General features: G+C 36.7%; 2 protein-coding genes across 2 annotated transcripts; both read left to right on the top strand.

The window, feature by feature from the left end:
• Positions 1-5,219: 5,219 nt before the first annotated feature.
• Positions 5,220-6,088, top strand: LOC104093419 (protein S40-4-like). Its single transcript, XM_009599157.4, has one exon. The coding sequence runs from the start codon at positions 5,362-5,364 to the stop codon at positions 5,848-5,850; it is 489 nt and encodes a 162-aa protein (XP_009597452.1). The 5' UTR covers positions 5,220-5,361; the 3' UTR covers positions 5,851-6,088.
• Positions 6,089-34,091: 28,003 nt separating this feature from the next.
• LOC104115341 (double-stranded RNA-binding protein 2-like) lies at positions 34,092-40,197 on the top strand. Its single transcript, XM_009625938.3, has 3 exons — positions 34,092-34,594; positions 37,379-37,598; positions 39,278-40,197. Exons 1-3 carry the CDS (start codon positions 34,349-34,351, stop codon positions 40,012-40,014), a joined length of 1,203 nt encoding a protein of 400 aa, XP_009624233.1. The 5' UTR covers positions 34,092-34,348; the 3' UTR covers positions 40,015-40,197.
• The last annotated feature ends 20,751 nt before the right edge of the window (positions 40,198-60,948 follow it).

Here is a 60,948-nt window from a genome sequence, read left to right on the forward strand (position 1 = left end):
TGAAAGTTAGACAAGTACTTCAAATGCTAGTGCCGTAATGAACATGAGACGTCCTCTTCAAGAGCACCGTAAATATAAGAGTGCCCTCTCTTATGAAAACTCTCATGTTAAAGGGTTGATTTCGGTAGAACTTATGCCCGGAATCAAAATGCTTTCGGGGAAAAATACATCAAAGGCTTCACTTAATAAGACACAAACAGTAAAACTTGTACAAAACTCTTAAAAAAAAAAAAAAAGAATGCAAAGGCTAAAACTTGCGTAAATATTCAAATGAAAAAAAACTCAAACAATACTCTAGCAAAAGTATATTTTTATTTACAATAACGAGCCAAAATGGCACAAATATAAAAGTTGGAAAAAGAAAAGATAAGCTAAACTGCTGCATCTCCGAAACCCGGAGGAAGAGAAGTATCCGCGCCCCCAGGGGAAGTGGGTAGATCCGCCGAGGTCTTAACATTTTGGCCCTCGTCAGTTTGGCCCTCAACATCTTCGCCTTCCATTTCCTCTTCAGTTCCCGAAGTTTCAGAATCGGAACCGGAAGCATCAGGCTCTGCCGGAAGACCACTTTTAGTAGCTAACTCAAGCTTACGGGCCTCGGCAATTTCGACATCAAAGTCAATGATACCAGCTTTAGCCTCTTCCAAGTTTTTTCTCCTCGTGTTATACATAAAGTAAGTTTTCTCAACAACGAGGTAAGTCGCTCAGTGCTTAAGTTCTTTTTTGAGTTGGGTTACCTCACTAGAAAGGTTTTCCTAGGCGGATCTAATAGATCTAAGGCTAACATCAAGGTCACAGACAGTTGAGCTAAAGATCCTATTATGCTCAATAGTTTTTCTATAGTTCTCCTCCAATTGGGCATGTTTCACCCCCACAACAGCAAGCTCTTCAGTTTTGGAGTTCAAGGCTGCCTCTAAGTTGGTCAATCTTTCAATGGAGGTAGCCTCGCAGTCAGTTACAGCAAGAATGGCATTATGTGCTTCAGCCCATTTGGCCCTAGCTTCGTCAAATTTAACCCTCAGCGGGCCAATCTCTAGGCTAAGGGTTACCACTTCTTGCTTGCTTTGTTGCAAACGAGTCTCCAATACAATAGCCTCAACAACTTTGGCTTCCAATTCTGAGAGACGAGCGGTAGTTTTCTCCCGCTCGGCCAAAAGTTGGTCCCGTGAGGAGGTAAGTTCTTCCTTTTCCCGAATAAACCTTTGGAGGCCCTTGGAAGCAAGAAAGTTGGGCTACAGAGCAAGAAAGGAAAATTTAGGATATTTTCATGAAAAAGCAAAAGAAATAACAAAGGAAGTAAAGAATGTACCGCTGCGGCGTTGTGCATGGCATTGTTCAACAAGCACTCTCGAGAGAGAACCTGTATCCCAATCTTTTTATAAAGCCAAAGGCTTCAGATAGTTAGCAAATTCCACTGGCCGGGATAGCAAATTGCATTCGGTGGAGACCGAGAGAGTAAAGATCCTCCTTCTTTGCAGATCTTCTGGGGGGGAGCATAATTTTGCCCTAAATTCTCATAAACTGGGGACTGGGGGAAATGACACCCTCTTCTCGGGAAGATGCGACCGGTGGAGATGATGTAGCAGTTGATGGTGTGGGTGAAGATGGAGTTGAAGGGTGAGAAGTTGCTGCGACAAACGGAGACGACTTCGGGAGACGACTCGAGCGCATCATTATTTGCACTCTTATTTTTCCTCCAGCTGCAGAGGAACGCTTTCTTTTTAGTTGTTTGTTCTCCGGCCGATGACTCCGAGAAGAAGCACTTGAACCAGAGGTAGGCCCAGAGATGCTTGTCTGTGAAAAAGCTTTTTGAAGCAGACTCGCCGCATCAGCAGGATCGGCCAAAATGTCCTCCTCGGAGATAATAACTGAGCCTTGGGGTAGACCTAAATTCAATAGAAGGAATGATTCACATAATTTTCTCATAAGAAAAGGTAAGTACATAACGAGTTAAACTTACCATGATATTTGGCCTTCCACCCGTATTTCAGGGACATCTCTTTCCACGAGTGGGTTTCAGGCGTGATAACGTCCAAAATCTTTTGAACCCATTGGTTCAGGCCCTCAACTCTAGGGGGAACCCATCGAGCCGTTGAGGTAGGAAATAGAAGGAGAGTTAATAATGACGTGGAAAAGATCTTTAACAAGGAAAGAAACAGACTACATACTCACGAGTGTGGCTCCATAGTTCTGGGAAGAAAGAAGTCGAGACCGAGATGATGTCACTAGTGGCAACTGAAACAAACTGTTCCATCCACCCACGGTTGTTATCATCATCTATGATAGACAACAGCGCATGGTGGCCCTGCTTGCTGGAGTTGATCATCCCCACACGGAAGATCTTGAGGGAATAAAGGTTCATCACATGAGCTAAAGTTAGCTCCTCTCCCGTTTCCTGGCACATGCGCCGAAGGCAAGCAATCGTCCTCTATACGGAGGGACTCACCTGTGCCAAACACACTTGATATCGGAGGCAAAACTCCTCAATGACGGCATCAAGCTCTCCACTTAGAGAAAATGTCCCAAAAGTGAATGGATGCGTATAGAAGTACGTAAAACCCTTCTTGGGTAAGGTTACCCACTCCGCCAGGTCAGGAGCGAAAATGGCTAGGTCCTGGCAATGACAGTCTTCCTTCACAACAGGAATGCTGGAAGGACGGATGAAAGAATGATATCTGCTAACGGCCCATGTACGAGGGCTAACAGAAAAAAATTTCTCTTCGAAGTCTTTTGTTGTAACAAGACTTCTAGGGATGATGGTGGCCACTATTGGAGAAGCAGAGTCCTCGGCTTTGTTCTTATTCTTTGAAGAACTAGTATACTTTGAAGAAGAAGCCATTATATGGAAGAATAAAAAGTTTTTTCGTTTGAAGAGAGTTGAAGAAAGGCCGGAGAACATAATGCAAGTTGAATAAAGAGAGTTTTAGAGAGTTTAGACAGTTATGGAGTATGAATGAAAGAGGTTGATGCGTATAAGTAAAGGTTTAAGCATCTAAATTCGTGGCCATGATTACCTCGATAACCGGCAAAAGTTATGTTGAATCGTGGTATGACGCGTGTTCGGAACATTAAATGCGGAGAGACGTGCATCTAATCAACCGTCAGAAGCTTTTCAGAAGGAATCATAGTAATTTCCGCCAAAAAAGTGCTTCTACCAACTTCCTAGTGACACAAAGTTATGTCACCGAAAAGCATGGGGACTATCTATATAGAGTAAAATATGTTATGTCATCTGACCGTCCAAAAGGACACATGGAACCTAAGGCGGGGGATAGCTAAAATCGAAGGCAATTGTCCCGCCTTCCATCGGAAAGAATAACGCTCATAAAGACGCAATAAATACCCTCCGCCCGATAGCATTTAATGAAGAATATTACACAGTATTTAGTGCGCTTCCCGTTACAGAGAGTTTGTCATTTATGCTCACCATTACACCTTCTTCAATGGCCCTCATAATTGACATTAAAGAAGGGCATGATCCTATGACCTCGTTCCCTAGGTGCAACTATAAATAGTGAGCTCTGTTTATTATTGTAGAGGACACGAATTTTCTGGCAAACTTACGCTATAATCGATTAAAAGCTTTATACAATTTTACTTTCTTCTTCTTTCGTTTTATCTCCGTTGTGCCCGTAAGCTCTGCCCCCGAATTACTATTTTCGTGATTTTATTTTCATTTCAAGACTAAGTATTACACATTTCTTTAGTTATTTTATTATTTCATGATCAAATTAATTTACTTCTCTAGAAATCACGTATAAATTCAACTATATTGTTTTACGAATAAACAATTTTGCATCTAGTTTATTTTTGCAAGTACAACTTGGCATATTCTTAAAGTATTGTACATCTTTAGGATTACTTCACCTTTATATTCTTCTTCTTTCTTCCTCTAAATAAAATTGATTAGCTTTTTCAAATATATATCATTATCACAACAAAAGCATGATGCCATTCAGTTCAACGTTCAACCAAACTCATTACAAGCCAAACGCCAATGTAAAAATACCCGAATTTCAGTTTATTCTTCGCATAAAATTCTGCGATAAATTCACTTCTAAAAAAAAAGAGACGATAAACCGAGATGAGATGAAATAAAAATACAAAAATGAAATATCGCGAGAATTTTCGATTGTCGCGATGTAGAGGACAGAAGCAAGCCAAGAATGAGCTGGCATAAACTCTCAACACTCGATCCAAACAAAGTTTTAGTAGGTCCCACTTCACGTGCCCACACGCCCCTATAGTTTGTTGACGTTTCGTGAAGCCACGTGGTAATAGGCCATAAGATCATAGACACGTGTTCGATCATCTTGAATGGCTAAACTAGGGACCAGCACCAGGTGAATCGACCCCCCGGCTACAAGTCGCGACAAAAGTTTTGAAAACCCTCTTTAGTTGGGTGTTCTTTACTTACTAAGAGACAAAACGGTATTCCCGAAATGCCCCTTTGCCTTATTTTTGTCGTTGTCAAGGAAACTTACCATGCCCTCCTGTTTCCCGCTGGACACGTGGCTTCTAGAAAAGAAGAGAACAGCGTACGATCATCATCATCACGGTTAAAGAGCGATTTACTCAGGTGTGGGCAGATATTAAGTATTAACCCTCTGTTTGAATTTAAGTGAATTTATTTATTTTTAATTAATGATCTATTTTATAACTTGAAATGATTAATTTTTATAAAATATTTATAATTTTTAAATTTAAAGTAATTAAAATAATTATAAACAGCTTGCCCTTTTTTATTTCAAATCATTTTATTTTTTTTAGAAATAAGTTAAAATAACAATGTGTTCCTACAATAATTCGCAAGTATTTTTACACAAAAATATATTAAAAAATATAAAATTGCGCAGAAAAAAAAAAGAACTCGTCACACTTCATTTTGCAATTAGTAATGGTGGATTAAGAGAAAGTTCTCGAAACTTGAATTTAAGATGTCGTAATTCAAGCAACACTATAGTTATAAAGTCACAATTCAAAACTTTAAATATATTGACATTACGACCATTATTTATAAATATTTTTCTCTTATAGTTACGTCAAAATAATAATTATAAGGTGGATCATGACTTCCAAATATCTGCAGGGGCATAAATATAATTTACAAAAAGAAGTTGCAGAGAAAATTTGAGAAAGGAGAGAGAAGAGGGAAGAAGGAAGGACAATTTGGACTTTAGGGATAGAACCTTATCCAATAAACCCTTTATATAAAGCACAACGAACTCCTTTCACCAGTAAGCCCAAATCTATTTCTATTTTTTCAGAGAGAAATAGACGAAAAGAAAAGGAAAAAACAGTTTTCACGCAATACATATGCATTCATAAGAACTGAAGCAAAAACACAAAGAGAGCACACAATCAATGGCGGCATCAAAAAGCTATTTCGCAAGGGCGAACTACAGGTTCCTATCAAACGACAGGGACATTTCGGTAACTTCTGATACGATGTTTGAGCTTGACGAATCGGACGTGTGGAACTCGTCGGGTCGTTCATCGTCGCCGGAGTTCCGTAAGCCGAGTTCTAGAATTTCTCGGAAGCAGTCTGTATCAAAAAGTGACCGAACCAGTTCTGGAGTAACGGCGGCGGCTTCCTTGCCGGTAAACGTGCCGGACTGGTCGAAAATACTGAAGGATGAGTACAGAGAGAATCGGAGAAGTGACAGCGACGATGATTTTGACGGCGACGACGGTGAGAATCGAATTCCGCCGCACGAGTTTTTGGCGAGGCAGTTAGCGAGAACGAGAATTGCCTCCTTCTCGGTGCACGAAGGTGTTGGTAGGACTCTCAAAGGCAGAGATCTGAGTAGAGTCAGAAATGCTATTTTTGAAAAAACCGGATTTCAGGATTAATTTTGATCGATGATCGATCTAACAGATGAGAAATTACAATTACTACTACTATTACCTTTTTTTTTCAATTTCAAAACTTCCCCGAGACGTTTTGTTTTTTCTTTTTTCATTTTATTTTCCACTTATTTCTCCCTATTTTTGAGATGGTGAAGCGGTTACCGAGCTATTGTAATTCTAACGTCTTTCGAAATTTTGAGAGGAAATGAAGCCGAAAAAAAAAACAGAAAATTTATTCTTATTTTTAGTTATTTTGATGCCTATAGTACTACTTTAATTTGTCCGATATTTTGGACGTTGAATAAATGCCACATATGCCAGTTGTAATAGTATTGTCTCTGTATTTCCATCAGTTTGAAAGTGAAAAGTTGAACTGAATAGCCGCTGAAAAGTAAATGCAACAAAAAGTAAAGTTTTTTCCTATTTAAATGGCGCCTTGGTGGGAATATGGTTGTTTTTTGTTTAGATTTTAGAAATGGGAGAAAAAGGGTAATGGCCTAATTAGGTCAATGATCGGTGGGGTCATTAGCAAAAGGATAAAAGTGGTCCAGTTCTTTTATACAAGAAAATTACAAATCCACCCCTTAAACTCCAATTTAGGTGTAATTAACTTTGTTTAGAATGATAATAATGGAACCTAATGATGATAACATGCAGGAAAGTTTATACAACAATAGTTCATTTTAGTGACCAAAAGGTTAAATTAATAGTTTGATTAATTTTTGATCGAGTTTGTTGAACAAAAACGCGTAATACTAATGAGATTAAGGCAATAAGAATATCTTATTGTGGTTTTTGGAATTAGTTATATATTCATATTAATTTCACATATAATTAAAAAAAATCACTTATTTTAGGTATATTTGTCACGACACTCATCTGTAGTGTGGGTCGTATATCTTGACCTAGGAGTAAATTGAGCACTTGAAAGTAGATTTTAGTGTGGCACATAAATAATTATAAATAAATTCAAGATTTGAAATTTCGTTTGAAATTCTACTACGATTTAGTTAATCTATAGGATTTTTTTAACATATATAAGGTGCGACAACTTGAAGTTACGGGATTCAGACGAACTTACAATTAATTTTTGTTGGAATTGATCTTCCTTTCTACTCTTCTTATAGCCATATTGGCGGATCAGGTTCTAATTAAATGTATCAAATCTTAATTTAAGCCTTAAGGGGAAATTTGAGGTTGCGTATTATCAATAATCTTATCCAAACTACTTCCCAAGTAATTAAGTTATCCAAATTCTTAATGGGAGTGAAATTATTTATTGCATTATTGTACTTCCTTCGGTCCCCTTTACTTCTTTTTTTGACCTTTTTTTATTGTCCACGATATTTGATTTTTTCAGATATCAAAAATAATTTTTTTTTTTTAAATTACCCTTGGCATAAGAACCTATGAGTTTTTGATTGTATTTTTAATGAATAAATTAAAGTTATTATGATTAAATTTATAAATAAATAATGTTAAAAAGTAGATTACAAAACAAAAAAAACAATTAAAATAGACCGGGGAGTAAGTAACAGATATGCCTTCACTAGTAATGAAAATACCCAACTGGATTTGGTGCAAGAGCATAATAATCTTATAGGGATTAGGGAATAATCCTAATCTTAAAGTACAGTTTGTTAGCAGATGAAAATTATTTATATCAATTAATGACTCTTAACTACTAGACATAGGTGGCTACATCAGTGTCAAATCAAACTTCAAGTGCTTACTGCATTATGGTTGCTTTGCATTATGGTTGCTTTGCATTATTTATTTGTTTGCCCAATGGGACCATATTGTAAGTGCAATGCCCAACAGGTGTGACCTAAATTAAACAATTTCATATCAAGGCCATTACTTTGTTTATACCTTGATAAAACCTCCTTTCTTTTCCATAAATTAAGATAACAGCGTAGTTGTTTAGGAGAATTAAAGAGGCCTAGACGTGCTAGTAGGGTTACCTATTCTTTTGTTTTTGTTTAATAGAAGTAACAAAACAAATCAATGGTTCAAGAATTTTAAATCATTAATTAAAAAATTATTATAACTATTCATTAGTATTTGCTGTCTGATATCAAGATTTGAAATTTATGAATTCTAAATTTTATGATAGAAAAATTAGGTGTTAGTTACTAAATTCTGAATTTAATTTTTGTTACTTTCAATCATCACATATATGGGGTAACTCTTCTCAACAAAGCTTAGACAGATAAAAAGAATACAGCTAATATTTTTTGTTTATGCTGAAATTTAAATAATAAATTTTAAAATTTTTACTCATTTCATTAAGTAGGCCATGTGCTTGGGTACTTAATCAGAATATATTCTTTTAAGTTGCTTTTTTTGTTTCTCCCTCTTTCGTCGCACGGTGTGCTTTCTCACCACCTAATAATGATCAAATCACGATCATGGAATTGCCCAATTCTAATTTCATATACAAAACATAATCGAAATTAAGACTCCGAAACTTCTTTAGTTTCAGATGATGCGAATGCAATCTCATCTCGTGAGCTATACTATGTTACACAATAGATTTTACCAGTGAAGGTTGAAATGGCATTAGACAAAATTGCAATATGAATGAAACACGATGGGATGGTTATTTGGCTCATTCTACCTACATAATATGATCATGAAAATTAGCCTCGCTTTCAGGTCCCCCACACTTTCTTGTTTGAAAATGGAAAAAGAATAACTTGTGAGACATCCCAATAAGTTGCTTTCTTGAACAATCCACTTAACCTATACTCCTTCTTGAAATACAAATCAACTTTTTCTTGAGCTTAATTTGCACAAAAACTAAACATAAATATTCTTTACAAATGTCCTAAATAAATAATCCAAATACATATAGCCCTGCTAAGACTAAATTTCAAAAATGAACCAACATTAAATCCATAACACCAAGCAACTGGAGAGCAAGGAGAGCAACAAAGGCAATCGTGTCACTTTACCAACGAATATAACGGTATAGATGAGATATCTCTACCATTAACTTAAAATTTTTAGTTTAAAATTTAAAAATATTTTTTTTTAATAGAAAGCGCTTTACTCCAAGGAGCGTACCAAACCTAAATAGTTTTTGGATACAAGCTAGTTAACTAAAAAAGCAAATGGTAATCTTGTCACTTTGGATATGCCAATGGCACAAGTTATTGGATATGCCAATGGTACAAGTTTGAAGCAAGAAGCTAGGCCAATGGGAAGTGGCAAAGTGTCAGTTTATTTTTCTTTTCCTTGGAAAATGTCGATCAATTTTGATTGGAAGAGAAATCATATTCATTTATTAACACAGAAAGGGGCACTTATTCTTTGCAGCGACGTATCCCCTCAACCATTATGGGTTAATAGTAAAAGTATGGGTATATTTGAAAAGACTTTTGTGAGAAAATGACTGCTCTTTTCTCATTTTCAAATTTGACCACTAAAATCAGAGAAGGAACGTTTAGTGCCATTATGTGCTCATTTGCGCAAAGCAAAATCCTACAACTAAAAAGGGAATATCCTAACCAGTGAGTAATACAAATACAATCTGTGTACTCAACACTCACTTCTTCCTATAACGTTTTACTCGTACTTGAAGAAACATACCAAAAGATAGGCTACATTAATTAGTTTCTGTTAATTTATAAAAATAGATTATTTCTGATCTTTAAGAAATGTTCCTCTTAAATGTTAAAATTTGGATCTTCGAACCTTTTAACCTCAAAAAAATTCTATCATTCAGTAATCCGTTGAGTTTTTAAAAAGCAAAAGAAATCCACAGAGTAATGTTTAAATAATAAGTCTCTAGTTTTATTCGAATTAATGCGATCCATCTATATTTAATCAAAAATTTCGGAATGGTGGAGGAAGTACCATGTGAGTGAGCTATACTAAATTTGAACGGGTTAAAATGAGCTTAATCAAGGATCGGACCAAGACTAAATGGACTGATTCAAGATGAGTAAAATAATACTTAGGTCATAATATAACCAAACTTACTGTAACCAAGTTTTAGCTAAACTATTTGACTACGAAATAAAACTTTTTTCTATTATGGGTATATCTAAAATATCAAACAAAAGTTTCAAAAATATTTTGATAAACTTTCTTATGCGACCACCCATTAAAATATGACCCCCCCCCCCAAATAAACTTAGTATGCAATAACTATTCCAAAAATTAAATAATTAAATTTATGTGATTATGTGTTAAACTTAGTTAACAATAATATTTCTAGATGTAATTTCTGAGGGTGTGAAAAACGTCAGATATATCTGGTCAAATAGTTATAACAGTATGCAATAACTATTCCAAAAAGCATGAGTAATATTGTACAAGCATTTAATAACAATGAATAACAATAAATGACACTTAAGTAAATAGGAGGAATGGTTCACCCAATAAAGGATGAACTAGATGGTTGTTCCTCCTCACAATGATGAGTGACAGACAAATCCTTGAATGTTCGAATTATTCTCAGATCTGATGGAAAAAAATGAAATAATATAGACAAGAATCTTAGTGAAAATATGGTATTTGTATCTTACTAAGAGAGAGAATCTTTTTGTCAAAGTGTGTTATTACCGATGAATATCACATTCCTCATATTATGGTCTCTTTTTCTAATTATATGAGACATATTCCTAGTAAACTCAAATAGTACAAGTGTAGAGAATATCCACTAGAATATTCTCTTTAATATTCTATTTTGAAAACTAGTTGTTACAGCTTCATCAACGGTGCTCGACCTCGACCATTATTGACATCTCGATCACGGCTCTCGTCGACTCTTCGACTATGAGTCTTGTTGCTTCTTGTAACACCTCAACTAACTACGGCTCGAGAATTCTTTTCTCAGTGTTATCTAATCTTAAATACTCCAAGGCAGATTTTGATCCATACAGTTAGTCCCTCCGCTTATTGAGGTTGGTCTCATGCGGTCTTGATGAGCGGACTCTGTTCATCGCGGTTGATATGATTGGACGAGCTGATCGGGTCGTGATGATTGAGGCAGGCTGGCAACGTGGCCCTTCATAAGCACAAATTTTGGAGTTGTGCTTTTCACGAATCAAGGTGACGTTTGATCTCGTGCGTCATCATGACGCGTATTCCCGATGCGTCGCTTCGTTTTGCGTAGGACTCATGATTCGTCCTTCCACTTCAATTTCGATGCCAGATAATGATGAACCAATTTCTTGGTTCTATCGCCTCAATTCCTATAAATAAGGATGTGAGGGTGTAATTCCAAACTTTACAAACTTCCTGCATCGAAACCCTATATCTTCTTCTTCATTTTCCATTTTTGTGCATCTTTTCCTTTTGTTCCAGCGATCCATATCATTTTTAATCCTTCGTTGTTTGATACCTCCCTCTCTTTCGTTATAAATATGTCTAATGTACCTTCTGAGTCCAGCGAGGGAAGTGTCCCGGTCCCTCTAGCGATAGTTTTTCCTCATCATGCAGAGAGTGTTCCCACTTCTATTGAGGACGGAAGCTTCCCGATGTTGGAGGAGATAGTTTCTCGTAACCCTGATGTCAGGTGTGATTTCTCAAAATTGCCTACAGGTGAACCCGAAAACTTTAAGTCGGCGATGAAGGAGGCTAACTTATTAGAGCTTAAGGCTAAATACGGCCTTCCCAATCACATCGAGTTGATCCTTGTCGGGTAGGATGCAGTGTATGATCACCATCCTAGGTATTGCGTCGGCTACACTCTTCCTCTCCTTCCGCTGACGGAGCAATTTTGTCGCTTCTACAACGTTTGCCCGGCTCAACTCGTGCCGTATGTCTACAAGCTCATAAGGATGCTTACCAAGTCTGCGGAGTTAGCCGGGATCGCGATCACACTTCGACATTTGATGCACATGTTCGCCCCCAGCTTTTATAGTGGGATGATTTCGAACCTTCGCCACCTAGGAGGAAAGTGCCCGGTGGTGAAGATGGACAAAAAATCTAACCGCCAGTTCTGGCTCAACCTTTTCTTCGTTAGAACTAATGACGTGGTGGCCAGTGCCGGCAGCTTCCCTAAAGCTTAAAATTGCATTCGTAAGCGCCTAACTCCCTTGCATGTAGGTACTTGGTTTATTTTGCTCAGTCGTGGATTCTAACCTCTTGTGCTTTTCTTATGCAGCCAAGACATCGCCTCCTCATTTTTTCGAGGATATTTCTGGTTGGGTCGGTCGACTCCTCCCTCACATCGTAGAGATTCGTGAGTGGTTGGCTTCTTTAAGAGGTTTGGGTCGTCTCCCCCCTCGACTAGTAAGTTACTCATTTTATTGGAGTCTTGGCTCCCTTCCTTTTCGTTTACTTTGCTAACTTTCTCCTTTTCCTGTATTTTTCCTAGGATCGGCCAAGGGGCCTTCGAGGAGGTCGAGAGCTCCCGCCCCTTCGTTTCGGACAAGAAAAGTGGTTGTGCCTTTGACTTCTGCCTCACCGACGACGGTGACTAGTTTTACTTACACCTCGATCCCTCTTGTTGAGGCATCTCCACTCGTTCCTTCAGCGACCGTGGAGACCGTAGAGACCTCGGCCTCTACCATACAACATCTTATAGATGAAGACGACGATTTTATTCCAAGTGAGCGGGACTTAATTCCCCACAATATGAGGTCTATAGATGTTGGCGGCAGGGTCATTCGGGCCGTTGATTCAATGGCGAGTGATTTTTTCTTGTGCGAGATGGCAACCATAGTTATCGGGGATGAAAATCGAGCCGAAGTATGGGTCTCCGAGGTTGGAGGCAACCAAAATGGGTATGTCTTCGGTGGTTGCCGAGGTAGAGAGATCGTCCGATGATGCCTTTGATACTTCGAGGCGAGAGGAGGCATCGACATATCAGCCGACTGCTAATACTTCTTTGCCGATCGACGAGAGGGGTAAAGATGTTGCCGATGAAGGCGACGAGTCGGGGTCTGATGTTGATGTGGCCAACCTGAAAGTGATGGAGGAGGGTTTTACCTAGCCTGAGATGAGGTTATAGGGGTCTACAAGGACCATTGCGATCCCTATGGATCGTGACTTGTTGAAAAACACGGAGAACGTGGTCCCTGCCCTCATCCTTCTTTGCTCCGAAATTGAGGGTAAGACCCTCAAAGAGCTTAACTATATCACCTTGTCGAGGAGCATAGCCGGTCTCGCTCTCCGAGTGAGTGCTTAGTGTTTTGTCCTTTTCTTTTTTGCCTTTGTTTGCAGGGGAATTTTCATGTTTGCCTTACTTTTTTTTGTGTTTGACTGTGATTTTGGAGATTGAAAGTGCCCGAAGAGAGAAGAAGCATAGGGAAATATTTGCAAGGCTAAAAATAAATATTTCGAGTATCGCGACAAGTACCGGGAGTTTCGCAGGCGGCTTGGTAGGGGCGGCAATATGCTGGCCCTCGTCATGAGCTGAAGAAGGACGACGGGTTGATGAGAGACATAGATAAGTTCAACGTCCTCGAAGGGATGTTGAGGAGTATGAAGGAGGAGCTTGAGGTCAGCAGGGCCGTAGAGGCCCAGTGCGGTGACCTTCAGACACAAGTGGTTGAGTTGCGCAGGTAATTAGAAGAATGCCGGCTACAGATAGAGGTCTTTCATGGCAAAGTCGCTGAGAAGCAGAGCGAGTTTGAGAAGGCGAAGTCTTCCCATTTGGAGGCTCGGAGCAAATCAGAGATGTTAAAGTTGGCGAATAGAACTCTCCGGGCCGAGCGGCAGATTGATCAATCTACAACGAAGGTAAAAGATGATAGACTGGAGGAGAGGAGAGGAGAGCTGGAGAAATACAACTCCCTCCTCCATGATCGAGTAGCTGCTTTAGAGGTTGAAAAGCCCAATTGCCTGCGCAGCTGTCTTGCTCTCGTACTTCGGTTTTTCCAAACATTTCTCGGGACCTGTACGAGGAATGGATTAAAGTCGAGGCTCAGTTTGACGTGTTCCGAGATTTGTATAGGTTGGGGTCTGTTTCTACGGTCACCGTTGATGATGTTCGAGTTAAGGACCGTGAGGCTTAGGTCACTTATAGATATGATCCTGCCACGCTTGAGGCCGGTGATGATGAGGGGGATGGGGGCGTGGACCATCTAGAAGAGAATGCCTTGTATGATGTTGCATACCCTAAGGGCGAAGGTGATGATGAATAAAGGGATCGAGATGGCCTAGGCATGGGTGGTCAGAGTGGTAGAGGTGCAGAAGATCCTGATGGCGTAAACCAGTAGTTTTCTCTTCTTTTTTTTGTAAGCTTATGCATTTTTACCGGCGTCTTCACGAGCCTTTGTAAAAAATGTTTAAGTTTGAAATGGAATGCCAAATTTGTTCTTTGGAACAAGGCCGAGGTCATCCACTTGTTTGGTTGTGACCTTTTGTTAGATTACGGCCTAGGGCCGATAGGTATTTATTTGAACGAGGTCGATCATAGCTTTTCGTTTAAGTTGCAGCCGAGGACCGGTTGTTAGTACGAGCGAGGCCGAACACGACCTGAACTTAGTTATGGATGAGGGCTGATAGGTGTTAGTTCAAACAAGGTCGATCATAACTTTTATTTACTCATGGCCGAGGGCCGGCAGGTGTTAGTTCGAAAAAGGTTGAACATAACCAATATTTAAATTATGGCCGAGGGCCAACATATGTTAAAGATGCGCTGGTAAGTGTAAAGTTTATTGCCTTGACATTGTTGCATTTGTTACATACTTAGAGAAATATACATATTTTTGGGTGTTGGACAGCGTTCCAGTCTCGGTCTATCTAATCCCTTCATTGGTCGATCTTGAGAGTAGTGAGAGGTCGAGCAATGAAATAGTAACCATGGTCTTGTCTTCGGGTACTTCGACTTGGAGTGTTCCTTTCGTCGCCTCATTAAAAACCTCCTTGAGAAAACCCAGCTGGGAAAAAGCTCAAGTGAGGTAAAAAAGAGTACGACTTGGGGGACACTTTTTATCTTAGAAGTTGAAGTATTTGAGGTGGCTGATATTCCAGTTGTTTGGTAATAGCTTTCCTTCCATTATTTCTAGATGAAATTTTCCTTTATATGCTTTTGTTGTGATTTTGTACAGACTGTCCCAATTTGTTTCCAGCTTCCCTTACCTGGGATTTTTGCTCTCTTGGGTTTTAGCTTTCAGTACGTAGTCCCCGATTTTGAGTGGCCTGACCTTTGCTTTCTTGTTATAATAGTGTTCTGCTTGCTGTTTTTGGGAGATCATTCTTATATAATCCATATCCTCTTCGTTCGTCGGCTTCGTCGAGTTCATGCCTTCTGCCCTCGTCGTTGCGTGTGCTGCTCTCGTGAGAGTATATTAGACTGGGCTCTCCGACCTCGACTGGTATTATCGCCTCGGTCCCGTAGAACAAAGAGTAGGGTGTCTCTCATGTGCTCGTTTTCAGAGTTGTTCTGTAGGCCCACAATACTTCTGGTAGTACTTCCTACCAGAGTCCCTTGGCGTCCTCATGCTTCATCTTTATGATGTTTAGTATCGACTTGTTGGAGGATTCTTCTTGCCCATCGCCCGCGGGGTGGTGCGGGGTTGAGAGTATTCTTTTGATATGCCATTTCTCAAAATATTCAGTGATTTTCTTTCTCGTGAATTAGGGTTCGTTGTCGCAGCTAATTTCTTTGGGAAAGCCCAACCGGTACATGATATTTCTCCATATAAAAGTGACTACTTCCTCTTCCTGTATTTGGAAGAATGCTCCTACTTCCACCCACTTAGATAAATAGTCAGTTAAAACTAAAAGGAATCGTACGTTACCTTATCATGCGAGGAGGGATCCCACAATGTCCATTCCTTGTTTGATGAACAACCTAGGTGAGGTGACCGAGTTGAAGTGTTCGCCCGCATGGTAAATCACTGCGGCGTACTTCTGGCATTGCTTGCATCTTTTAACGAAGTTTGCGACCTCCCTTTTCATAGTCGGCTAGTAATACCCCACCCGTATGAGGCATCTAACCAGTGCTCGATTTCTGGAATGAGCCCCACAATATCCTTCGTGGATCTCTTCAAGGACACGCCGAGTCTGGTTTGGACTCAGGCACCTTTCTAAAGGGCCTCCATAAGTTCGCTTGTATAGGTCATTGTAGAGGATATTATATGTGGCTGCTTGCATTCTCAATTTCCTAGCCTCTTTTTTATCACCTGAGAGTGTGTCATCCTGCAAGTATGCGATAATATGATTGCGACAGTCCCAAGTTAAGTTAATGGTTCTTACCTCGACTTGGTCTAGCGATGAATTGAGGAAATGGACCATGCTTTTGTCTCTTATTGTGATGCTTTTGGTGGCTGCGACTAGTTTAGCGAGGCCATCTGCCTCGGTGTTCTATGCTCATGGAATTTGGTCAAGCTGACATTCATCGAACTCGGGCAGCAGCTTGCAGATTTCGGTCAGGTATTTTTGCAATCTTTGTTCCTTGATTTGGAAAGTCCTTGTGACTTGGTTGACTATGAGCTGGGAATCACAACGTAGTTTTAACCTTTTTGCCCCATACTTAAGCGCTAGTCTCAAACCTGCAATGACTGCCTCGTACTCGGCCTCATTGTTAATCATGTCCGGGCACCTTATGGACTGGCGAATTACTTCGCATGTGGGGACTTCTAGCACGAGTCCCAGTCCGGACTTCGACGCGTTGGATATGCGGTCAGTGTATAGGACCCATAGGTCTTGTGTTTGGGGGGAAGTTTGGACTACTTCCCTTTCGACTTCAGACATTATTTTTGAGCTGAAGTCGATGACGAAATCAGCAAACACTTGTGACTTTATCGTCGTTCGCGGATGGTACGTGATATTGTGCTTGCTTAGCTCGATGACCCATTTGGCCAGCCTTCCTGATAGCTCGGGTTTATGTAAAATGCTTCTTAGGGGAAATTTGTGACTACCGAGATGGGGTGACATTGGAAATATGGTCTAAGCTTCTGTGAAGCTACGACTAAAGCCAAAGACGATTTCTCGAGGTGCAGGTACCTCGTCTCGGCATAAACTAATGTTTTGCTAATGTAATAGATGGGAGATTGCATACCTTTATTTTCTCGAATTAGGATTGCGCTTACAGCTACCTCGGATATAGCTAGATAGACAAGGAGACACCTCATCGGCTTTGGTTTTGAAAGCAAGGGCAGTGACGACAGGTATGCCTTTAGTTCCCCCAGATCCTGGACGCATTCCGAAGTCCATTGGAGATCATTATCTTTTTTAAGTACACCAAAGAATTTATAGCACCTATCCGACGACCGCGAGATAAACCTTGATAGGGCGGCGATGCACCCAATCAACCTTTGGACCTATTTTTTAGTTGTCAAGAGTTCGGGTATCCCCTCAATGGCTTTGATTTGGTCAGGGTTGACCTCGATCCCTCGTTGTGATACGAGAAAATCTAGGAACTTTCCTGAGGCTACGCCGAACGCACATTTTTTCGGGTTCAGTTTCATTCAGTACCGTCTGAGTACGTCAAAAGTTTCTTTCATATGGTCGATGTGATCTTCTCCCCTTTTGGACTTGATCAACAAGTCGTCTATATATACTTTCATTGTCTTTTTGAGCTAATCGTTGAACATCATTGTCACCAATCATTGATAAGTCACCCACGCGTTCTTTAATTCCAAGGGCATGACCATATAGCAGTACGTTCCTTGGTGGGTGATGAACGTGGTTTGTTCCTGATCTTCCTCTTCCATGAGGGTCTGGTTATAGCCTGTGTAAGAGTCCAAGAAGCTTAGCAGCTCTTTTCTGGTCATTGCATCAATGAGTTGGTCGATGTGGGGCAGTAGGAACGAGTCCTTTGGGCATGCTTTGTTCAAGTCTATGAAGTTCACGCACATCTGCCATTTCCCATTCTTAATTTTAACCATTACTACATTGGCGACCCTCTTGGGGTACTTCGACGTTTAGCTTGTGCGTGGCGATTTCTTTTGGGATGCCCGGTATATCTGCATGACCCAAAGCAAATAAATCTGCATTAGTTTTCAAGAATTGACTAAATTTACCTGGTTCCTGAAGTTTACAGCCGATATAGGCCTTTTTCCTATGGTCGTTGGGATCTAATTTATGGGGTTGAGGTCTTCTATGGTCGATGTTGCCACTTCGAATATGTCGGGATCTTTGATGCCTTCCCCGATCTCGTCGTGCACCGACCTCCACCGTGCTGATTGCTATGCCTCTTTTTCTTTGTCTTTCCTTTGTTGGATGGTCGTGTTGTCAAAAGAGATGCGGTAGCATTCCTGAGATGTACGTTGCTCTCCTCGTATGCTGAATATTCCCCATGGAGTTGAGAATTTGGCGACTTGGTATAGGTTAAAGGGGACGACCTTCATGGGGTGTATCCATAGTCGTCCTACAATGGAGTTGTACGCGGTGTCTTGGTCCATGATGTGGAATGTTGTTTCCAAATTCACGCCGTCGGCCAAAATGAGGAATGTAATTTCTCCTTACGTCCGTTCAACTGCATTGTTCAAACCAGTTAGGGAGATACAACGTATCTTCGAGTTTCATTTGGGTAAGTACTCGGGGATGTATAATGCACGCGCCGCTCCCGTCATCTATCATAATGCATTTAACATCAGTATCTAAAACTCGCAGAGTAATAACGAGGGCATCATTATGAGGAAAAGCAAAACTGTCGGCGTCCGACTTGTCGAAAATGATACTTTCTTCGAGTTCGTCATACCGTTCGCGGGTGATAGATCGCTTGAGTTTATGGGTAGTGGTGAATATCACGCTGTTGATAAAGGTGTTATCACCGATGATCATGTTGATGGTACGAGTTGGTGAGGGTGATTTGGGTGGTTCTTGATGTTCGCGTCCTCTCGCGAAGTTGGTTCTTCCTTTATCACTTAACATCACTTTAAGGTGTCCTTGGCGTAGCATATTCACGACTAGGGGTGTCCATAAAAATCCGAAAAATTCAACCAAACTGAAAACTGAACCAAACCGACCAAAAAACTGATACTTTTTAGGTTTGATTTTGGTTTTGAATTTTAAAAACCGACAAATTTGGTTTGGTTTTGGTTTTAATAAAAAGAAAATCGAAAAAAACTGAACCAAACGACTATAGAAGTAGCTATTTAAATTTTTATTACACCTATATATATGTATATTTTTATATAAAGTTTCTAAAATTTTATGGTACATATTAGTCGTTTGTATTTTTAGACTAACTCTTTGCTATTATAATAATCTAATTCCTTGCTAGTTTGATTGATATTTTTCTTTTGCTAAGTACAAGAATTTATTTCATGTTAAAAATAATCGATTTTTAATTGAGTAATTAAATTATTCATCTATTTGATTCAATTATCATCAATATATCTTGGTAAATGATAGATTTCTCAAAAAGAAATTGGTTTGATAGTGTTACATTGAAAATGTAGTCACCAGAATATATGTTTGGTAGTATATGTCTCATATTTAAGAAAAACCGATAAATAACCAAAAAATCGATAAAAACCGATAAAAACCGAATCGATAAAAATCCGACTTAATTGGTTTAGTTTGGTTATAATATTTTAAGAACCAACTTACTTGGTTTGGTTTCTTTTTAGGGAAAAACCGATCCAAATCGAACTATGAACACCCCTATTCATGACTTCCTGCCTTAGGGAGATGCAGTATTTTACCTTGTGCCCTCGTTCTTGGTGGAACTCACATAGGGCGTCGGATTTTCTGGTGTTAGGGTCCGATCTCATCTTTGGAGGCCACTTCACTTTTGGTCCGAGCTTCTCTAGGGCGTAGACTATCTCTGCAGGTGACACACAAAAATTGTGAGCAGATAATAGGGGGCATACCTTTGTCATTCCGATGGGTTCCCGTCCTTGGTCTGGATGGACCTTCTTCGTAGTAGGGGGAGCGGGCGGCGACCGTTCTGATATATAGTTAGTGGTGTCCCCTGTTAGGTCGCAGAATTGGATAATCCCTTCTGGAGTTGTCTCTTCAATCCTTTCTTGATTCTGCTTGTACTGAGGTTAGTCGGTGGGTTGGCCCGTTGAGGTCGTCCTCATCTGCAATGACTTTGGCACAATAAGCATCGGGGATTTCGTCCCAAGTGGTTAGGGGTACTTCATCAACCGACTTAACAGTTTCCTCGTTGCTCTTGAACTAACCCTGCTTAGCCCGTTCTGAAAAGATGTGACCGTCATCCCTTCGGACATATTTGGCAAAGTCATCCTTACTCGGTTGAACCGGGCGAGGATGTCCCTCTCCCAGGGATTGTTTAATAGCAATTATGTTGTTCACTCTCGCCTCGGGCTTTTTGGCTCTGACGTGGACCGTTATGAACTTGTCGGCCATTTCTTCAAAGGTTTCTATGGAGCGTATTGGTAGCTGTGAATACGAGGTTAATGCCTCTCTTGTGAGGGTTTCGCCAAACTTCTTCAGCAAGATGGAAGACACATATTCTTTAGCGAGGTTGTTGCCTTTTATGGCGGTGACGTAATGAGTAACGTGAACTTCAGGGTCGGTTGTGCCATGATATATCCTGAGGTAGGGTGGCATTTTAAAGGTTCTTGGTAGGGCATGCGGTGTTGCATCATCACTGTAAGGTTGCTCGACGGACCGGTCGGCGTCCCTCTTCGAAAATAGCTTAGGAGCGCCCGGTATCTTGTCGATCATTTCTTGGTGTTCTTTCATCTGATCTTGGAGCGCTTTGTTTTCATTCCCTATTTCTTCCATCCTTTTCAGAGCGGCTGCAAGGGTGTTGTCACCTGCAGTATCAATGGCATTGTGAGTAACACCTATCGTTGGAGGAGAATGCTAGTTGCACTGCTCGTCCGCTCGTGGTATCGTGCAAGTCCTTGCGTTTTCTACAGTCGCATCCCGAGTGGGCTTTGTTGAGGACGTTGGTTAGTGTGTCACTTAGCCACGCTTTGAAGAGCCTTTTCACATCAGGGGACGTCTCTTCCCCGACAGACGTGAAAGCTCCCTTACCAAGAGATTTTGTGATGCTGCAATGAGGGGGCAGTGACCCATCTCGCCTAGGGGAGGCACTGGGCGTCGCACCTTCGTCTGCCATTTCACAGATTTCGTTGATGATGTTCATGAGGTTCATTGGGAGGTCACTTATTATTCTCGTCTTTTCTTCTCGGTTACATGTCATGTTGGGATTTATGCACATAAAGAAATGAGATCTTAGTTTTGCTTGCTTTTTTTTTTTTTTTACGTTAGTTACCCATGCCAGTTGTAAATCTAGAAGAAACTAAAGGCTTTAACTAAGAAATTCCCACAGACGACGCCAAATTGTTCGACCAAGAATATGACTCTTGATTCAAATAATTAAATTTATTTGATTATAGGTTAAACTTAGTTAACAATAATATTTCTAAATATAATTTTCCGATGGTGTGATAAACGTCAGATAGATCTGGTCGAATAGTGATAACAGTATGCACTAACTATTCCAAAAAGCGTGAGTAATAATGTAGCATTTAATAGCAATGAATAACAATAAATGGCACATAAGTAAATAGGAGTAATGGTTCACCCAATAAAGGATGAGCTAGTTGTTCCTCTTGACAATGAGTGATAGACAAATCCTTGAATGTTCGAATTATTCTCGAATCTAATGAAAAAAGTATGGAATAATGTAGATAAAAATCTTAGTGAAAATGTGGTGTTTGTATCTTAGAAAGAGAGAGAGAATCTTTTTGTCAAAGTGTGTTCTTACAAATAAATATCACATGATTCATATCATTATCTCATTTTTTATTTATATGAGACATATTCCTAGTAAAACCTAATAGTACAAGTACAGAGAATATCTACTAGAATATTCTCTTTAATATCGTATTTCGAAAACTAGTTGTTACAGCTTCATCAACGGTGCTCGACCTCGACCATTATCGACTCTTCGACCACGACTCTCGTCGACTCTTCAACTATGAGTCTTGCTACTTCTTGGTCCACCTCAACTAACGACGGTTTTGAGAATTTTTTTTCTTAGTGTTATCTTATCTTAAATATTTCATGACAGATTTTGACCCCTACAATAGGCTAATTTGGCCACTTCTATATGCAACGTAAATTTAAATTTATTGAAGTAGTTTATAAGTATCGGATACTAAATGAATATTAAAAAAAAAGTAGGATTATTTTCAAAGAAATAGTTGGCCGTCTTGATGAAGGAAATGATAACCGGCGTTGGGGGTTGCTTTGGAAAAGGACAGAGGAGTTTTGGACCGTTGGATCGAGAGATGGTGAAGAAGACGGTTACAACTATGGTTCTATACACTAGTTAGTGTTTAAGTTGAACAAATCGAAGTTATTGGACGAAAAACCAAAATATAAAGAAGAAAATCTGAAATATACCGAATGTAATTAGGTATGGTATTGGTATACTGTATCCGTCCACTTTGATTGATTTTTTGGTTGTTTTCACACATATTAAGGAATCTACCGATTAGCATTAATTAACAATAAAATTGACCATATTAACCTTAATTTTTTTCATTGAAAATATAACAAATACTTCTAGACTCTTTACCCCAATGGCAATTTTGAAAATAAAAGGTTAATTCCTTCTTGATATCTAAAAAAATCAAATATTGTGGACCAAAAAAATACAAAAAAATAATTAAAATAAACCGGAGGAGCATCATTTTAAGAAGTCGAATATCAAAAATATATAATCAAAATATCTAAATATTATATCATACGGACGCCCAAACATCCTAATAAGCATAAGAGAAAGAAATTAATAAAATAACTTATGGTACAATGGTGGGATATCCTAGAAGGTGAGATATCTCATGGAATTAGTTATCCCACTTCCTATATGAAATAATTAATCCGATTATTTTTTGTGTAAAAATTAGTTAATATCTAAATTAAATATGATATAAAATTAACTTTAACCCGAGATTATTATTCTGATATAAGATGATGAGTTGAGTTGGCCCGTCCGCCCGTCGTATTCGGAGAAGTATCGCTTTCAGACTTTATGGCGTCAAACTGTACATACATATACAAAAGAGTGTCGACACTCTCTTACTTCTCTTCTCGTCCATTTCCAGTTTACCATGTCGCGTTTTGTCATCTCACCTTCCACCAACTTCATTCTCCTAATAATAGGACAAAAAGAAAACTTAAAACACACAGGAAATTGAACTTTGTCTCCAAGCTTCACTTAGACATGTCAAATTTAGTCGATAAATTTCTCCTTTTCATTTAGTCGATATATTTTCTTTGAAGTCTTTAACTCTACCATTTTGTGAACACTATCTAATAGTAAGAAATAGAGACAGATCTAACATTTTTAAAATATGATTGCACTACTGAAAAAGAAGAGAAAAAAAGTATATAAATGTGAATTAATATTTGTTTCTCTAGATAAATAACTAAACATTCAATCAAGTGTATTATTCGATCTCTTTTTAATATGCGTATTAATTTTATAAATATATACATAAAATACTTAATTTGATAAAAATATCATGGATTCACGTACCTCATTTGTTAGCCTATAAATCCATCCCTAGTAAAAAGTCTAAAAGAATAAATATTTGTTATATACATTTAAACCTCTATTGCTCTTTATTGAAAAATCGAAGAAACTACACATGATTTTCTAAGGCATATTCACATGGTATTTAATGTAAGTCTACGATATTCATAGAACTTCGGGGCTTTGTCAGCTGACCATTTATTTTCTTTAATAATATAATGTTATTTTGTTGGAAAAAAAATATAATGATGATATGCTCTTTGATCCTTAATATGTGTCACTTCATTATTATTTGGATGCACAATGAAGGCAAAAAATTGTTTTCTTCTTTATTCTTTTCTGTCCATGTAGTAATAGTAATATTCCACAAATTAGTGGAAATCGACATTCTCTGCGCACTCAGTTATGCAGATCAAAAGAACTTAATTAGCAATTTAACTTCATCATTTGACATGAGATGGTGTGGTTCAAAACACTAAAAAGTAAAAAATATATATATATGTATAGTGGCCATTTTGGATCAATGAATTTCTTTTAAATAACGAAATTTCAATATCTCTTTTTCTTTAATGGGATAGTAATCGACTAATCATGTACTGATAAACATATATAGCCCTTCAGTTTGATAAGAACCTCGTCGAGGCTTATTTCTCTTTAATTCTAAACTACAAGTAGGGATTTTTTAATCCTAAATTTAACATTATAAGCCATGTCAAGTGACAAGTGCTAAGTGAATTGGATTTTCCAACTCAAATTTTGGTACTAGCTTGTTTTCAATTAAGCAATGAAAGACGAGAGTCCTATGCATTCAAGGTAATTTAGCATTTCTACCCTACAAGAGCAATACCAAACTACACAGGTAATGTAAATTGTACTAGGCAAAGCCTTGTGTGACAGACTCGACCTAGAAGGTATTGAGGAGGGATCGATCTTAGGTTATATGTATGGCCCTCCAAACCAACTGGGCCATAAATTGTACCATATATACATTCAGAAAATTTGCACTTTTCTGTAGTAGGACGAAAATTGCATTGACATTATCCATCACCATTATCAATTATCAATTTAAAAGAAAAGCTTAGATCTCGTAGGAGCAATTAAATACAAGTATAGCTCTTGTAGACAAAACCTCACAACCAATCGCAAGGCTTATAAATAACTCTTGCGTTACCATTTTTGGCTTCAGAATGCGATTAAAAAAAATGTTGTACAAAGCATCTCTTATTTATGCAAGGTAAAAACTCGTTCAGAGAAGGGCCGCACCCTAAGAGTGTGAATATAGACAACCTATGATTTTTCAACGGTTCAAACCAGTGACGTATAAATCAAACAAAAATAAATTTAGTGTTGCCATAGAGCTCCTTTTAGAATGTAACACTTGACTTAATTAATTAAACATTCTTTGTCACGAGCCATTTTTCTTTAATAAGCTAGGTCACATTTAATTAGATATCATCCATGTCATGAAAGATTTTGCTCAAAGGGGTGGAAAATTCAAGATATATTCCGTCTCTTAGTCATACCAAAGGTCATATTTGGAAAATGTAGTCTAAGAAAGATATCACCTTTATGTAAACATAATATTATCTTAACTTGTGATGGAGAATTTAATAGTAATCAAAATGCAATCACTATCACACGTAACGAGGCCATATATTACATGCAACTAAAGCATTCCAAATTAAGATTTAAATTTAATATATTTAATTTGTAATTTATTATCATTAAAAATAAGTCATTACACTTTTAAATTATGGATTCCAAATTTAAAATTTGTTTGACTTTTTGAGATTTTCCACATACACATATGTCTCCTGTTAAAAAAATGAACTCAGTTAAACCCACTGATTATATGTTAGATCCACCTTATACCTGAGAAATAAATTTCTCGAATACACAAGGAAGAAAAATTTAGCAACATGGCTGGCCATTCCTATTCTTACTTATTAATAACCTCTAAGAATTGATCCTACCTGAATGCGAGACGCTTTGTGAATCGAGTTGTTCTTTAACTTTTTACTCGAGGAAACACTTCAAGGTAAGAATTCAATATCGGTAGAAGTTGTTCGTCAACTTATTATCTTTGAAATTATTATTAAGAATTAAGAGATATTCTTATCGTTGATGGGAACTTTGTAGGACTCCTCTTGCATCTAAATTATATGAGAACCGAATTTTATTTGGGCATCTTGAGGATGAAAAGGAAATATTAGACCAATGATAGGATTTATTTTGGGACTTCTTGAGGATGAAAATGATATAATTGACCAAATAGCTGGGATTTTCACTATCTTATAAAAGAAGAAAGCATATTGTGATTATTGATTAATGAAATGGGCCATGAGAATAGAGGAGCATGAATTATTGGTCCTCCAACTCTATTTATTCGCCAATAGCATACATATATTATAAGTTAAAAATTATAAATGACTTAATTAATTTGGATAAGTCCAAAACACCTTCCCTATAGAGACTCAAAACATATTATCTCATAGCCAAAGGGTAAAATCGGATGCTTCCTTGTCTGTTGGTTGAATAGTTGGATTATCTCTATTTTTAACTGGATATTCCGAGTTTGAGCCATGTGAATAAAGTATTTTGGCCAAAAATATTTTACTCCTTATCCGGTATGAAGTTGAATTAGTTTGATCTTGGACTTTACTTGAACTCAAATCTCTTTGACTTTCAATCCATCTTTGTCCACTCAGCTGCTCATAATAAAACGTTAGACCAGTCTAAGGGCTGACACAACCGAATTGGACAAAAAAAAAACCTAGGGGCCACGCACTCCCATCCCCAAAAGCGAAAACCGAAGAACCGCCGGGTTGTCAAAGGCTGTTTTGTTCGGGAAAACATGCTCTTGCTGTTTTCTTGCTGCTGCGGCCTCAAAACAATTCTGGCTATCCTCTCTCTTCTTTTGGGTGCTTTAATCCCGGAAAATCACCAACCAAAAACGTCAATTTCATATTAGATCAGATGAATTTCGATCTAGTTTTATTATAGCTCAAATTATGCATACTTACAAGTATATGGCATTGCTTTCTATTGATGATTCAATAGATCATATCAGTCTTCTTATCATTTTGTACTTTAGACGAGGTAAAGTAAGATTATACAATCGATTCGACTACGTCAAAAATGAACGATAATTTGAGTGTGCCGACGCTATCAACAGTTTAGTGTTCAAAATAGCTGAGAAATATATGTTCTTTTTGGTGTTGACAAACCATAATATCAGGAGGAGGAATTTACATAGAATACAACACTTTAAAGACTTATTTATTATTTATATATTCCCTACAACTGTTTTTACAAAATTATTTTTAGTACAATTTATTTTAAAAACTTACCTTTTTAATTAAATGATGTACAATTTTTCATATCCTAAAATCTCTCCCTTGAGATTCTCTCTCACTTAAAAGATATCACTTTATGATTTTCTAGCACCTAACGTATCTATCACTATCGATTTTTCCCCCAAATTCTTCGTCCCATATATTTTATGTAGGTCAAAATGCATAGAAAATACATTGCTCGAAAAATCATGGACAACGGTGGTAGAGACAATAATCGGATTGAAGAAATTTCATAATCATTTGTTGAAAGAACCATTGTTTTGTCAATATCCCATAGTTCTAGTGCACCAATATCGCATGCCAACCATCACCCTCATTCTAATTATCAACAAGTTGCATCAGGAAAAAAGGAAGAAAAAAGAATTTATGGAAAAAAGCACGGCAAAAATGAATCTGTGAAGAAAAATTGATCTTTAATTAGTCTTTCACACTCATAGTGTTCTTTTTCTTCATTTTTCCCCTTTTGTTTTCTAGTAAATTCCATCAATTGTTAAATAGAATAAAAGTAGACATTTTTATTTTATTTTTCTGAGAAGTTACCGTGATTCAACATTTTTATATGAAAATGGTAATGGTGAATCATGTGGTATCAAGGATTAAAGGCAAAATACCAAAATATTTATGTATGAATTTGGAATAATATATATATATATATATATATATATATATATATATATATATATATATATATATTATTTTATTTTTTTATATGCTTACAGTATACCAAGAAAAACCAAATATTGGTTCAATATTCCTATACATTTAGTATAATATACATATATATAAAGAAAAACGCATTTACGAGGACTATATATTAAGCACCATAATATACATATACTATATATGAATACATTATTCATATACAAATATACATATCCACATAATATATTTAAGTGCTCTATTACATATATACAATATGAAGAATATTGGATTTAAGAGGACTATATATCGTATATTTATATATATATATATATATATATATATATATATATATATTATTTTATTTTTTTATATGCTTACAGTATACCAAGAAAAACCAAATATTGGTGCAATATTCCTATACATTTAGTATAATATACATATATATAAAGAAAAACGCATTTACGAGGACTATATATTAAGCACCATAATATACATATACTATATATGAATACATTATTCATATACAAATATACATATCCACATAATATATTTAAGTGCTCTATTACATATATACAATATGAAGAATATTGGATTTAAGAGGACTATATATCGTGTATATATATATTTGCCTTTATAATACATAGTGTATAATATATTTATACTATGTATAATATATAACTTCTTTAAGTATATTGCATATTTTAGGTAGAAAGTATATTGTTTTATTTATATATGTTATTTAACCATTATTTAATATATATATATATATATATATATATATATATATATATATATATATATATATATATATATATATATATATATATATATATATATATATATATATATATATATTATATTCTATTATTTATTAATACATTTAAATATATACACCTTACACAATATATTTCAATATATCTATACCACTATGTAAACGGTATACAATATACTATCATTTACATGCAATAGTGCAAAAAAAAAATTATTTTTACTCGATAAACATAAATTACATATGGTGTAGTCTCTCACCTATTTTTAATGAAAGCTAAAGGACATCTTTTAAGGGATGATTCATTGTATTTGAGTTGTAGTTAATTGGTTATAGTCAATTCAGTTAGGCTTAAATTTAGGAAATGATGAGAATCTCATTAAATTTGCTAAAAATTTGGAACTTATTAAATGATTTTCGTAGAGAGAAGAAATTTTTTAAGCTGAATAATTATTAATTGTATAAAATATTATACAAAACGTGAATCGAATAATAGTTGTAGAAGATGTAATATACTCTAATAGAAGTTGTAGTTAGGAAAATTTCCCTTTGAGAAGTCTATACGATGGATTCAAATTAAAAGACAAGCAATATACTGAAAGATCGGGCCTGTAAAGAGATTGGGCCTAGAAGCCCAGAGTGTATAGGTTAAGGCCTTTAGGCTTGCCATGATAGAAGAGGAGTTTAAGTATAGGACCATAGTACCTTTTCTCAATGCTGGCCCTTAACCTATGACCATCATGTTCTAAGAAATTACATCGAATAATATTGAAAATGGATGGTTTTGATTTTCGGAGTTGGGCAAGCTTTTAATGGCAAAAGTTAAAAGTACTGCCTATGAGGCAAGTAAGAGATAACACTTGTTAAACTTGCAGTTCTGTCTATGGGACAAGCGGAGTAAAAAAATCAAAGTGGCACCAATGAATCCTATTTGTGCAAATCAAGGCTTCCTCTATTGGTCAAAATAATGAGTTGGGATCCTTCATCTTTCAAAAACCAGTTGTTTACCTGTAAAACGGTACAGTTGAATTTATATGTGGTTTCTAGAGAAGTGAGTTAATTTGATCCTGAAATAATAGACGAATTATATAAATATGCAATACTTAGCCATGAAATGGAGACGAAATAGCATAAATAATAGTTCTGGAAGCATGGCTTCCGGGCACAACAACAATGGAATCAAAAAGTAAGAAGGTAAGATTATATTAAACTTTGAATATAGTGTAACGTATGTTTTTCAGAAAATTCGTGTCATTTACAATGATAATAGAGCTCATTATTTATAGTTGCACCTAGGGAACAAGGTCTCAGGATCAAGCCCTTCTTTAGTGCCAATTATGAGGGCCATTGAAAAATGTGTAATGGCGGGCATGAATGCCATATACTTCGTAACAGGTAGTGTACTAAATGCTGTAAAATATTTTTCATTAAATGCTACCGGGTGACAAGCATTTATTTCATATTTATGAGTATCATTCTTTCCGGTAACAGACAGAATAGTTGCCTTCGGTTTCAACTATCCTTTGTCTTTGGCTCCACATGTCACTTCCTTATGCGATCATTTAATATAATATATTTTACCCTATACATCAATCTGAAAAGCCTATTTGACCAAATTTCTGCAAAGTCAAAAGTGTTTATTTTTTTCTTTTTAAACAAAGTGTTGTTTTAGAGAGTTGAAACACCTCAAGTTTTTAGAAAAGAAATAAGTGTTTTTTAGTAGTTTTAGAAGATGAAAAAAGTAGCTTCCCCCTCCCCCTCCCCCTCCCCCGTCAAAACACTTTTGAACCTTGCACAAGCACAATTTTTCTAATATTGAATAAGTACTTTTAAATTGATTAATTAAATACAAATTAAAAGTACTTTTCAAAACTAGCTAATATAATTTTAAAAATTTGGTCAAATATGCTATTAGTTATATTATTTCTTACAAAGAAGAATATTTTTCTTGGGAAACATTACTTATCTGTTTTGTCAAACTTTATATAATTGATTTCCGAATTTCCTTTTTTAACAATGAATTGTCAAAATCCAGTATGAGTATTGACAATGGATGAAAAGAAACAAAATAGGACAAAAGTGATATTTTGGCTGAAGTAGAATTGGGCTAATCTGGTATGAATCAAATCAAGCGGTCTATATCTGTAAAGCCCAAGACCCATAAGATACATAACTAGAAGCACATCAAAAAATTGCATCGGACTCCAAAAATAGACCAAAATAGCTAAAATTATAAAAATTACATCTCCAAATATGAGTTCATGTTAAATTCCTTTTTTTATTTTATAGTTCATGTTAAATATAAAAATTCGAATTTATTAAATATTTGATGGAGAGCAAAAGTCACAACTTTTGATTAAAAAAAAAATGAAAGAACCAAAACTGCTCTGGAGTATGTTTAAAGGACCATTTTGAACCTACTTCCCGACATAAGAGATCATATTCGTCATTTACTCGTTGCAGTTCATATCCACTAATAGAAATTTCACAGCATAATATCTTTCTATAGTGCTAATTTTGGTTTCTTGAAATCGACAATAATCCTTGACCATTTGACAATCCCTTTTATGTGTTGATCTGAAATAGAGTAATATTAAACTCATAGTCCTTTTTTGGATGGAGGTCTTCGTCAAAGATGAACTGGCAAAAGTGGTTAATCTTGTAAGTCGAAGTCCAATAAAATGGAGGTAATAAAAGTTGTTTCCCACTAAGATATGTAATGGGAGGCTCTCACATCAGCCACATCTCCTCTAAGTTAGATATACAAATGTAAAAGATCTTACACTGTAAGCATAACTATATTTACTATCTCCTACAATAAATTATTTATCATGTTTTGGAGATTACTAATTCATGTTTGTTACAAAAAGTTAATTGTAATTAGTTTTAAATAATTTTAAAAATAAAATTTAATTGTACTGTCAGTATATAAGGCACAAATGATAGTCCGGTGCACAAGGAATCTCACGTTCACGTGGTTCCAGAGAAGGGCTTGCAATATAAACAACCTATTATATTGCAAGCATCAATGGCTGTTTATACGGTTCAAACATGACTTATAAGTCACTCAAAAATAACTTTATTGTTGGTCCAAGAATACTTTTTATTTATGGAACATTAAACTCATATAAAATGGGAGGTTTCACATCAGCTACATCGGCTACAAATGGGACGTTCTCTTATTATTGACTTTTTTAGTGTTAACAACGCTGAACTTCAACAACGCGTTTACAGTTTGATTATTTGACTGTTTCTTTAAAATGAACACTTTTTTCATTAGCAGTCAAAAAGGTTCGCACTTTCATATCATTATTTATCACCCAATCATTTCTCCCCACATTCCCCTCTCCTTTTTTGCCTATGGAACTGCCTTTTTTTAATTTTTTTATTTTATTTTTACCTTTTAGGTTTTATTCCCATTTATAAACGGAGACGGAGCTAGAATTTAAAGTTTATAGATTATGAATTTGTCGTTGAATTCATAGCTTGTTTTAGTAATTGAATTTACAATTAAATATTTATGATAAATTTCTTAAAATAAATATAGAATCTAAACAAAAGTTATTGATTTTATAGATTCAAACTCGTACTTAGTGCAAATAGGTCTGCCCTGTATATAAGCACACATACATACTAACTTGACTGGAGTTTTTATAACACTGTGTACCACTCTCCAACTATACTGATACGTAACAACTAACAGAAAGATTTTGACACAATATAATGGCATAATATTTAATTTAAAGAAAAAAAATGTTCACTTCTTTTCTTCTGTTCAGATATTTCTATGTCATTTCGATATTACAAAAGTTTGCTTTTGGGTTTTCGTTTATTTAATTTGTTATTCTATTATTAAGATGATGCGAAAAAGGATATTATAGCATAAAAAAATCGTTAGAGTATTAGTTAGGAAATAAATTATTATCTCATTAATTACATGTTTTTGAACAATCCTAGCCTCATTAACTAATTTTTAATGTTAGATCGATCAGTTAGATATATGGATCAGACTAATATTTATGTTATCCACACTCAATTGTCCAGGCAATAGCATGCAAAGGGTTATTAGAATAGAGTGTCCCGCTTTAGCTAACGAGTTAATTTTTGAGATCCAAAATGCATGATAACTCCTTTCTTCATACACAACATTTTATAGTCTATTAATTAGATCAATTATAATTTATTTATTTTTAAAAAGAACTAATTGCCAAATGTTTCCGAATTAAGTGGTAGTTTCATTTTCTTGATTTTAGATTACGTAGAAGGGATAATGGGATATATAAGTCTCATGCTTACATTATCAAAGTGGAACATGCATTGTTTGAGATAAATAATATTTTTCAAATCGCAATTACTATATGTGCATATCATGACTAATTGATTTCTACGTTGAAATTTTAACTCATCTTCGACTTTTAGTCAAAGATTAGACAATGAAGACATTAAATATTCATTCATAACTAATTAAGCAGTTACCATATATTCATCTGTTTTGATAAGGCTATTTCATGCACTTGATGATTGGTTGTTTCACTTCCAAAAGGAAAAAAAAAGAAAGAAAAAAGAATACTTGTCTAATAAAGAAGACAAAAGAAGAGAGACCACTAAGGAAAAATAAATTGAGAGAGGGAGAAGAAAGATTCAGAAGATAAGTGTAGGCAAAGTGGAAAAACCACTTTGAAAGCTAAAAACATTGAGAAAAATTTAGGTTCCCATTAACAAAGTGGAGCTTTTTCTTTGTAAATTAGTGAATCATATATCCAAGTAAAATATTAAGAGCCTGTTTGGCCATGAATTGTTTTTCCGTTTTTCCGTAAAAAATTTATTTTTTTCGAAATCAGTGTTTGGCCATAAAATTTTTAATTTTTCACTTGAAGATGAATTTTGGAATTTTTTGAAAATTTGAAAAACTGCAAAAAGTTATTTTTCAAAATTTTCACTCAAATCACTCACAAAAATTTAAAAACAACCCAAAATTATATTCATGTCTAAACATCTCTCTAATTTTCAAATACCATTTTTACTTGGAAAAAAAATTCACTTTTTCCCGAACTTTAAAAAATTACTTACATCCCTATTTAAACTAAATTACAATAAGTTTTATTATAATTAAAGAAAATAGAGGTATATATATATATATATATATATATATATATATATATATATATATAAAAAAATGATAGCATCCTATACAAAGTACAAGAACAACAACATACTCAATGTGATCTCACAAATATGATCTGGGGAACATAAAATATACGCAATCATTACCCCTACTCTGTGAATGTACATGAACCGTTTCCGATAGGCATCGAATTAGGAACACAAGTAAAAAGAAGGATCCATATAAAGACACAAGTCATCCATGGAAATGACAAGCAGAATGGTACATGTAAAAGATTAAAAAAAAAAAAAAAAACATGGTAAGGATGGCATGTAAATGTTGACATGAAATGGACGTGAGATTTAAACATGAGAATAGCTAAATAATTGCTAAGTGAGAATGTTTTTGGAACAATATTTTTTGCTTAGTAATTAAGCATAAAAAATAAATAAGAAAATCACTATTTTTCATAAAAAATATTTTCCTCGTAGCAAACATACCCTAGAGTAGTTTCTTTTTTCTCTTCAAAATATGCACTTTTTGTAATTTTTAAGAAGTTTGGCCAATCAATCCAACCGTTGGATCCCCTTTCTTTATAATGAATACCTTGTAATCTGCTAACTCAAGACGTTACATCCTACTTTATTACAGTATGTATAAGTTGTTTTCCACTGAGTCAAAAGATTAAAAAAAAGAATAACACTATAATAAAGAAGACAATAGAGTAGAGTCCACTAAGAAAAATAAAATAGGGATAAATTTAGAAGAAAAGATAGATAGAGAGAGATAAGGTGTTGTAGAAAGAAAGTGGAAAATCCACTTTGAAGACTGACAAAAATTGAGAAAATCTAGGTTCCCATTAACACATACAGACTATAGCTTTTTCCTTGTTAGACAGAATCACATCCATGCAAAAAGCCTAACGTTAAGTTGACTCCCAACTCCCCTACCCACCCCCGCCCCTCATTATTATTCCTGACTTTGGTAGAACCAAAAGCTTACAATATCAAAAGAACTCATTAATTCTTATTCAAAGCTTTTGCTCTATCTCTTTCATTAACACTTCTTTCTTCTTCCTTTTATCACTCTATAGCCATGTTTGGCTTTCTCATTCTCATTCTCATTCTCAGGGGCGGCTCAATAATATTAGTGTCTAAAACCAAAGTTTAATGGAACTATCCATCTGAAATCTAAAAGGCCTCAGTTTTTTCTTCGACCCATTTGCCCATTTCATATATCCGACCCGACCCAATATGTACAAGAACCAGTTACAAGAGTTAGCACAGAGGAGCTGTTTCAATTTGCCCTCTTACGTATGCATCAGGGAAGGTCCGGACCACGCGCCGCGTTTTAAAGCTATCGTTAACTTTAATGGCGAGAATTTTGAGAGCCCTCACTACTGTACCACTCTCCGTCAAGCTGAGCACGCTGCAGCTGAAGTTGCCCTTAACGCCCTCTCTAACCGTGGCCCTTCTCACTCCCTTGCCGCGCGTATACTCGTAAGTGTATTCCTCTTTTTGCTGTTTTCTTCCGTTAGGGTTCCGTCAGCATTTTGCCGTGTTTTTCGCCGGAGTTTTGCTAATGTGCGCCGTGTGTGTTGACTGTGTTAATGCGTGCACATGTTAACTGTCCTTTTTCGAGCTCCTAACCGGAATTGATGACTTCGGTTTATGAGGTTGGTTGGGAAAATTAATGGGTGTTGAATTGACCAAAATGTCCTTATCCTGGTTTTAGAATTTAAGTTCTATGTAAAAATATTTACCAATCAAAGTTATTGCATTTAACTCTATTTAAAACTTCTTATATTGATAAATAACCTAGAATAAGTAATAGAGTTTAAGTTATATACTCCTTCCGTCTACTTTTGATTTTGCACTAAAAATAAATAAAGCATGTATTTTATAATTCTACCCATAATAATGATAGCATTTTCAAAAGTCTTTAGAAATAATTTAGGGAATGAGTAATTAACGATAAAGGTAAAACATGGGTAAAATAATTGTACAAGTAAAAGTAAACGGAGGGAGTACATCATTAGTGTAAGTTCATCTTTACATGTTGTAGCCGGTGGTGGAGCTAGGATTTTCAATAAGGAAAGTCAAAATATAAATAAGTAAACACGAGAAAAAATCAAGGGGATTTGTAAAAAATAAAAATTGACCTATCTACATAATATAATTTTCCGACGAAGGGATGTCAATTGACTTCCCTCGGCAAAGAGTGGCTCCGTCACTGGCCGTAGCATGTAAAAATTCTGTAGTTTAAGGAGACTTATTTGTATATTATTTGATAGTGTAAAAATTATTACTGATTCTAAGAAATAATCTATTATAACAGATTAAATTAAACAGATTGGTGTAAAAACTCAAATATACTATTAATTTATTTAACTTGACTAAACATGTATTAAAAAGCAGCTGTAGATTTTTTTATTTTTTTATTGGAAAGAACTTGGTTAATGAAAGTAGTGGGAAAAAGAAAAAGAAAAAAGTTTAGGGGAAGTTTCGTGGAGGGGCCATAACTAACACATAAGGTATTTCTTGTCTTCACATTTGCATAACAGCTGTTTAGGGTCTCCTTGTACTGTTTTCATAATTAATTTCCTTAAATGAGGGTATTTTAGTACTCGACTATTACATTTTTAGCTTTTTACTTCTTTTTTTTTTTCCATATCACAAGTGATTTTGCATATTAATTTTGCTACCTACCTCACTGATTCTAATCTTAAAGACCCCCATATTAAATATGTGTGGAAAATGTAGATGAGACCTGTCAAAGGTGGTAGGAATCAGTCAACATTTGAATTGGTTTTTCATAGATTTGTATTATGAATAATAATTAACGTTTGAGGTTATGTGATAAAGACATATAATTAAAAATTACTGAGTTCCTACTTTATTAATTAGTATTCAACCGATTAAGATGTCGAAATAAGTAGGTATACATTGAAAAAATGAATGCGGTAACTGCCTAAGCTTATGTGATTTATTCCTATCTGCTTAAGTTTTGGTGAACAAAATTACTCGTTTCATGTACGTATGGGAAGTAACGGGTGGTCGGTCAAATAGTTGAGGTGATGCAGGTTGATTCGACCACCACCACCAACAACAAAACCAGTGTAATTCCATAAGTGGGGTTTGGGGAGAATAGTGTCTACGCAAACCCTACCCTACCTTGGTAAGGTAAAAATGTTTGTTTCCGGTAGACCCTCGACCCGATCACCACTGTTATTAGAAAAATGAATGTGTCAATTTTGAGTTTGGCACATGTGTGGAAGCTAGGAAACTTAGTGTTGAATTAATTTGAATCTAGAAGCCAATCAAGAAATTAATTTGGATCTAGAAGCCAATCAAAATTTTTTAATTTGAATCTAGAATTACTTCTATATTATTGACAGAGAATGAACATGGGGCATTGTTGACTTTGATCATGTGTGTGAACTCTGGCTCATTCATTGTAATAATCTTTAATATTGAGGGTAAGTATATGACGTATCAAAATATTGGGTATTAAATGAGGTATTTGGTTCAGTATGATTTAGCCCAATCTTCCTATTTATAGCTTTGTCTCCCTCATATAAAATTTGTTCTATTTTTTAAGAAGCACATGCATGTGACCGTCCATTTCCATGAGGTCTCTTAGTATTAAACTGCCATATGCTGCATTTTTGTGTGACTATTTAAATAACATGGTGAATTTCCAGTCTATACAGAACTGCTGCAAATTGTAGTCGTTTGCTTTTAAGTATAAGAAAATTTAATCTCTGTATAAATTTCATATTAGTTTTACAACATTCGGTTTTCAGTATAAAATCATACGTAACTATTATTCTCTGTATATGCTGAGTTTAATATCGGAAAATGCCCTTAATTTAGGCAATCCCTATATTAACAATCAATGTACAATATTCACTAGATAACAAATTTCCTGCATTATTATTTGCCACAGAACTATTCATGCATTGTTATTCACTGCATAATTAATTCCAATTCCTGTATTAATAATTTCCACATAACTAGGCTGTAAACCAAACGACCCTTACAGTATTGTTCTAAACCTTTCAAAATTTATTGGAATATGCTAAGCAACTCAATTTTACTTCACAAAATACTACCACAATTGTGGGAAGTATGGTTGCAGATCCCTTTAAGTTTTCAATTTAACATTTCGCCCCTATAATGTAATTCATTAATCAAGAAACCAATTTTCTTGTGATGACTGATGACTAGTGTAATGGCATCACTGAATTTTGTTGTTCTTTTTGTCGGATGAACTCATTGTAGGATGAAACAGGCGTCTATAAAAATCTATTACAGGAGATAGCGCAAAGAGTCGGAGCTCCTTTACCTCAGTACACAACATATAGGTCGGGACTTGGGCACCAACCTGTGTTTACAGGAACAGTAGAATTGGCTGGAATCACGTTTACTGGTGAACCCGCAAAGAACAAAAAGCAAGCTGAGAAGAATGCTGCCCTCGCAGCTTGGTCATCGTTGAAACAATGTAAGTCTCCCACTCAATTAAGCAGATATATACTTCGAATAATTAGGCATAGTTCTATAGCTGATATTTTCCTGCATGTGCTGCCCGCGGTCAGTGTAAGAGTGCACCAAACTGGTATGTGTTACTAGTGTCCAGTAGTGTGGTAGTAGGTTCATATGTGCTCCTCCTTTTTATTCCTGTTTTTCAGAAATATTTGTCTTTCCTGTGCTCCTTATATTTCTGTAAGTATCAGAGATTCGAGGGGAAGGAGCTTCATACGTATCACTGCTAATTTATAGATTAAAATGCTTCAGTATCAATTCTCCTTTGTCGTTTGGAGGTTTAGCCACTACTACAATATTTGGCAGAGAACATTGGCATGATGAAGAAAGAGGACAACGGAAAGAAAGAATACTCTAACTGTCAATCAGGCCTGGGATAGGCTTGCTAATAGGCATAATACATAAACAGGCCTTCAAACTTGGCCTTAAACAGGCCTTTAGCTGGCAATTTTGCCCTCCAACTTTGGATGTGCACAAGTAGGCACCTCAACTTGTATAAAGTTGAACAGGTAAATACAAATGCCGATGTGGCACATAAATTTGGGAGGTGTCTAAATGATCATTTTGTAAGTTGGAGTGTTTAACTGACAAAGTGGAGACAAGTTGAGGTGCCTACTTGTGCACACTCGAAGTTGGAGGGCATATTTGCCAGCTGAGGCCAAGTTTGAGAGGGTCTGATTATGTGTTATGCGTAGCTAATAAGATAAATTCAAAATTTAAAAGAATTTCGTATCAATTGCCTTAGTGTCTAACATGAAGTTTGCTAATGTTAGGTGTTAGAATGCATGAATTCTCCCATTTAAAGCTACAAGAAGGTTGCCTTTTACTTGTAGTAGTACATACATTCATCTTATTATTAGTTAGTATTCAGTTGGCATATACTCTTGCTTCTTAATGTTTTCTCCCCAGTCCCCATGGGAAACTCAAAATGTTGTATAACTTGTTCATTCAGATTTCCAGTAGAAAATTTCAACAATGAAAAAAATTGGTGTAGCAAAAGAGTCATCTTGAAGAAGGCAACAAGTGCATTTCCTATTTTTCGACCTATCCTTTCTGTTTACCTCTTGCCGGCCAAAAGATACCCAACTTTCCTTCTCTCTTTTTCTACAGATTTAGCATAGACTTGATGAAATTGGACCATTTAAAATAACATTATCAGACTAGCAGCTGATACTTTTGCATCTACAACCTATTGCTGAAAGCTCATACTTCATGCTACTCATCAATTATAAGATAATTGATGAAAAAACACATTTCTCATAGCGCTGGACAGTTTTACTGGGCTAACCAAATAATTAAAAGCACGAACTGTACATCCTGCCCTGTTTAGTTTATTCAAGAAACAGATTTTGGTTTCTGTAAATCAGACAAATTCTTTTTGGGATTTAAAAAAAAACTAAATATAGGTTTTCCCAAAATAATGCAAAAAGTTCTTGAAACATTTATGCTTAAACTAATCCAAACACATAACTTCTACCCATTATTTTGGGCTGGCTTCTGATGTTTCGCTATTGAGATAAATTTCCTTTTGCTCCTCATTATGCTGCTGATATTATAAATATATACAGGTCGTTGTTTCTTTCTTAAAAAAAGTAGATTATTTTTCCTTGGGCAATAAAAGTTTTTTTTTCTTTACAGTGGCACAGCAAGATGCAAGTTCATCATCTGAATCAGAGAACAACGATGAGCAAGAACAGATCAGAATAGCGAGGGCTTTACTAAACTATCGGTTGAAGGAAAAGTTAGAAATGGCCAAATCCGGCAATGTCTCAATATCATTCCAGAAGAAGTTTCCAATTCCAACTCCTCGACCATCTAGTCCACAGCGTCCTGCAGCCACTACATCCAAACTCCTCCCTTTAATCTGTCCGAATACAGTTACTCGTTACAGATCGTCCTCCTCCACGGCAATAAATGACAGCAATTCCTCATTTTCACAGCCTATGCCACAATCACAGACTTCATCATCAGAAGGCCGCGCAGCTCCATATATGCCAGTTAGACCATATAGGACACCTTACCGCGGTATTGCTCCACCTGTTACAATAAGAACATCAGTGCCAGTTTTCTCTGCACCGCCTCGTCCACAGCCTACCGGATGCGCGCCTCAAATGATGCAAGCCCGACCTGTTCGAGTTGCACCACCTGTCTGTGTTAGGCAGGCTATCCCAGTATTTGCTGCTCCACCAGCCAAAAAGGAAACCGTGGCACATGCTACAACGCCAAGTAGGCCATTAGCTCAGCCCGAGGAAACTGTGGCACGAGCTACTGCGCCAAGCAGGCCATTAGCTCAGCCTGAGGAAACTGGGAACAATTCTGGCACTGAGGTTGATGAATCAACGGCAATGAAGTGCTTGGAGGAGCTCAGTTTATGACAATGGCTTGGTCCTTTGAGTCTACCAATACCTATGTCAAACATTTTTGTGTCTACTTTTAATGCTTGGTGGTTGAACAGTCAATGGAAATGAAATGCTTCAGAGAATGATAGTGACCGGGACATAGTTAATCTATTTATATCTGTGTTAACATTTCTGTATCTACTTCCTTTTTGCTTTGTTTGATTCCCTTCCCTATTTTCAGTGTCCATTTTCTGTGTTGTCATGTTGTGTCCATGCTCCAAAGTCATAGTTGATGCAGCTAATTTAGTTTCCCTTATTCTTCTGGGAATGGATTCTGAACAATGTTCTGAAACTTTGGGCTAGCTGCTATGGTAATGACCATATGTTTCAGATCCTGGAATATATTTTTTTGGTAATTAAAAGAATTTTATTTACCAACTGAGATATGTACAAAAAGGGCAGCCCGGTGCATGCACTAAGCTCACGCGCTGTGCGCGGGTTCCAGGGAAGGGCCGGACCACAAGGGTCTATGGTACGCAGTCTTACCCTGCATTTTTGCAAGAGGTTGTTTTTATGACTTGAACCCGTGACCTTCTGGTCATGACAACAACTTTACCAGTTACGTCAAGGCGCCCCTTCAACTGAGATATGTACCAAAAAAAAAAAAACAGATCGTGGGGTATTACTTACATAACTATGATAAGGGAGTCAAATAAATAGGTCAGAAAGAAAGAGTCTGTAGTATATGAAGCTGGAGCACATATTAACTTGTATAATATTCTGTCCATTTCAAAAAACAGAGTACACGCACTAGTAATTCAAAGATTAGTTTTAGTCTAATCCAACGTCAGAATTAAAGCTTAATCAAGACATTGCTAGTCACACTATGTAGTAGTTGGATTTTAATAACATATGATGGCCACATTCAATGGTAGTCCTCCATCAACCAAGACATTTTGAAAATACCTTCCCCTTCTCACCTCTTAAGTGTAGTAAGAGAGACAAGCTTGTTGACAAAGCACGAGACTTACTTAAGCACGAGACTTGAAGTAAGGACCGATACATAAAGCTCCTGCTAAGGACCGTTCAAACTATATTAGATTTATTATACATAGTCTTACCTTGGATTAATGTAAAAGGTTATTATGCATGATTTGAATCCATGACCTTTGGGTCACACCATAACAACTCTTACTATTGCGTCACATCATCCCTTTAGCACGAGGCTTGAAATAAGGACCAATGCACAAAGGTCGTACACTACGGATGGGGTTAGGGGTGGCAATTGGAGCCTAAACCCGCCCAGCCCGTCCAAGGTTAGGCCCGTTATTGACCTGCTCATTTGTTGAGGAGAAATTTTCAGAAACCACTATTGTTTAGTGATTATTAACTTGTTATAGCTACCATTTACTTAATTACTTCCTATAGCTATCTTTTCACTTGTTATAGAGTGTATTCGATGTATTCAAGTTACTGTATTCATGAATACAGTAGCAAAACTCGGCGAAAAACAGGGAAGTCCAGCTAACATAGACTGTATTCATATGTATTTGCGAGCTGTATTCGTGAATATAGTAACGGAAATCTGTGAAAAAAAGTCTCTCCAGCTGTTTAAAAACGGTAAGTAAATCAATTAACGTGATAGACTCCTAATATAACTCAACAAACTCAATTATACTTATTACAGTGACTTTTGACTATTGTATTTAGATGTATTTTATTTCATTCAACAACTTTTTAAAATACACTAGTTGTTCTAGTTTTAGTTATGTATTCCAATTAAGTGTTTTCATCTGTATTCTCAAGCCAACTGTATTCTGCTATATGTATTTGTTGTTGAACCTGAGAATCTCTAAGATTGTTAGTTCTATGTCTACGTCTTGATGACAATCCATTAGATGTAGCTGCCGCTGCTACCATACCCCCACTTCTTCTTGCTTCTTTGTTCCTATCCATTTGTTTGACTGAGGAAAAAAAAAAGCTTTTTCTCCGGTAAAAGGAATAAACTAACCCCTGAGGTCTAGCATAATTCACCGGAAATTATGGCAAATTTCGTAGGAAATGGGTTTTTTCACGTTCAGGCCGAAGATAAAACAACAATCTAACAACTTTAACACTTACCACAACTTTTTGGAGCAAAAAATATTAAAAATTGAGGGAGACAATGGAGATAAATCAGTGGACAATCGTGGATATAGAATGGGGAAGAGACTTGACGTTGTGAGAGAGAGATAGTGGAGACTGGAGAGAGAGATCGCGGAGAGAGAAGTTAGATACTATACGGTGATCTTGTGAGAGAAAGAACAGAAAGCGGGAGAGAGAAAAATATTACACGTGGTATTTAATGGCTTAACGGTAGGAAGTGACCATAAATACATATTTTGCATTAAAAAATAAAAGGTAGCTATAGAAAATAATATTTTAAAAGGGTATTTATTTATTATAAATAAGGTGTAAAACTTTGCTATATGAGGTAAAATTTCTTTTGTTGAACACAGCTCATCTTGACCCAACCCATCTAAAGTTGAGCTAATTTTTAGTCCAAATTGATCCATGAGTAACTTTGCTAAAATATCTTAAAAATAATTCCTTTTTGTTTAATATGTTATATATATGACTATAACAAAAGTAAAAAAGAGTCTTATTTGATAATAAAATAATTTATAAGAAAATAAAACACATTAATTAAAGCATGATAAGAGTTGGGCGAGTTGGGTTACGACGCAAATTTTAGCCTGTCTTGACCCATCACATCTCACCCCAAGTAACTTTTGGGCGGGTCAACCCGTCCAAATGCTACTTGGGGTGAGATGTATTGGGTCAAGATCAGTCCAACCCCACTATCTGATACCCTTAGACGGGGTCAAACAATACAGTTTTACCTTGTATTTCTGCAAAAAGTTGCGATAACAATTCTTGCCATTGCGCCAAATCTCCCCTTCAATACTAGACTATAATTAGGGTGATATAATTAAGGAGAGTTAGATTCAATTCCGAGCTCAAAAATTTCAATTAATTCCATTCACTAACTACATTACCATCAAACACTGCACAACCACATTGTTGTCTCATCAAACTAGTATAAGAATACAAAATCAAGCATTTAAATCAATTAGATCTTGATAAAACAAATCAAAGAGAACCAAGTCATAAATTTTGTACCTACTTAGTCGAATAAGCATGAAACAACACTCTTTAAATCAAATGTGACTAGTCTAAATCTTCTAACACAAACCAAGAAAGATTGTACAGTACATTATGGTTCACTAGTAATAAATTCTTGCTCTTAAATTCAAACAGAAGCAAAGTATGGACCCCTAGAAATTTCACGTTCTCAACTGTTTCAGCAAAACTTATGTACAAGTCAGTTTCTTTTTGTCCTTACTACAATAGTAGGGGAAACATTAAAACTTGGACCATTTCTATGATTGAACTATGAGAATACTCATTTGGTAATTTATCCTTGCTCTTCATTTATTTTGTATATGAAACTACTTTTATCTTTGATTTTTCATCCCTTTGCTATCTATGGAGTAACAAGCAGAAATTCAACTTTCTTTAATTGTATTTGGACCCAGTTAGATATATTGAATACGATATAACATTCAATAGTTCTTCACCAAACTAACTTCTTTTCACTGTCAAAAGGTATATATGTTTGAAAAGGTGTGTGAAAGTTTAAAGGGCGAACGGGATAAATTTAGAGGTATTTTTACTTTTAGCCTGCGTCAAAAATTATTTGCATTTGGTAGTAAAAAAAAGTATATAAAATTAGTATAATTTTTGTGTATATCATACATAATGTATTTATATACAAAAAATATATAATCTTTTGGCTATTACTTTGAGAGCGGCTATACAATGTCATTTTTACGGATATTCATCCAACCAAGCATTTAGTGAAGCAAAGTCGTAAAACAAAATTCTATAACAAAGAGTATATCAACACTGTTTTTTTGCATGACAGAATAGAGTTAGAAATTAATTATAATATAGAAGGTTCTATATATTTCTTAAATGTATTTAAAAGATTAACGGGAACTTCAAATAGAGTTGCATTCAGTTAATTTGATGGCAAAAATTGATGAAATGTTTTTCATCAAAATTGTTTATTAAGTAACTATTTTGAAAATTCTGATAGAAGGCCATATGATATATTCTCAACACTCTCTTGCACGTGTAACTGAATTTATGGTTACACATGTAGGATTTAATTCTTTTTAGATTCTAAAATAGAGAGATTGCAAGCTGAAGAATGGGTGTTGAGCAGAGAAAAAGGGGATGAAATTGAAAAATAGCCAGATGTACAAGTGGTAATTGAAAAATAGGAATAGTTTCAAAAGTAATCAAAATTTAGTCACTTTTCATATAAAGATAAATTTGAACGAAAACATTGTTCAAAATACGGAAAATATTCCAGCATAATATACTGGAATTCCATCATAATATACTGGAAGTTTATACACAGGTGCTCCAATCTCCAGTATATTATGCTAGAACTTTTCGTGTGTTGGAGTTCCAGCATAATATGCTGGAAGTTCATACGCAGGTGCACTAATATCCAATATATTATGTTGGAACTTTCCGTGTTGCAGTAAAATAGTGACTATTTTTCAATGACTTTGCAAACACTGGTTATTTTTCAATTACCAATCCGAAAACTGACTAGCCTTGCTATTTTGACGAGAGAAAGAGAATAGGCCCAAGAAGCTGAAGAGAACAGAAAAAATAAACTCGACAAGTCAATCAGTGGGTATTAAGTAAATAATGTGGGAGGTGTTTGCTCTGATTTTTTTTAATCATATTTTCTTTTTCTTTTTCTTGAATTAATGATAACATATTTATCATAATTGGATTTTTTTTCCTTAAAATAAAATTATAAATCTCTCATATTTGCCTAGTTCTTTTTATTGGAAGAAAATATTTTGGACTTTATAAATGGAGGATCCTTCTTTCTCATTTAATAACATCCACAATGTAGCCTAAGGGGTTTGAGAGTCTTATTTAGGGCGAAGAGTTTTTGAAACAAGTATTATCCTATCACTTGCGTGTGCATGAGGTTATTTTCTCGATATTTTGTATTTTTTTTTATATTGTGAATTGTCCATCTCCGTCTATGGATGTAGGTCAACATTAAATATTTATGTCTTTTTTAATATATTTCACTTTTGATATCTAAGTTATCGTCGTTGAGAATATATTTTATTAGCTTTAGTATAACATCTAATTATTTCGATCCTAACAATAACATCATGGCTCAGTGGGTCAAAGAGAGAGAAGAGTCCTAATTACATGGACATAGTTTCTATAGTGATAGTGAAAATGGGCCTGTCAAAGTTTACCTATTACAAATCTAAATATCTAACGTAAAACCTGTGATAAATGGGGTAACGTAAACAAAGGCGGATCTAAAATTTTTAGAACAGGGATATATCATTGAAAAAGCGAGAAAAAAGAGTACTAAGTGAGAATTAATCTATGTTCCTTTGGATAAATAATTAAGCATTCAATCATGTGCATCATTCAAACTTTTTGAAGATCAACATATAATATTAGATTAATTTTATAAAATATATACATAAAATATTTAATTTATCAAAAAAATCATAAGTTCACGTGCACCGTAACAACCACCTCCTAACTCCGCCCTGAAGGTAAACATAACCCCTTATTTAACGCTTTGTGGGAATGATGCTAAAGAAAATAGGAGTATTCAGGAGTAAAAGAGATAGCAAAAGAAGAAAGTGCTACTGTTACTGTAAGATAAGTGTGCTAAACAAGCAAAGGTAAGAAGAAAAAGAGAGCCGCATGTCATATCCATGTGTAAAATGGTCTTTGATGTGGTGGGCCCAAATCTCCACTTCAACGACACCAAACCCAACTCACCATTCTAAAGAGGGCCCATTTTAGGCCCAGACAAGATGGGCCCACTTTAAAGTTTAAGGACTTTGATTGGACCATGAGTGGGACCCATAAAGGGATTAAGGAAGCACTGGATTTTATTCCTTTCCTATGAGAAAAGGAATGGCTCTTGGCAAAAGTAAAGATGGGCACCCTCCACCCATTAGGAAATAGGAATTATAATATAAAAGAAAACAAAAAAGGAAAAACCAAATTAGGGAAAAAGAAAAGAAGGGGGACAAAGTGGAAGAATGTTAATCCCATCAATCTATCTAAAGGCTAGCTAATAAAGTTAAGATTGTAAAAAGAAAATGAAACAAAAATACAAAACCTTATTGTTTGACTTTGCCATTGCTCATCATACACCATTGATTGTACAACATAGAAATATAACTCATATTGTCCCTATTATAGTCTTAGTCAATCTTTGTATATGTCATGTCATTTTGGGGACATTCTCTCAACCAAATTTACATTTTATATGTACATCTTTTTTACATGTTGCTTTGTATACAATCATTCTTGTTTGTTGAAATTCTGTCAATGTTTAGTGATATTCTTTTTTTGTTTCTCAATCGATTTTCAGTAACTGCGTTGGGATTCGAATAAATTTGAATTTATGCCAGAAAGTTATATATTAGAGGATAAATCGCACTCTCACAAAGCCAAATTTACACGCAAGACTCGAACTCGAAATATATTGTTAAGATGAACGAGTACGTATCACTCCATGTCAGTCCTTATTGATAATATTTAGTCATATCACCGTTTAATAAAAGGAGAGACACAACATGTTAAGTCTCATGGCACAATGATACCAAAACTGCAATATACTTACAAACATGAAAGGATTTTTGTCAAAAGGTTAGATTCTGTTACTTTGAAATTTTGGATATAATTTGCACTTGGTTTTAATGTTTTGAGGTTGAGGAAGAAACAACAACAAATTTTCTTTAGACGATGGAATTGAATTCAAGCTTTCACCCATTATTTCAATCTCAAAGAAAAGAAGAAGTTTCAATCGTACTATTTATAACTTTGTCAACTAATTTGTTGAATTCTTAGTCCTAGTCCCTCCGAAAATCAAATCAATAGAAAAAGGACGGCATGGACAAGAGCTCAAACTTTATGTAATGTCTTTGTACTCGTAATAATCTGATCATGGATTGGTCAAACTATAAATGCTTGTCAAACACCACCCCCCCCCCACCCCCCAACCCACTTATCAGCATTTCATATCCATCCTACTATTATAATTTTTTCTTATTTTACTATTCGGTATTCAAAACTCACTAATATAATTAGTCCAAATTTATACCATGAAAGTTTTCTAAGAGAGCAAAAACACTACTAATTGGCATAGCTATCTTTAATGAAGGAATTCAATGGATCATCTTCAATTGAAAAATTACAATGCGTAAAAAAAAAGATAAAAGCAACGTCCCAAACCACTAGTGATATTGTTTGTTTAAAGTCTAGACCCACACCGCTTAAAACGCGTCACTGGGGTTTAAGACTTGTTTATTTATATACTCAGCATTCGTCTAGGGTGTCACATACATCCCTCTTGGGACTCAACGTCCTAGCTGAGATGTGCCTCAATACTGTCCGCTTTGGGTCTATGCCCGCATGACTTTAAAACGCATCACTAGGGTTTAACGCTTGTTTACTTATATAACCAGCATCTTTCCCGTATTCTGTAGATGTGGGATTTGTCTAGGATATCACTTCCGTTATAAAATTATTGGCTCTACCACCGACGCTTTCTACCAAAAGTTTTCGTTATCAAAGCTTGAATCTAATACCTCTTATTAAGGACGGAGTGATCTCAATTGTTTTTCATATTCTTTGTGATTTATCCTATTATAGTTTAAAAATCAAGAAGTAACATAGAAAAGAAAAGAAGTTTGGAAAAATATATAGACAACATGGATGAGAAAAGCCAAAGGTAAAAAGAAACCATTGCTTAAACGTTACTAGATCTCTTAGACCGGCTCTGTACACTTGGAGAAAAGAGGATTAATAATGTAAGCTCGTAACCTTTGAACCATAAAGGGGCTGCGTTTAATGTCTCGTGTATGTAATTTTAGCCGACAAATTGGTTGGACTTAGTTCTTTAGAAAGTCGGCAAGTCTAAACACAAATGTAATTTGGTTAAAGCTTCATTTAATCAAGACACTTCTACGTATAAAATGTTGAATCTACTAATAAAGTATCACGTTAAAACTTGGCATAAGAAAAAAAAAATTTACAAATAAAGTATATGAATACACTTAAATAGAGTGAATTTTTTTGAAAAAAGCCACGTGAGCTTGATCTAAAGCGGCGAATGTTATATCATATTAAAAATATTTTTGAGTTGATTTAGCCATCACAATAGTTTTAAAATCAATAGTTAGAGAGAACGATTATGAAAATAACAGAAATAATCCTATGTTGCCCATGAAGAGCTAAATACAGAAGTCAATAAAATGATGGCATGAAACATGCCGATTTGCTGCCTTTGTTCCTTGTTATATGGGCGGGGCTAACTCTTCGGATACGGGTTCGGCTGAACCCTGTAATTTTTGTCCAAAGTCTGTATTTGTCTTATAAGATTATTGAATTATGCACAAACTATTAATTTAGAACTCACTAACTTAAATGAATTAGAATATTAAACCCATAAATTTCAAATGATGGCTCTGTCTCTGCCTTGTTAGGACATACGCATAAAGGGATGCCCTTTGGAATTTGATGGTCATAAATACTTGAATAATGTAGATGGTATACATTAAATCTACGGATAAGCAGATGAATTTTTATGACTGGTTACATGATACTTAGTGAAAGTACAAGAGGGAGTGGTGAATTGCCTATTTAAAAATTGTACTGTAAGCAATTGAATAGTTTACCAATTAGTCGACTAGAAATAAGAACAAGATAATAGTAATACAGAAATAAAGTGCAGGAATTAAAGACACCGGGATTTTATACTGGTTCGGATTCAATGTGAATCTTACTCAAGTCCCCTTGGGTTGCAGGGTGTTCTCTTTCAGTGATCGAAGTTTCTTGAGTACAAAGTAGTTGATGTAGCTCTACACCAACAATTTGATCTCTATGTCACTTTTTTCTTCTTGATACAATGTCTCACCAGTGTTATCTCTTTTTCTTCTCTCACTAATTACACAGCAGATCTATAAGAACTACAATGTTTGTTTGGAGTAGAACAAAAAGAGTGAAAATGGTTCGTTCAAAGTATGTCTTCTTCAAGTCTGGAACATATGTATATATACACTTCATGAGGCCTTCTTGATTCTTGAATGGCGTGAATCTTGAGAGATTGCAAACCCAAGGGAGTTGATCCTTGAAAGGAATCATATATTGATTCTTTCCAAGAATAAGGTCAAGTTTCCGTTGATCTTCCTTGATTTATGGTCTTAACGAGCTTTTCATCCGCTAGGCATATCTCTTCGTTACTTGAGGCTTATCCGCTAGATCCCTTGATTTCTGGCTTCAATGATCTTCAATGCATCCTTTTATGATCTCGTTTATCTTTGATTTGGGACCTTCTAGTAATAGCTTCTGTCAATCATGTTATAGAATCACTGATGGATTCTTCTTCCGGATCTTCGCTGCTCCTTCCATTTTCATCGCTAATCATTGATTCTTTTCCTTGCGTTGCTTTTAGAGCTCCCATTAATAGATTGTTTCCTTAATCTATTCTTGGCTGGTATTGCTTCTTGATTCCGTTGGTTTCCTTCTTGATCCTGCACCAAATATGATATATTATTTTTCATCGTTGAAACCTATAATTAACACTTAGTTCAAGAGGGAAATATTTGGATTCGTAAATAAAGTCCTGCATTGCAAATTGATAGAAAAAGAAATCTATATACAAGGTAAAGTGATACTTATGGCGTGATATCTTTTTGAGAAAAATCTTATCAATATTGCCTTAAACAATAGTGTCACAGTGTGTTAAGAGTGTCGTTTGAGCTGCTTAGTATAATATGAAAGTCATAATGCTGTGATCTTAAGAGTGTTTCTTGAGCAGGCTTAGTCTAATATACAAGTCACGATGTTGTGATCTGCCTATGTATATACGGGTGAAACCGGACCCATGAGACGATCCGATTTCCGATAAAATAAATTGAGTTAGGGACGTGATTACAAGAAGCCAGAATCGAGGTAAGGGACTCATCGAAACAGTTCCAGGCACGACTCCCGCCCTTGAGAATATCGGGATCGTGACCCTGGTTTCGGTCCAAATCTTAAAAGACTTCAGAGAGCATTATCGGGCGACCGAACATGATTAACACGAGGCCGTGATATCCGTGACCGGCCGGGTATCGCGGCATGGATCCCGACACGTACCGGCGGAAATTCGGTGATTAGTTAAATGAAAGATTTTTTATCTTTTATGGAATTGTACATAGAGTAGGACTCCCTTACTATATAAAGGGGGTCTGATTATTCATTGAGGGTATTGTAACACGCATACCAAGGCAATATACTATTATTTTTCTGTTATTCAAAGCTCTTACATTTGTTGATCAGTATTTTATTATTATAAGCCCAGGATCGAAGACAGATACCTCATTGATACTGCACTCAAGTCCAGAATCATACCCCCTTATTTTCAAGCGGTTTGATAATTTATTTACATTTCTTATCTGTTTATTCTAGCAATCTTTACCGTTTGTATTGAATAAATTCACGTATCCTTAAAATCACTTACATATTTAATTGTTATCATTTTAGGGTAAACACTATGGTGTAAAAAGTTCTACATTATTAGCAAAAAAGAAAAGAAAAGAAAAGAAAAGAAAGTAAAACTACATATAAATTAAAGGGATAATATTCATGATGTGAGATCTTTTAGCGGAAAAATTATTGACGAGTGCAAAATCGGTGTACAAAGCGTAGGCTCGCTAGTCAAAGATAGTATAGTATTAAATCGGCTCCACAAAGATTGGTTTCAATAATGTTCTATTAATTCTTCAGCTCCACACTATCCAGGATAATAAACCTTTTGATTTATGTTATAATTGACTATCAATAAACTAAGATTATCAACTGTAAGAAACTGATGATACCCGAATGATTAGTAAATGAAATATCAGTGCGAGAGGTAAGGGTGATGATAAAATATGTGATCAACTATTGTTTCGGGTAACTCTGTGCTAAATTCAATCTTAACTTCTATTGATTCTTTCGATTTCAACAGATGATTAGGCTACTTCAGGGATTCCAATTCTTCTTCCGAATAAATTTGATTCCTTTAGCTAACCTAATAACAGGTCCTATGAATATATACACTAAAATAGTGAATGAACGATCTTTCGAAGAACACCTCTCAGTTATTCTCCTAAACTGGGTAAATTGATAACTCCTTAAGCTCGTTCGATTACCTAGAAGAGGCGTAAAATCAACCCAAATAGGATGGTACAAAGCAAATAGCAACAGACTTCTCTTTCGATTAAAGTAAAACTACAATAAACCTTGCAATTCAATTAATAACTCATTCAGTAAAGTCGAGCAATTAACATAGAGTAAAACTCAAAACAATAGTCAATTCACAACATCCGTCAACAACCCTGAGGAGAATTACTCCATAACGAAGAAAATATTCATAGCAAGAGTATTAGAAGAATAAGGAGACATTACAATTCCCAAATTCAAACAAACTTTCGTATTGAGTCAATTGGATCAAGTATCTTGCTTTCCCGTTTCTTCCATGCTTCTTCTCCCTCCAAAGTTCCTCTCAAGGGAAGTCACCTCCCAAATTACAAAATTACCCTTGGGAAAAATTTTCCGGACAAACGTGTGCGCGTGCGTCCGCGCACTTGGGCAGGTGACCGCGCATAAGGCCGCGCACTTTAGCCAGTTTTCGCTTGTCATGCGCGCCCAGTGCACGACCAGTGCGCGGCCGTGCACCTTGGCAACTTTCTGCTCTCTTCTTCGTTATTCTTTTTAAGTGTGCTAGCATCCTTTGATCCTCGAACATAATCCCAATTTACTCCATAAGCTTTTACTTAGCCTTCAAAGCTCCATAGTAGCTCAAAAATGCTCCCTAACCTCATTGTAGCCCGGAATCGCTCCTACAAAGCATAAAACACACAGTCAGTGCAAATTAATATCATTTAAAGCTCAAATATTAGTAAAGTATAGCAAATTAGATTGCAATTAGTGACCAAAATACACAATTATAGTTTTTCATCAACACTCCCACACTTAAACCATTGCTCGTCCTCGAGCAATCCAACTACACTTCACCTAAATATGCCCTTTTTCAACAACACTCAAGAATCCTTGACTTGAACATGCCTTGAGAATAGTGAATGCTTTGGTTGTGACGCTTAGGCTCAATTTTTTGACTCTTGTATAAGTGACTTAAATGGTATAATCTTGACTTTGCTAAACTGCTTTGACTAGAGTGTCTTGATGATCCAATCTTGAGTGAGTCATGTGCCATGTGCGTGTGAGGTTTGGTGTATTTTGTGCATTGCATTTTATGTCTAGAACTTGCCCTATGTGTTTGCAAAGCGAAATAGTAGTTTTGTTCAGTTCTGGAAGTGATATAGGTGTTTCTTTGTTGAGCCAGATATATAGTTTACCCACCAAATTATTATGTAATCTTAGTTAACCCCACTGAGCCTGTAATCCTGTTCTTTGGAAACCATATTACAAGCCTTACCCATTTGTTTGAACTGTCCATCTATTTGAACCTTGTACCTCTCATGAGCACTTGAATTTATTATGAACTCTGTAAAAGTTGAAGTGTGGGGTGGTTGTTTGTCTTTTGACTGGAACTAATGAAATAAGGAGAAAGGTGCACTTATTTGAAAAAGCAAGAGCCACTTGAATTGAAAAAGAAAGAAAAAAAAAATATAGTTGTATTGTGTGCACATATTCAGTGATAAGTGGTAACTCTTGATGTAATTGTGCTTAAATAATTTAGGAGTTGATGTATATTGGTGTGAAGGTGGAGTTTTGGTTTGATATAAGTGTGGGGTTTTAAATGTTAAAATGTATGTATTAAAGTGCTTAGGAAAGTGTAGTCACTCTTATTTATAAATGTATCCTACCTGTCCCGCTGCCTACATTACAATCATTTAAAGCCCTATTTGATCCTTGACTGAATGAGCTCGAATTAGTGGAGTAGTACACTACAGGCAAGCCTATGGTTCATCTTTTGTGGCATATGAATGTTGGTTCTGAGAGTGAGTGAATTCTTTCTATCATGAGTTCCTAATCGTTCTTAACTTTTATTGTGTGTGGAACTACTCTCTTTTGTTGTGTGAGGACACTTGATTCATGAAGAAAAGGCAACATTATTGACCTCTATGTTAGAGAAAGTGAGTTGGTTATAGATAATGCGTGGTGCTGTTGAGTCAAACTTTGAGGTTAAGATGTCACACTATTGTACTTAATCTGTTTTTCCTACTTATAAAAACACAAATCTAACTACACCCGGTTCAAACAACACCCTTGGAAAAGAACCGCGGCATAAAGAAAAACCAAGGGGGAATTAATACACTACCTAACAAAATAAAATATTTTTTGTCTTTTTCTTTCGACTTTAATCCCTCAAGAAACCCGTCGAATGATATTCATCGTCAGGAAAAGTCAAAAATTTAAACTTTTATGTGTTTTTTCAACTTTTTTTTCTATCCCTACTACTCAAACTAACAAAAGAAAACTAAAACTAATATATATTCATACATACATACAACATATCCCCCACCCCACACTTTAAATGATGGCATGCCCCCATGTTATACAAAGAAAAATGCAAGGTAAAGAAAACTTCCCTGATAGAGTCAGACCGTGTCGGAGACAGTGCCGGGGACTAGATGGCAAGTCCAGCCAAGTGCACGCAGCCATGCCATGACCTACCTATCAGATTTGGCATTTTGTGTAGCAAGGGAATCCATTCGAGCTCCCAAGTCTGTAACAGAGGTACGCATCCCCGCCATCTCCTGCTCTAAGGCGCTCATTCTTGTGTCCCATCTGCCATTTGAGGTTCCCCAAGAACATGCTCGTGCGGTGGGGAAGCAGCCACATCCTCAGCTTGCACCTCCATACCATCGTCGGGTGCTTCAGACTCATCGTTATTTACCTCAACAGTCCCAACAGGGTCCTTCCCAATTACTACTTTATCAGCCGAAAATTTTTGTTCCTTTTTGTCTTTCCCATCCATGTCCCTATTTTTCGGTACACGTGCCTCACGGCATAACCGAGTGATTAAGGAATGAAAGAAGAACCCATACCTCTTCACAGGATAGCGAATGAACATCTCACCATGAATAACCTTAGCCACATCAAAATCATGGCCATTGATAAAGCACCAGATCAGTGTAGCCCGGGGACCATTCACCTCAGTGGTGTTTGAGGAAGGGTGCAGGCGGCTATTTATAATGTAGAGCCAATACTTCCCTTCAACGGTAAGCATTGCCGAATGAAACTTTCGCCTCGCATGACCCACACTATCTCCTTGTTGGGCACACAAATCTTTCTAAAGAACACTTGCCACATGGGTGGTTCTCTGCTATACGTGTCATAGTAGTCTTCTTCTTTAGGATTATCCCCCAAAAAACTGGCAAACGGTAGGCCCTTTGAATGGCCTCTATGGATGTGTCCACACTCTTCTTTCGTACTGTGCAGACATTGTTAACATGTTCCGGGTAGTTCGCATAAAACTCCCAAACAACCATTAAGTTGGCTTCGTCAGGTTCTTCAAAAAATATCTGCATCCCTCGCCTGACCAATTCACGATACATGTTGGGGCAGTTATTTTGGAGGGACCCCATATCAATTCCCCTCTCCAGTATGGGCTTCTTGCGTGCCTTATTACAGAAGAGTTCCTAGGCTGCACTGGAGACGAACTTGTTATTATCATACGGGCGAGCATTAGCAGAAGCTCGCGCCGGGGCGAGCTAGCGTGACCACTTGAGGAGGCACATGTGGTTTTTCGTTTCATGGACGGCGTCATAATACCTGTAACAAACACCAAATAATAGCTAAAGGTACAATGGGTGAACCAAGAGCAGCTACTCAGACTTCACCAGCACACTTGGTCACAAAATTACACTCTCAAACTCTTTGTGGCATTTATACGAACACTTGATATGCACAGTTCTACTGAACCCTCACACAATAATTTTTAGCCCCCAATTCGACGAAGGATACACCAATGTCACACCTATCCCATCATGGTGAAATTCAATACCACCCCATAAGAGAACGAGTATAATTAGAAAGAAAGTACTCACAAAACATCTACTACAACTCAAGAAAAAGAAAAGAAAATAGACTAAACTAAGAGGGGGAAAACATCTCACTTACCTGAGGGGAAACTCGTGAGGATGTGGGGAGAGGATAAGAGGAAAGAGGGCACTGTCAATTGATGGTGGGATTGGATGCTTCAGAGAAGAGATGAGAGAAAGGGGTAGTAGGGTTAGGGTTGTTTGGAAAAAAGAGAAGGAGGATTTTGAAATTGGAGGTGTTTAGGAAGAGGGGTGGGGTCCGAAATTAACTAAAGAAAAAAACGCCTTACCTGTGCGCGGTCGGTGCGCGGTCAATGCGTGGCCGCCAACGTTTGGCAGTGAAGGTCTGAAAATATGCGGTCAGTGCGCGGCCGCGCACATTTTTTTTAAATTATTATTATAAAACTTCCTACCTTTCACATCATGTGCCTTACTGTACCTACTACATCATAGTATACACTAATTTCTATCTATTATATGCTGTGAACAAATGGGAAGCAGGAAAAAGAAAATCTAACTAGCAGAAGGGTTAGAGGTAGTTCTGAGTTATAGTCGTCAGCTTGACTCAATCGGGCATCCTCAGTTGGTTTTGATGCTCGAGGATTGTTGTGTAAATCCCCCCAACAAGATACGGTTTTAGTGTGTTCCCCTTTACTTTGAAACTTTCTGTTCCGTCTTGGTTCTGGATCTCAATTTCCCCGTATGGTAATACATGTTTCACCATATATGGTCCCGTCCATCTAGACTTGAGTTTTTCAGGAAATAATCTGAGTCTACTATTGTACAGTAAGACTATGTCCCCTTAATGAAACTCCTTTGGCTTAATGAGACGATCATGCCACCTTTAGTCCTTTCCTTGAAAATCCGCGCACTTTTATACGCGTCCAGTCTGAACTCTTCCAATTCATTCATCTGCTCCAACATGTGATCACCTGCAATACTAAGATCAAGATTAAGCACCTTAATTGCCCAATAAGCCTTATGTTCTATCTCAACAGGTAGGTGACACGACTTACCATACACTAATTTGAATGGCGAATCCCTATGGTCGTTTTGAACCCAGTTCTATACGCCCATAGTGCTTCATCCAACTTGACAGACCAATCTTTATGAGAAGCACTAACTGTCGTTTCAAGAATTCATTTTAGTTCCCGGTTGGCCACTTCGACTTGCCCACTAGTTTGGGCATGGTACGAGGTTCCTGTTTTGTGTGTGACCCCATACTTGGATAGCAGTGCAGCAAACTACTTATTCACAAAGTGTGACACATTGTCACTGATAATTACTCGAGGTGTCCCAAAACGGCTAAAAATGTTTTTTCACAAAAAACTCACACACCACCCGAGCATCGTTAGTCCTAGTAGGGATTACTTTGACCTATTTAGAGACGTTGTCAACAGCTACTAGGATATACTCATGAGAATGCGACATTGGGGACGGACCCATGAAGTCAATAGCCCAAACGTCAAAAATTTCACATACCAGAATGGAGTTGAGAGGTATTTTATCCCTATTGCTAATATTACCTGCTCTTTGACACTTGTCACATGTAGCTACATACGCCCTTGCATCTTTGTACAAAGTAGGCCAAAAGAAACCGTCTTCCATGACCTTTGTTGCAGTGCGATTTTCACCATAGTGTCCTACAACTACTCCATCATGGCAATGAGATAGAATGCTTGCCATTTCTCTATTAGGCACACATCTTCGATTAACACCATCTGCACACAGTTTAAACAAGAAAGGGTCATCCCAAAAATAACTTTTTACCTCACCGTGAAGCTTCCGTCTTTGATCACGAGTGAGGTCACGGGGTAACCATCCACTAGCCAAAAAGTTGGCTACATCTGCATACCAAGGCAGCCTTTCGGAGACCGCTGCTATGGAAAAAATCTGCTCATCAGAGAACTCTCCCCTTATTTTGACTGTTTCAACCGGAGGTTTCTCAAGTCGACATAGATGATCCGCTACTTGATTTTCTATGCCCTTCCTATCTTTTATCTCCAAGTCAAACACTTGGAGCAATAACACTCACCGTATCCGATGCGGCTTGGATTCCTTCTTACTCAACAGGTATTTTAACACTGAGTGATCAGTGTGTATAATCACCTTACTTCCAACCAGGTATGATCTAAACTTGTCAAAAGAAAAGACCACAACAAAAAACTCCTTCTCAATGGTGGCATAATTGACTTAAGCATCATTCAATGTCCTGCTTGGATAGTAGATGGGCCTAAACATTTTATCTCTTCGTTGCCCCAGAACTGCTCCCACAGCTACATCACTAGCACCACACATTATGTCAAATGGCTGGCTCTAATCAGGGGTCACCATAAATCCATAATAGGAGCACTACCAAGCTTTTCCTTTATCAATGCAAATTCTCTTAAGCACTCCACATCGAAAAAAAACTTGGCATCTTTCGCTAGTAATGTTGTCAACGGCTTGGTAATGCTGGAAAAGCTTTTGATGAACCTCCTATAGAACCCAGTATGTCCCAAGAAACATCTTATGATCTTCACCGAAGTCGGGGGAGGGAGTCTAGAAATAACATCAACCTTAGCTCTGTCAACTTCAATTCCATGCGCAGTAACTTTGTGGCCTAGGACAATTCCTCCATTCACCATGAAGTGACACTTCTCCTAGTTAAGAACCAAGTGAGTGGCTTCACAACGTTCAAACACGAGCTTCAAATTCATCAAGCAATACTCAAAGTCATTACCCAAAAGGGTGAAATCATCCATGAACACCTCTAGACACTTCCCGTTTAAATCAGAAAATATAGACATCATGCACCTCTGAAAAGTGGCAAGTGCATTACATAGCCTAAACGGCATCCTCCTGTAAGCAAAAATACCTGACAGGCAAGTGAATGTGGTCTTCTCAACATCTTCTGGGGAAATGGGTATCTGATTGTAGCCTGAATACCCATCCAGGAAGCAGTAGCATCCGTGTCCAGCCACTTTCTCGAGAATTTGATCAATAAAAGGGAGTGGAAAGTGGTCTTTCCTTGTTGCATCATTCAACCTTCTATAATCAATGCGCATTCTCCACCCGGTGACTGTTCTTATGGGGATCAATTCATTATCTTCATTTTTCACCACTATCATGCCCACTTGCACTGGACTAGTCCACTGGCTATCAGAGATGGGAAAGATCACTCTCGCATCTAGCAATTTGATGATCTCCTTATGCACTACCTCCTCCAAACTTTTGTTCAACTTGTGTTGAGGTTGCACCACTGGCTTGCTATTTTCTTCCAACAGAATTTTGTGCATGCAAATGGCTGGACTGATTCCTTGAATATCAGCTATGCTCCAACCAATGGCCTTCTTGTGCTTTGACAGCAGCTCCACCTGCTTTTGCTCATGTGTACCTATTAAGTCAGCAGAAATAATCACATAAAATTATTTAGTTTCGAGAAAAGCATATTTCAAGTGAGCGGGGAGGAGTTTCAATTCCACATTGGGCTTAGAAGCCTCATCTTTTAGTTCTTCCTCATCAACCACTTAATCCTCAAGTTCAAGAGTTTCATCCTCTTTCTTTATTTCAGGATCTTCATCCTCCATTGTGCTAGACTAAGTAATACACCTCTCTAGAGTATCCCCCACAAGCTTGTCAAACTTGTACTTTTCAGCCAACTCTCCAATGACATCTAGTTTGAAACATGAGTAGGCAGACGCCTCATCATTAGGGTATTTCATCATTCTCTTCATCTGGAACACCACTTTCTCATTGCCCACTCTGAGCATAAGCTTTCCCTCATAGATATCAAGGATGGCTCTACCTGTACATAAAAATGGCCTCCCTAGAATTAAAGGAACCTCCTTTTTTACCTCCATATCCACCACAATAAAGTCTACGGGGAACACAAACTTGTCCACCCGCAGTAGAATATCTTCAATGATTCCCTCAGGTAGAATGGTGGTCTGGTCGGCCAGATATAGGGACACTGGTATTGATTTGATTACTCCAAGTTCACCTTCCAGTTTTCTAAATACAGACGGATGCAATAGATTTATAAACACACCCGAATCATAGAGGGCCTTGTCGAATTTTTCACTCCCTAACAAGCATGGTATGGTGAAACTTCCTGGGTCCCCACCTTTTGGGGAATTTTATTTTGCAATATGGCACTGCAGTGGGCATTTAACTTGACCGCAGTTGTCTCCTCTAATTTCCTCTTGCTAGAAAGGATTTCCTTCAAGAGCTTTGTATAAGCAGGCATCTGAGTGAGTATCTATGTGAAGGGAATGTTCACATAAAGTTGTTTGAGCATCTCCAAGAATCACCAAAAACATTTGTCAAGTTTCTCCCGCTTCATCTTTTGAGGGAATGGTAGAGCTGGCATATGTCTACTTTCTTCAATTTCCTTTTGTACCCCACTATTCCGGCTCTTTTGCTCTTCATTCTTTTCCTCTACTGGTGTCTCAGTCTGCTTGTTAACCGCCTCCGATTTAGCCTTCACTATTGGGTCAGTCAATGCTTTTCCACTTCTCAGAGATACAACTTTGATTGCTTCCTTCGGGTTCTTTTCAGTGTTGGAGGGAAAAGTCCCAGGAGCCCTCTCAGACAAGAAATTTGCAATCTGTCCCATTTGCCTTTCTAAGTTCCGAATAGTCGTGCCCTGAGTCTCGGATTTTTCATCTATTTTTTTAATGAATGCCTTCATGACATCTTCCATATTTGACTAATTTGGCTGTGGTGGCTGGTATTGCTACCTCTGCTAGTTCTGAAAACCTGGTGGTCCCTGACCCTGGGGTCTGAGATTATTTTGTTGCCATGAGTTCAAGCTCCTATTAGGTGAACTCCACGAAAAACCTGGATGTCTTTGACCCATAGCATTAAAGTTGTTCCCACCTTAGTAGTTTCCTCTATTAAAGTTTCCCACAGCGTTGACCTCCTCAGATGTAGCTTGACACTCATGTGTAGGGTGTCCCATCTCACAGATGTCACAACTCACATGTGGTTGAGTTTGCACCTGAGCCATAGTTAATTGCTTGATGTCCTTAGCTATGGCTGCAATTTGGGCCTGCATTGCTACAGATAATTCCACTTGGTGCACCCCTGCTGATTTTCTCCTATCCCCTTGGTTTGTGGACCATTGATCTGCATCTTCAGATATTTCATTCAAAAGAGTGACAATCCCTTCCGGAGTTTTCTTCATCAGAGGGCCTGCAACTGCACTATTTAACAATCTCATTGATGAAAGGTTTAAACCGTCCCAAAAGTCCTGAAGTTACATCCATTGCTCCATTCCGTTGTGAGGGCACCTCCGCAGTAGCTCCTTAAATCTTTCCCATGCTTCGAACACTGTCTCTCCTTCACTTTGGCTGAAATTGTGAATCTCCTTCCTCGTCATTCCACTCTTAGCAGCCTAGAAGTATTTTTCCAGAAACTTGGTAGTCATCTCCTCCCACGTACGGATTGACCCTGTGGGAAACTTCTCAACCACTGCTTTGCATTATCCTTCAGCGAGAACGGGAATGCTCTGAGGTATATAGCATCATGTGATGCTCCATTGTAGCGGAATGTGTTGATATTTTCATCAAAGTCCATCAGATGGTTGTTGGGATCTTCATTGGGTTTGCCTCTGAAAATGTAATTATTCTGAATGGTCTGGATGACTCTCTGTTTGAGTTCAAAATTATTGGCATCGATGTGTGGGGGCCTCACACTAGATTATTGTTGGTTGTACACCGGTCTAGCATAATCTCCCACTGATCTCCTAGGCCCAGGACCTGTATTTTCAAATGTATCCTCAATAATTCGGTTGGGATTTAGTCTTCGATCCCCATCAACCGTTTCATCCGCAATT

This window comes from Nicotiana tomentosiformis, chromosome 11 (assembly GCF_000390325.3).
Source record: "Nicotiana tomentosiformis chromosome 11, ASM39032v3, whole genome shotgun sequence".
Lineage (NCBI taxonomy): Eukaryota > Viridiplantae > Streptophyta > Magnoliopsida > Solanales > Solanaceae > Nicotiana > Nicotiana tomentosiformis.

What these genes read in the sequence shown, in the direction of transcription:
- LOC104093419 (XM_009599157.4), top strand. Translation starts at nt 5,362, where the DNA reads ATGGCGGCATCAAAAAGCTATTTCGCAAGGGCGAACTACAGGTTCCTA.
- LOC104115341 (XM_009625938.3), top strand. Translation starts at nt 34,349, where the DNA reads ATGTACAAGAACCAGTTACAAGAGTTAGCACAGAGGAGCTGTTTCAAT. An exon ending in CCCTTGCCGCGCGTATACTC is followed by an intron (nt 34,595 to 37,378) that starts GTAAGTGTATTC and finishes AACTCATTGTAG; the next exon opens with GATGAAACAGGCGTCTATAA. An exon ending in TTGGTCATCGTTGAAACAAT is followed by an intron (nt 37,599 to 39,277) that starts GTAAGTCTCCCA and finishes TTTTCTTTACAG; the next exon opens with TGGCACAGCAAGATGCAAGT.